The sequence below is a fragment of the Anguilla rostrata genome, chromosome 11 (assembly GCF_018555375.3).
Source record: "Anguilla rostrata isolate EN2019 chromosome 11, ASM1855537v3, whole genome shotgun sequence".
Classification (NCBI taxonomy): Eukaryota; Metazoa; Chordata; class Actinopteri; order Anguilliformes; family Anguillidae; genus Anguilla; species Anguilla rostrata.
Genome location: NC_057943.1, coordinates 34,214,156 through 34,285,212, shown reverse-complemented (window position 1 = coordinate 34,285,212; position 71,057 = coordinate 34,214,156). Strand labels below are relative to the sequence as shown.

Genomic DNA, 71,057 nt, shown 5'->3' with positions numbered 1-71,057 from the left:
CTTGTAAATCCTTAAAATCTAGCGATATGTTGAGATATTATGATTAAAATATTAAGAACAATTCAGAGAAGACAGGAGAAGTCTGACAGATTTTGGCCAATTGTATCACAGCACTTTACTGAAAACAATTTTTTTTTAATTTAATGTAAATGATCTGAAGTGTCGTGGTGAAGGAAAGGAAACATCAGCTAAATCAGCTAAAAAAATAATCTACACTTACGTTAACTCAGAATATGACAACCCTCTTCTAACGTTTTACAACCACTGCTACTCACTGTGAAGTAGAATGCTTTTTGCGCATTGACCTAACTTGATTAAACCACGTGAGTCCTGTTCTAAAGCCACGCCCCTGCTTGATCACATGATGCTGGTTGCATACCTGCTCATTGGGACTTCACACACCTGTCTCACGAATGAACACGTGACGAGTGACCAGGTGGGCTTAAACTGTGTGAAAATCTACACGAAGAAGGAGTTGTCATTTTTGTTTTATGTGGGCTTTTCCCTCTTGTACTAGTGGGAGGGTTTTGAGAGAAAGAGCTGAGCAGTAGGCTAGCCTAGTGCACGAGCTAGTGCACGTAGCTAATCGGAGAAAGTCGATTACGACGGGCCGTCCGGAAATCACTCAAGGAGGTAGTCGTTTTGCGACTGGTCTCTTCAATGGCAGAGTGACAATCGCGAATAAGAAGGGACTACTAAGGACATAAGAAAGTCGAAAAGAGCAAAGATTGTCCTTTTTCTTTGTTTAACCGTAAGCAAACCCCGTGATGGCGTCAGTTGGTAACTCGGGGACAGCATCGAGCCCGATGGTTATCCTGGCCCCTAAAACCAAGACCAAGAAGAAACATTTTGTCCAGCAGAAGGTGAAGGTGTTCCGAGCCAGCGATCCAGTCTTGAGCGTCTTTATGTGGGGTGTAAATCACTCGGTACGTGGCCAAATACAAGCCTGTTTAGAATGTTATTGTATAGCTAGCAGCTAGCAAGCTAATCATGCAGCAGCCTACCATATAAAACGTATTAATTTGTACCGAGCATTACCTCATCAGGTTGTTATATTTGATGCTGTATTGTTGATTACATCGCAGGTTAGCGTAACGTTATATTTTTCTGCAACCGGGGAAGCATAAAATCTCATTTGAAGCCACCAACGCATTCATAATGTCCTTTATTATCAAACAACATTCCAGTGGGTGTTCGCGATCTAGCTCGCTTGGCAACGTAAACCAATGACCCACTGTTGCTCGCAAAGTCATTTAGACAGCTGTCCAAGCGGTTTTCTCAAGTGCATTTTGCATATGGAATCTCATTAGCTTTGTGTGTGGTTTATGATTGAACCACGAGGCGTTGTTGCGGCGTAGCCTGTGTCCGGCAGCGCGTGACCCGAGGGACGCGAATACCGCTAGGCAATCGTTAGGATCTAGAAGTGCAGCCTATCCGTTCGCCTTGAAACATTGTCAGTGATACGGTTCATGTTATCTTTTTTACGCTGGCTTGCTGCAGTGCGCGGAAGCACTAAAAGGCGATCGGCCTTGCATCAGCACACCCGTTTACTCGTTTCATTCGTATGTCTGTGACAGAAACTGGCGCACGCTGAACTGGGTCAACTTTAATTTGCTGCATATGCAAAGTCCTTGACTGGGTGACAGCTGTGTGAGAAAAAGAAAACATTTCGGGGACACGGTCAATGTAAACGCTAATTGCCACTTTTGCCTTTTAGCGATAAATCAAAGCCGGTGTGCAATTATTTGATTATCATACTATCGCTGTTTAAAGTGAAAGAACTACAACCTGTAAGAGTCGGTGTTATAAAATGTTGTATTTGCTTAATTCGTTACTGAAATGTATGAACTACGCGCCATTGTGGCTAGATTGAATACACCCCTGCATTTCGCACGTCCGCCAGCTGCCGCCTGTTTGGTAAAAAAAAGGAACATGGGCTGCACAACTACAGACACATGGCAGTGGTTCTTATTTGTGTTCCCTCTGGGGTCATCCCATTGTTCCAGGTTTCTCCTGGAAGTGAAACAATGGCCTTGGATTCCCTAATATTAGCAAAACGTTGCGTTTTCTGTCTAAACCAGGAAAGGCATAAACAATATTCCAGTGACGCAGTTCTTTCTCCTGGGTTTCTACACCATCCTGTCATTCTGAATGCATTGTGTGCCTCTTGCTGTGGCTACCTGGGCAACAGGCTGTCGGCGTCAGGGCTGTGTCCGAATCAGGGCACTTGCCTACTACTGAGTATACACGTTGTATACAACTTGCATGCAACTTGCATACTCAATAGTAGGCAATTCTGCTGATTAGGACACGGCCCAGGGCTTGGCGTAACACCAGATGACCCTTTCGCACCAGGTTGAGCGCGGTGACGTAACAGTGCCTCCAAACCTCAGGCCAGTGGTGTGCATTGCGGATGTTTGCCGATTTGAGTTGATAGGGGCCCCTCAAAGTCGGAGAACCGGGTCTGCCGTCATTCAGTTGGATATGTCCTCTGCGCGTGAGAGCCTTAGGCCGCATTTGTCTGACTACCTCACCAGTTCATGTGATTTCATTACACTTGGCGCTATTGTGGGAAATGATTTGACGCTGGGTAATTATTGGCTGTGGGGAGGGTAGGCTTGGTGGGAGACTGAGGGCCTCAGTTGAAATAGTTCTCTTTGTGAATTAGGCTTTATAGCCTAGTACTTATTTAGTTAATCTGAAGTAAAGCCCTGTGTATTAATATGACAGTGGAGATAGAATCACAACGGTAATTGATGATTTGAGCTTATTGCTCTCCTAAATCAGTTCAATTCCAAGAGCTTCACTCGCATGAAGGAACAACATTGACTGACACTTTAATATGCCATACAGCCTGTAGTAATGATGCCTCAAAGTCTTGACAAACAGCGTTTCATTACTAGCTGTGACAGGTCATGGCAAGTGTCTCATCACTGTCATAATGTATGCAGCAAATTTAGCAAAACAGATTTCTTAGGAACATTCAACATGTTCACGGTATATATATTATGTCAGTGTAATGACATGTCCTGCAAGCTGTAATGTGTTGTCATGACTGGTTGTGACGGGTGTTATGACAGTGTGAAGTCAACATCATGGCATATGGTTCAAATAGTGTTACCCTATATTGTTATTATGAAAGCATTTGGCAGTTACTGGGGCTACAGTGCACACTGTCCTGGTTCTGCGACGATGACAATTTGTGTGTGTGTGTGTGCGCACATACATTCAAATGCTGATGTGTATGTGTTCATACTTGATTGTGTGTGTTTGTGGTATATGTGTGTGTTGTGTATATGTGTTTGTGTTTCTGTGCCTGTGTGTGAATACATGTGTAAGCTATAAATAACTGTGTGTTTATTCATTCGTCTGTAACACTGTGTGCGCTAGCTTGTTTTTTTTTTTGTTTTCATTTTTTTGAATGGATTGCGAATGGTCTGCCCTCCTTCTGTTTTCTAACTCCATTCAGACAGGGTAGGACTGAAGGGATTACAGATAGAGATGGGGTCACTGTACAGAGGGAGGCATGCTGGGTAATGGAGCCCCTGGCCGCAGGGTGGGATTGGTGTGAGCGGAGTCAGCCCTATGGACTGAACCACCGTGTATTTGTGTAACAGTGTGCTCTTTCTTGGCTTGCAGATAAATGATCTGAGCCAGGTACCTGTGCCAGTCATGTTGCTCCCTGATGACTTCAAAGCCAACACCAAGATAAAAGTCAACAATCATCTCTTCAACAAGTAAGGCCCCAAAGCAGAACCATTGGCTACACACTGACCCAAACAGTACGCTATCACCCAAACAGCTACACGCTGACCAGAACAGTACGCTATCGCCCAAACAGCTCACACTGACCAAAACCGTACGATATCGCCCAAACAGCTACACACTGACCCAAACAGTACGCTATCACCCAAACAGCTACACGCTGACCAGAACAGTACGCTATCGCCCAAACAGCTACACACTGACCAAAACCGTACGATATCGCCCAAACAGCTACACACTGACCAAAACGGTACGCTATCGCCCAAACAGCTACACACTGACCAAAACCGTACGATATCGCCCAAACAGCTACACACTGACCAAAACAGTACGATATCACCCAAACAGCTGATTTCCACAGAAATTGGGCCTTCCAGGGCAGATCCTCTTAAGTACACAGGAAGAGAGAAATGCCTCAAACCAGTGCTGACGTTAGACGTCTTCGTTAATGGCACGTTTGGTCATGTCGAGCGGCTGTCTGTGCCCTCAGTGTCTGTTAAGCTGAGTGTGCTTTTGCGTTTTGCATGCTTGCATGCTGGAAAAGAAATGTGTCAGTTTCGCTGGTCGCTCGTCTGGTGTTTGAGTCTGAACTCAAGTAGACAAGTAAAAAAGTGAGAAATTTACTGTGTAAAATGGAGAGAGAGGAAGAAAAGTGAAGAGATTCTTCTTTTCTCTGTTCTTTTTCCAGAGAGAACCTACCGGGACATTTCAAGTTTAAGGAGTACTGTCCCCAAGTCTTCCGGAACCTAAGGGAGAGGTTCGGAATCGAAGACCTGGATTATCAGGTGGGTGAGCTACTGTGTGCGTGTGCGTCAGAGTATGGGTGGTTTTTGTGTGTATGTGAGAGCATGCTACCACACACACACGCATGCATGTGAACACACACACACACACCTTGCCTCTGGTACTCACACACGCTGAATGTCAGACTCAGGCGGGGACATTGAAGGCCGCCCCACGCGGTTCCCATGGCGATCTGTCCTGATTAGCGAGATTAGCGGCTGTGAGCAGCGATGGCGGTGGGATTATTGCCGCGCGCAGGTTAACGCACAGCCCAGCTGTCACACTCCTGACACTCCGTCACTCTGCGTGGCCAGCGTGTCACTTAATCCAGCCGTAGTCATGTATGTAAAAATAAACTACGTTTCCCACAGTTGGTGTGTCGGTTCCCCATAAACACCATTTGTTTTATTACATTATTTATGTAGTAGCTGCCATTACACAGTTAACTGTTTCTAGGCAAGATTAATTTACTTGGGCAACTTGGGTTAGTACACAGGTAAGTTAGAACACAGACACAGAATTGTTCTTAAGTTAGAGTGAAAACACAATAGTTCTTGGGTTAGAACGCAGTCACGTGACCGTTCTTAGGTTAGAATGCAGACACGATCGTTCTTAGGTTGGAACGCTGGCAGAGAATTGTTCTTAGATTAGAATGCAGACATGATAATTCTTAGGTTAGAATGCAGACACATGATCATTCTTAGGTTAAAATGCAGACACATGATAGTACTTAAGTTACAGCACTGGCACTTGATAGTTCTTTGGTTAGAACGCAGACACATGATCAGTCTTAGGTTAGAATTCAGACACATGATTGTTCTTAGATTAGAACACAGAGACATGTGCACATTCATAAGTTATAACATACAGAAAGGATCAGTCTTCTTACGTTAGAACACTGCAGTATTTGTCCTCTAGTGGTCTTGAACTACTGTATCACGCTGCTGTGGCTTTTTAAGCATATCATTCCCTTGTCTTGTATAATGCACAGCCATGCAGAATAGGTTTCTTGTCTTGTCTTTTTTTGCCCTCCATGTGATTTTTTGTTTTTATACTTTAAAATGTATCATTAGAGTCACAAAGCTTCCAGGGAAAAATAGTATTTTTTTTTTTGTTTTTGTTCTCGTTTCCACAGGTCTCTTTGGCCCGCAGTCCCCCGGTCCGGGGCGGGGAGGGGCAAGGGGAGGGGCTTCTGCTGAACTCCTACGACCGCACTCTGGTCGTCAAACAGATCTCCAGCGAGGACGTGGAGAACATGCACAACATCCTGTCCGAATACCACCAGGTACCGACGCGGCGCGAGCCTCGCATTCTAACGCGCCCGGCGCCGACGCGCTCTGGAGCGTTCTCCGGCCGCCGCGCGCGAGGAAGGGGGAAGAAACGCGCTGTCGTCTCTCTGCACTTCCCTCTATTGTCCCAGCCTTCGGGGACCGCAGCTGCAGGGGCAAGGGGGAACTCGGATTGGTTCGGTTCTTATTTCAAGCGTGGTATAACCCTCCCTTTTTTGATAACCCTTTATGGTGTGAGGTCACAAATTATGTGACTGGAATGTTCTTAACCGAACATTCTAATGCTGATGTCACAATCACTGCTGATAATCGACAGCAACTGAATGCTAGAACACTGACTTATAATTTGGGAAGAGCAACCGACTCTTCGAAGGGTTAAGTGCGGCACGACCTCCTTTTGTGATACTTCTGCTCTACTTGTGCGAAGCACCCGAGGCCAGGAGCGCTAAGCGTTCTGCGACTGGTTTCAGGCGCGGACGTGACTCGTTCGGTCCGAGACGCGCGTGCTGTGTGTCTAACGGTTACACGGGGTCACGCGTGTCGTCTACACAGGTCATCGCAAGGTGCGGTTCTCCTCTTGATGCGCACGCATTTAAGGGAAATAACGGGGCGGAGATATTATAAGTTTGGCTGATTATGTATTCAGTTGAATTTACTAAACTTGAATTTACTTGCAATTAACGAGGGTCTTTTTTTTGCGTGAAATTACTCCTTTAAGGAGCAGGCGTAAATCAAGATGGAGACTCAGGTAGAAGACATGCAATAATTATGGCTGGGCGTATGTCACAGAAAATATTGACTGTAGTCACGGAGCAGTCACGGCCGTTGCTACTAGTTACAGAAAACTGGAGAAGAGGCAGAACTCACCGAGTGTTCAAAAAATGAAATCATTAAATGAACAAATATATCTGATGCGCAGCAGTAGGAAATTATTGTTGTTGACTGGGGCCTTCAAACATTTGTTTACAAGGCCTAACTGCAGGCTGCATTATAGTGACCATCCAAAACTGCTGAGCTAGAACCTCCCACACAAAATTCCTATTTCATTCTGCCAATTGACAAGCTCCTTGCAGCATTACACTATTTCACATCTGGATGAGTTCAATCAACGATTCCCGCCACAGCTGGAATATCACAGTCCACATTTTGTGCTGCTCCGTCCGCAGTGTTGGATGCACTCTTGTGTTGCACCATGAGATGCATCCATTTCCCCACGTCTACTGAAGACGGTCAGTTCACTGAACTGGAGTTTTCTGAACTGCTCCTTTTAAGCTCTGCTTTATATGCAATGTGCACAATGCGTCATATACCAAGAAAAAGACTGAATGGATTTAACAGCACCTCGTTGAGGTTATAAGTGCATTTGTTGGAATTTAAATGAAAAAAAAATGAGTTAATCGAGTTAGATTTTTTTTGGTGTGTTGATATTTTGAGCACCGCCCTAGGAACCGCCTACAGCACAGTGTCCCTTCCCTGCCCCCCTGCGGCTTTGGAACAAGTTAACCCAGTGCCTTCGGGACTGCGATGGGGACACTGTGCCTCAGGTGGTTCCGCTATCTCTCCGTACTGCTGATTGGCTACGCGGTCCCTGGCATTCCCCCTCTGCTGGGTTTTTAGTGAACAAGAGAGCCGAGTCCTCGGGTGACCTTCCTGCTTTGAAACGATAAACGATCAAACTTCCTGCAAACAGGCTTAGCGACCAGGTGGCCACTTCCACCCAATCACAGTGCGGTTGTATCTCCCGCTGTGGCCTCGCGGGGACCTGTGACCTGCCTCAAGCCTGCTCCAAATATAGCCGCCATAATCAACGTAGTGAGTCATGGCTAATGACTTGGCCATAGTGACGTGCTAATATGCTAACTGGTTTGTTTATTTGCACGTTAGAACATGAGCTGTATTGGTCTGTTAAAGGGGGGCATTTCTTTGAATGTGCTGCTTGTTTTTTTATCCTTATAACAAATGCATTGGCTGCTATGGGAGCATTCTGAGGAAAAAGCCCATTAAGTACAAGTAACCCAACTGTAGCTTCTACAGCTATATTGTATATTGTATGCATGTATATGTGTATATTATCTGAATATTCATCAAAAAATGATTTTAAATCTTATTTTTGGTTGGAACTGTTTCTCAAGGCGCATGCAAGCTCACAGAATGGCTAACAGCCGAAGCACTGATAATCTCTTTCCGTTGCACCTGATTATTCCCTCTTCTTTCAATCCCCCCTTTTTTTCCTTCATACTAATTATCTCCCTCGCTTATCCTCTCTCTCTAACCCTCTCCCACCTTCTTTCTTTTCATCCTCCCTCGCTCTCTCCTTCTCCGCCCCTTTCTCCTATTCTCCTTCTCTCTCTTACCTTTTTTTTTCTTCCACTCTCCCTCCAGTTATTGCAGGCAGTTAAATATCGCACTGAAGGATTTGCTGTATTTCTGTCTGGAAGTGATGAAAATTTGAACAAACATATGTGTGTGTCTTTCTCTCCTCTCCTCTCTTTCTGTCTCTCCCCCTCTCCTTCTCTCTCTCTCTCTCTCTCTCTCTCCCCTCCCCTCCCCTCCCCTCTCCCAGCACATAGTGAAGTGTCATGGCAGCACCCTGCTCCCCCAGTTTCTGGCCATGTACCGAGTCAGTGTGGAGAACGAGGACACCTACCTCCTGGTCATGAGGAACATGTTCAGCCACAGGCTCGTCGTTCACAGGAAGTACGACCTGAAGGTGAGGAAGAAAGGCACGGCATGGCACCCAGACTGTCCCAATTCCCCACTTTTTAAAAAAATGACTTTTATTGCTTCAAAGATAAATGCGTTTGTACAGATGCCCCCAAAATTCTCTGGCTCCTCAGTCCAGCTCTGCATTGTAGTGATGTGAGCACACCACCAGGTGGCGCTGGCCGTTTGCCCACACGTCCCGGCGCCTCTGTTTCCTGCACCAGCATAGGTGCTCGGTAACACTGAACCAAAACCCTGTGGTGGCCAGAGAATGCGCACAAGCTGCAGGTTTCTATGGAAACCTCAGGGAGCGCCACTCTTTATACCTGCAGAGTCACTGTCCAGCTTCTATGCTACATGTAAAACTCTCAAACCCATTAGCTACTTGAAGCACTACATTTTAGCTCTTGCACCCACTGTTTGTATGTTTACTGCTTCCAAGAAAGTTGTGTATTAACAGCTTCTGTCGATTGTGACTGTAATGACTTGGCATCAGCTTGTTGTTTGTTGCATTTAGCAGGGAATAAATCTGTTCTTTTTACAGGGTTCCTTGGTGTCCCGGGAGGCAAGTGACAAAGAGAAGGTATGCTGGGAAATGTAGTCTTTTGAATTTGACAATTTTGCGAGTGGAGGGAGGATGTCAGTTTAAGGGAGTTGAGGCTTCCGTTTGGCCTCTGAATACTGTGATGAGTTTATGGGTGACCTCTGACCCCTACCCTCACCCCCAAACACTTGACTGCTCCTCCACAGGTAAAGGAGCTGCCTACCTTTAAGGACATGGACTTCAGGAACAACATGCAGAAGGTGTACGTGACTGAGGAGGAGAGGGAAAAGGTTCTGGAGAAGCTGAACAGGGACGTGGAGGTGAGGCCTGTAGCGCAGGATCTCTCTCTCTCTCTCTCTCACACACACATACACCGACAGTAGTGCCACTGCCAAGAGCAAGTGCTTCCTAGGGATTCTGTCTCTGCCTGTTCTGAACATTGTTTGGACCAATGGTTATATTTCTTATTGGAATGCGATTGAGAGCTGGCTATAACTTATTTAGATATAATCTGAGTCTTAGTCATTGTGCAGTATCTGGACCATGAAACAAATTCTGATTAAATTTTTTTGTGTTTGGATTTTGGATGCATGCGTGTATGTTTGTGTGCATATACGTGTATGTGTTTGTGTGTGCGGTGTGTACATACATGTACGTGTTTGTGTGTGTGCGTGCTCATGCATATGTGTGTGTGTTTGCATGTATGCGTGTGCGCGTGTGTGTGCGCATGTCTGTGCGTGCACCTAGTTCCTAGTGAAGCTAAAGATCATGGACTACAGCCTGCTGCTGGGGATCCACGACATGGGGCGGGCGGAGCGGGAGGAGGAGGAGACGGAGGAGGCGTCCATGGACGAGGAGGGGGCGGAGCCCGAGAACGGCCTGGCCCCGGCCCCGCTCGTGGGCTCCTACGGGACGTCCCCCGAGGGCATCGCCGGCTACATGAACTCCTGCAAGCCCCTGGGCCCGGGAGAGTTCGACCCCTACGTGGACGTGTACGCCCTGAGAAGCGCCCCCGGTGAGTCTGGGGCGAAGGGAACCTCTGCGGTTTGTCTCCGCGCTCTCTGTTCCCCCACTCGGACGTTTTCGCTCCCTCTTTTCGGTCCTTGGGGGGGAAACTCGCGGCCCCCTTCTGCTTTTCCCAGGGGCGGTTCCGTTTCCTCTTTCCTCGCCCCCCCCCCCCCCCCGGCTTTCGCGCTGTCCGCTAGGGGTCCGCTCAGCTGCGTACTCCGGTAGACGCACGCCGTTAGATCTCCCATAATCCTTTGCAAACTTTGTTGAAACGTTCTTGAACAACGAAGAAAATGGTACTCGCAGAGGGAGGCGGTGGCAAATCAGTTTATAAATATTTTATATTTTCAATGAATTGCGACTTGTGCCATGAAGCAGCTAAGCACAATACATTTTGCACTGATCTGAATGATGTGCAGTTTGAGTTTTCGGTTATTATTTAATCAGTGATTTATACAGTGGATTTATATAGCGCTTTTATCCAAAGCGCTTTACAGTTGATGCCTCTCATTCACCCATTCACACACACACACACACACACACACACACACACACACACACCAACGGTGAAAGGCTGCCATGCAAGGTACCAAGCAGCTCGTTGGGAGCAGTTAGGGGGTTAGGTGTCTTGCTCTGGGACACGTCGACACACCCAGGGCGGGGGATCGAACCGGCAACCCTCCGACTGCCAGACAACCGCTTTTACCTCCTGAGCTATGTCGCCCAGTGTAGTGTAATGGTTAGGGAACTAGTTTGTAACTATAAGGTAGAGGCTTGAGGTTGCAGGTTTGATTCCGGCATTACGCTTTATGTGTAAATTCCACCTTTTAACCCAGATTCTGTGATTCCGTCCATGATTTAGGCCCTATATAGTCTACTGAAGCATATAGCCTACTGTAGCCTGCTTCATAAAGGAAAACAATTAGTATTAGTCTACGCCCACCTTCTCAATATTCGATAATATTTTCCAGTAAATGCTTTGGTACAAATAAACCTTTAGGTTGAATGTGTATTTCTGATAATGTTCTGCACTATAGACAGGTGGCTCCCTCTTGTGGTTAACAGTAGTATGTAGCCTATTTTAGTGTATAGCCTAAAGGTTACAAAAGAAACTCGATAAGAACGTTACGCAGTTTCATTTTTGCTCAGTTTATTAAAAGTGGGCGGGCCCTGCGATGGCGTGTCACTTCCTGCCACTTCCTGTTTCAGGCGCGCCTCAGAGGGAGGTGTACTTCATGGGCCTGATCGACGTGCTGACGCACTACGACACCAAGAAGAAGGCCGCGCACGCCGCCAAGACGGTCAAACACGGGGTGAGTCTCGGGAGGGGGCGGGGCGGGACGGTGGGAGAAAAGGAGGGAGGGAAAGAGAGGCGGCGCTGACACCATTTTCACCTCAGAACTGAAGGTTCCTCAAGGTTCTAAAGCCACAGGAGGACAGCGTTCTCCCTTTTCCTCAAGCTAGCTCCACCGCCCTTTCTCTAACTCATGGGTCTCCCAGCAACAGTGACATAATCATTCGTAACTGTACACCCCCCCCCCCCCCCCCCACGGCCCGTTTCTGATAAACCTCTCTATGTTACAGGCCGGTGCAGAAATTTCGACCGTTCACCCGGAGCAGTACGCCAAAAGGTTCCGTGAGTTCATCGCCAACATCTTCGCCTGATGGGCCCTCCAGCTGCGCCTGCCCATCTGGTACCGGAGCCGACTCCAGACCGAGATCCCCCCCCGCCCGAGCCCTCCTCCTTCTGTTGGTTTTTTTTCCATGTCGTTTCCTTGTTCTCTCCATCCTCCTACCTCTTTCTGCTGGGGTTTTTTTTTTTTGTTTTTATATTTTGGGATGTACATTTACTTTACCAAATTTATCCTCAAATGCGAAAACATGCAAAGGATTTTAAATTTTATCTTAAAAAGAAAAAAAAGAGTGGTTGTTTGTATTTATGTAAGGTATTACAGATGGGTATTTATTGTCGACGTTTCGTAATGGTAGCGATGACATATAACGCTAAGCTGAGTAACTTCACTCTGGAACGAACAAGGTTAAAAAACGCAAATGTGTATTTCACGATTTGGAAAAAGTAGCACCAGCTTAAAAGAAGTGACTCCTCAGTCCGCACAGCCAATCCGTTGCGTGGATGAGCTAACGGACTGAAGACGATGTGACTCTGGGAATCCTGAAACCTGCTATCGCCGAAAAGCCAATCGCAAGGTTATTGGGACGGGCCCCAAGTATTGCCATCTTTTTTTTTTTTTTTCACCTCTGTAAGGGAGAGAGTGTTTGGAATTATGGGCTCCTATTTTACTTTAGTCCTCCTCCTCATTACCTTCCAAGTGTTCTGACCGTGTGACATCATCAAGATGCGACCGGAGTGCTCCAGTGATACAAAAGACAATAGCTTCAGCTGTGCTCTCCCATTAGGTCTTCACCAGTCCCTCCACACTACAGCTGCACCGAAGTATCCTGGCTTTAGGTTAGGGAGCTTTCAGTCTTCCTGCTCCGTTGCGCTTCGTGCTATTTTTTTAGACGGATTCTTCACGAATATAAGCAAACACCTGGCTAGTAGCATTACTAACTGTGACCTCCTTCCACGGTGGTTCGTCACCACAAATGTAAACGCAGGAGAACTCTCCTTTGTAGAACTCCCCTGTCGAGTGCACACGTTCAAAGTCTGTGAAGCATGATTAGGCTACGTAATGATTGTTAACCATCATATGCCACTAGTGTTAGGTGAAGCGTTGGAGGATCAGTTTGTATCGAAATGACCCGCACTGAAAGGAGTGGCTAGTTGTGACATGCCTTATTAATTGTGCTTTTTTTGCCAATCAGTTTTTGGACCAAATATATTTTACAATTATTTTCTGAAACCGTGTTTGTACCTCATTTCTGCTTTGAATTGATTCTGTCTTTATGTACTACACTGACACTGACATTGGGTGGTGGCCGTGGTTATCATTTTATTTGGAAGATTCTGGTTTTGGTCTTACTGGGGGGGTCTCTTAAAGGTAGCTACTTTCTCGTGCTGGTATTAAGTTTAAATTGCGGAGGGCGAGGAGGGGATTTAGAAAGAAATTCATGCTTTTCCGCGTTTTCGGAATGCTCAAGAATTCAAAAGCGCTCGGGCTGCAACCTGGGCTATTGACCACAAACCGTAGTGGGCGCAGACATGCATTACATTACATTACTTTACAGGCATTTGGCAGACGCTCTTATCCAGAGCGACGTACAACAAAGTGCGTAACCAAAACTAGGAACAAGTGTGTCGAAAACCCCAGAGAGAAGTACCGGTCCAAGTGCAGGGAACGACTGCGTAGTTTAACTTGGACCCTGTCGGTTAATCTGAGTTACCGCGCATCTGTTCCATGCACGTAATGTCAAACGTGATGTCACAGCACCGTTCGCAAAGACGGGGTCAGGTTGACAAGGCAGACATTTCCTGTGCGTCTTAACAGATGGCCTTCCAAGCACAGCTGCTGGTGTGGCGTGAGTGGGTGTGTCCTGTCGGCCACCCGAAACCCGCCGATCCCGAGCGAAGCCGGAGCCGATCGCGCGTTGCCCCGCGGCACTTGCGCGGTCCAAATTCACCGGCCCGTCCGCGCACTGGAACGGCGTCCGGCGCTTTAACAGGACGCCAGCGCCGCACACCAGCCCTAGAATGGTCTCCTGTCGGCAGGTTCGCGTGCGCACGCCGTCCCTCGTGTCGTACTGAATCCGTCACCACGCCGTCAGGGATCTGGGAAACGCGGTCTGCAGGGAATCGTGCCACGGCACGTTCCGTGAAAGATAAACAGACCCGAAACGAGGGTCTCTTCCTGGATGCGCACGTCCACGCCGGCGTGGAAGTGAAGTAAGCTGCATGGTGCGGTGTTTTCAGCGGCCTAAGCGCGGCTCATTTCCTGACGTAGGTAAGGGGAAAGAGGCCGAGCTGTAAATCAAGAGCGGCCTTCCCGAAACCGAAGGGAGTCCTCGTTTTTATCCTTCCCGCATCGATTCCTCCGTCTGTGATTTCAAAATGAGGTCTGCATAGCCGACTTATACTGAACCACACAATTTAACCGTAAATCCAACGACATCGCTCCCTCTGAGTAACGCGTCTCTATGTAACACGTTTTTGAGTTCCTTCACTGTTATAAAACTGATCTATCCACAGAAATTTCCAAATCAAAATGTGTTCTATCACGAACCCTGCACAAGTTTGACACGCGACGTCTTTTTTTAGTGCCGATCTACGGATCCACAGAAAAGTAGGCCTACGGCCTTCTATTTCTAACCTTTAGAAATAGAAGGTTAATCAGTTACTAAGCAACGAGGCTTCCATTCTGAATTTAAAGTTCCATTCTGAAATAACAATCGCGCAGAAATTTTTTTGCCAATCGTGTTTAAAAGAAAGAAAACATTTAATTGCCAGTTGTTCATTGTCCTTGTCCATACTGATAAGTGAAACACGGGGGAGGCCTTTGAAGGTCTGGTCATTTAACCCGAGGACAGGACGCTTTGTCAGATGCCAAGTCTCATATGTCTTTATTGCGGTTGACTGCTTACAAAGGTTCAATAGGCAGGATGTTTGTGCAAAAGGAAGGAGCAGTGATATTAAAATTATGCATGAGCATTCTATTTGGCCATGCTATATCATGGATATCTGCCCTGCTCTGAGGGGCTTTTGACCAATCGGCAGTCAACACCGGAACTATCTGTTGTATAAAGTTTTGGGCTTGGAAGGCTTGTTCAGTTTGCATCTCAACCTACCCGAAGGCCATCTGCTGCATGGCAGACCGCTGTCTTGGCAGACCAAGCTCAGCCTGGCTGCACGTGAGACTGCGAGACCTCTTTAATCTAAATGCTGCAGGAAAGCTCACTCCGAGGTCTTCTCCTGCAAGAAGCCCAGGGGTAACCCTAGACGACCAGCTCTCCTCTCTCCGTATAATGGCAGTGATTCAGTTGCGCAGTTTTTTCTATACCACGTCCCTCCCTCACCGCCTACTCCACACGGCACATAGTCCGGACCCTGGAGCTCTCCCCACCTGGCCTGCTGCGTTTCCCTTACGGCCGGTCTTCTGGCCTGTGCCACTGAAGCCCTGAAAGGTAAAGCAGCCGCACGGCTTCCCTGCAACCTTCTCAAGTGTCCTCAGGTCACACCCCACCACGGCTTCCCTGCAACCTTCTCAAGTGTCCTCAGGTCACACCCCACCACGGCTTCCCTGCAACCTTCCCAAGTGTCCTCAGGTCACACCCTATCATGGCTTCCCTGCAACCTTCCCAAGTGTCCTCAGGTCACACCCCACCACAGCTTCCCTGCAACCTTCTCAAGTGTCCTCAGGTCACACCCCACCTCATCTCACCTCGCTGCCTACCTGTTCCAGCTCGTGTCAGGTCTGAGAAAAGCCTGGTGGCTGGAGGCGCCAGTGTAATTATAGGCCGCCAGCCCCGGCTGTGTTGTCACTTTTATGGCTGCGGTGGGGCGGTGGACGGAGGTGGAGATGTTACTTTGCCCTAACGGAGCGAGGGGGTCAGGTGCAAAAGGATGGAGGAGGGGTAAGGGTAGGATGGGGGGGGTGGGTCAAGGACCAGCTCTGTTTCACTATTTTTCCAGAAGCCATAATTCTGCTGACAGACCACTTCCTGTTTCTGAAGGAAAAGAGAGTAGGGTCCTCTTTAAAAAAGGAAGTTGGGGGGGGGGGATGGGGGTGGGGTAGGGGGCGAGTGAGGGGTAGAGAGAGAAAAACGAAGAATTCTAGTTCTGGGAGGGAAAATGCTGACGAATCAGAGACCTCAGGGGGGGAGGGGTCAGGGCGCCCCGTTCCCATTAGTCTGCAATTAAAAGCCGAAACCTGGGCCAACATAAACGTGGCGCCCGGTAACTGGCACCTCGCCGACCTCCGATAACCCCTGGATCACATGACCAGACCCGGGCGGGGGCAGCACGGTGCAGCGAGGACCCGAGACCGCTGCGCAGGATAGTCTGAGTGTGTCCATTCACTCGCCCGAACGTCACCTTTCCCCTCACATTCGCTCTGAGTCCGTCGAAGGCTGATCCCAGTCTTTTTCTCGGACGCACGGAAAACAACGAATGCACAGAAATCAATAGTGCCAATAGAAAGAAAACTATAGAAAACAATAAAAATAACTTTTTACTGAGATGAGTGGTTAAGCATTTTTCAGCATCAACGGATTCAAGCACAGTTAAAGGGCCACTTCATGAGGCACTGTCACATGACTGAAATCTGCCACTCATTCGCCCCATTTTGGTGGACTGGTACACAGCAAGAAAAAGTACTGAGGGCAGGAATGGAATGTTGCAGTGGGATGGAGACAGGAATGATTGGGAATGTTGCAGTGAGAGAGGGGCAACAATGGTTGGGAATGTTGCAGATGGACAGGGGCATACATAATATTTGGGAATGTCGCAGTGGGATAGGGGTAAGAACGGTGGGGAAAGTTACAGTGGGATAGGGACAAGAATGGTTGGGGATGTTGCAGCAGGATTAGAGGCAAAGATGGTTGGGAATGTTGCAGTGGGATTAGGGGCAGAATGGTTGTGAATGTTACAGTGGGATGGGGGCAGACATGGTTGGGAATTTTGCAGTGGGATAGGGACAGACATGGTTGGGAATTTTGCAGTGGGATGGGGCAGGAATGTTTGTGAATGTTTCAGTGGGATAGGGGGGCAGACATGATTGATAATGTTTCAGTGGCATGGGGGGCAGACATGGTTTGTAATGTTTCAGTGGGATAGGGGGCTGGGTTTTCCTCACTGAGGTTTTATGTTCCCACATTTCCTGCATCCCTCCCTGTGATTCTCCCTGCTCATTTTTGACAAGAAGGTTTCCTGCCATTGTCCCAGTGTGTGTGTGTGTGTATGTGTGTGTTCGTGCGCACGTGTGTATGTGTTTGTGCAAACGTCTGCTTGTGCATGTGCGTGCGCGCGTGTATGTTTGTGGTTGTGTAATTGTGCGACTGTGATTTTCGGGGAACTACCTTCACGTCCATTGAAATGTCCGACACCCAGAGGGCCCCAGAAAGAGAGGGAGAAACTCAGAAGCTCAGAGCACGGGCAGAGGCCTTGATTTTAGTGTTTCATCCAGAGCCCTTCCTGTACGCATCCCCCGCCCCCCCCTCCCTCCCTCCCTCCCCATCCTCTCTTCTGAGGATGTCCTGGTTGTACGGGGATGGAGGAGGGAAGAGACTGTAAAAAAAAAAAGGGTGTGAGAGAGAGAGAGAGAGAGTGAGAAAGGGAGGGAGGAAAGGAGGGAGGAAACGGATTAATGTGCGCCCCCCCTGCGAGGACGAGCCCACTTCTTGCGCGAGCACCGCGGCCGGCACACACACCGCGCTCTCTCCAGGATCCCCCGACGGACGCCGCTCCCACCACCGCCACCTCATCTGCTACTGAGGACAAGGTACGCGCCCTCCCCAACACCTGCGCCCGCCGGCCCGCACCTCAAACCCAGAGCCTTCCAGAAACCGCGCCGCGCGCGCGGCGTGCTCGATAGCCGACGATGTCATAACGGACAGGGTTGAACCGTTAAAAAAAAAAAACAAGAACGCCGTCTCGGTTCTGGAACTGAGGGTCGTCCGCCCGGCTCCGCCGCGTGCCCGGATGCTTGCGGTGCGAACGGGGGGCCGCGCGTTCTGGCCCACGGGCAGGGAAAGAGGTGGTGAAGCAGGCTGCGTCTGAGAAAAGCGCTGACGTGTCCGTATCGTAGCTCGCGAGGCTCAAAGCGCGCGTGCTGCAAAAGCAGAGGGTTTCTCGGGGCCCGTTCTGCGACTTGGCAGTTAGGGCAGTTATATATATAGGGTCAGCTGTGTTTGATCACTTAGATTGATATCTGCAGTCACCTGAATAAGATCCAAGGCATTAGCAAATAGATTTGCCAATAAGCTGGTCAGGCGCAGTCTGTCAGGAGGATCACAGTGAGGGTATGCTAACGGTTGGTGTTTCCTTCATTTCGACGGTTACCTGCACATTTTTGCGGAAATTCTTAATTAAAAGACTGCAAGGATCTGTGCAATTGAAATGCGACGATTTCTGGCCACGAGAACGTTAAAGCTCAAAACAGTTCTGTGGTTTTACTGCATCTATCCTGACTCACAATAACCCCCTGGTCTTTATCTGCTGTACTGGCTGTGAGATTTTAAAATGATTAAATTAGCCGCTGGATAATTGGATAATTGGTTAATCACATTTGACCATTGCTGTAAAACTGCAGTGGGCATCCAGGTCTCCAGGTCAACAGTTTCTTATATTTCATTTCATAAATGCATTATGCCACCCCATTATACTTTCACGCTGCACTGTTACCACATAAATGACCAATTTAAAGATTTAATTAGAGGTCAGTAATCCAATTTAATGCTCCGTAATAATTTCATGTGTTATGTCGTCATTTTCATCTGGGCTGTACATTCCTTTTGTAAGCACTGTGAAGAGAGGCTATGGGAGTGGAGGACTAAATCTAAAGATAATTTGAGGAAATGTAGAAAATGCTGAAGCAACTTTTGAGGTGGGAGGGAGGGGGGGGGGCATTTTTTAAGAATAACACAGTTTGAAGGGAAAAGCGGTACTTCAAAAGGAAGAGAAATGCAAAGACAGAGTTTTACGGCAATTGCTCTTATATTGCAATGTGCCCCATAGTACTTTATGTTGTATGCTGCAAGCTCTTGGTCTGGGCAAAGGATTTCATTACATTTTTTTTTATCTTGGAGGGACTCACCTGGACAAATAGTTTAGAATGACCACGGTGTTCAATGACCAGTGAACAAGAAAAGGTGTATTTAGGGCCGTCTGGGTAGTGTAGAGGTAAAAGCACTCGTCTACCAACGCAGAGCCGGTGAGGGTATGAGCCCTGATCGTTGCATTAACGACTCTTACTGGTTGGTCGGGGCGCCTGTTCAGCAGGGAGGGGATCTGCGTGAACCTCGGCACGCGTTATGCTCTCCCAGTGAAACTCCTCATGTGAAAAGAAGCGGCTGGCGACTCCACGTGTATCTCCTCACGTTCTCCTGCTCTCCCCCCTCCACGTGTATCTCCTCACGTTCTCCCGCTCTCCCCCCTCCTGCTCTCCCCCCTCCACGTGTATCTCCTCACGTTCTCCTTTACCTCCTCCTCCCCTCTCCCCCCCCGCAGGCCATGGACAGCGCGAACGGCAGCGCCTCGCACTACAACGACACGCCGTGGTTCCTGCTGGAGTGCACGGTGCGCCTGGACCGCGACAGCCGGCGCATCGCGCTCTTCCTGCTCTACCTGCTGCTCTTCATGGCGGGCCTGGCGGAGAACGGCGTGGTGCTCTGGGTCAACTGGCGCCGCCGCCGCTCGGCCAGCGCCGTCCTCTTCTGCGTGCTCAACGTGACCGCCTCGGACGCCATGGTGGTGCTGGTCATGCCCTTCTTCATGCTGGAGGTGATGATGGACAAGGTGTGGCTGTGGGGCCGCTTCTTCTGCAAGGTGACGCACCTGGTCTACTGCGTCAACTTCTACAGCAGCTCCTTCTTCCTGGCCTACATGACGCTGGAGCGCTACCGGGCGCTGGCGCGCCCGCCGTCGCCGGGGACGCAGGCCGGGGGCGGGGCCGAGAGGCGGCGGCGCGCCCTGGCCTGCGGGGGCCTCTGGGCGCTGGCCCTCCTGCTGGCCCTGCTGGAGAACGTCCACGTGGACCTGCTGGAGTGGAACGAGCCGGGCTGCTACATGATGCCCGAGTACAGCTACGTGGAGTGGTTCACCACCGTCACCTTCCTCTGCCTCCTCTTCCAGTTCCTGGGCCCGGCGACCGTCATCGTCACGTGCAACGTGCTGATCGCCCGGGCGGCGCGGGCGGCGCCCGACGTGCAGGGCGGCCGGCGGGACGTCTGGCTGGTGCACGTGTACTCGCTGGTGTTCGTGGCCTGCTGGCTGCCCTACCACCTTGTGCTCTTCCTGATGATGGTGGACGACCTGGACCCGCGGCTGCTCAGCTGCAACGCGGTGGAGGTGCTCTACTTCTCCTTCAGCGTGGTGCAGGCCGTCTCCCTGGCGCACTGCGTGGCCAACCCCATCCTCTACAACTTCCTCAGCAAGAGCTTCCGCGCCAACCTGGCCAACGCCGTGCTGGAGCGCGTCCTGCGCCCGTCCGCGGCCGGCGACCAGGGCCGGGGCGCCAACCAGGCGGGCGGGGGCGGGGCCGGGGGCGGGCCCAAGGAGCGCAAGCTGAGCGACACCAGCACCAGCCACTCGGACGTCCCGTCCTAGGAGAGAGAGAGAGAGACGCCGACCGGGGGGAACAGGCTGAGAGGAGTCCCCCCGTGACTGCCCTCCGCTTGCCAAAACAAAGAACTGTCGTATCCTGCAGTACGCATGACCCCCCTAAACCCCCACCCGTCTGACCCCCTCCCGCCACCCCCCCCCCCAAAAAAAAATGTCTTGTGGTGGTTTTGTTGAGTGTGGTTTGTGGCAAATGAATTTTGCTCACCCTGCAGGGCCCCCCTGCTGTTTTCTTTGGGCCTCAGGGACATTGTAAGCTGTCCTCTGGCACAAGGCCCACTCCAGCGCTCCAGGAAGGAAATGTCTTCCCTGCCAGTACCCCCTCCTCCCCCCCCAGCGCTAATATTGAGGAACTGCTGGATCGCAACTTTCCAGGGAACACAACAGTGAAGATTTAGGAAGGCATCACCCAGCTATTGTTTGTTTTACTGTTTGTCAGTGCTTCTAATGCCAGTATAATTCCTGTTTATGTGATTATGTGAGTGTGAGAGTATGTATGGTAGTACGTGAGAATGGGGGTACAGGAGTATGCGAGTGTGGGAGTATAGGAGTGTGGGAGTATGAGTATGGGAGCATGTGAGTGTGGGAATATGTATGTATGTATGTGAGTATATTCAGGAATATGCGTGTGTGGGAGTATATATGTGTGTGAGTATGTTCAGGAATATGAGAGTGCCAGAGTGTGTGAGTATATGAGTGGTATTTTAAATCTAAAAAAAAAACGACAGATTCCAACTTCCCATTTCCTTTCCCCAGGCTATTTTGATACAAAGCTTTATTTTCAGTTTCAAATTAACCATGAACACCAGCGATTTCCTAGGTCAAATCCCTTCCTTTGCTTGTACCGTCACAAAATATGTGTGGTTTAGTGAAATGACTGAGATAAACTGTACATATATTAGACTTACTTTTAAACTGATGTATTTTATATAGCGCTATCTAGTTCAATAAAAAAAAAGTAATGCTTCAAAGATTTAGAAAAAGTTACCTGCTTGTTTTGATTGCTGAAATTTGTGAGGAAAATATTGAATCAAAATTGTTAAGAATGTTTATGTTTCATTTCATGAAGCCTTCCATTTGGATATCTTTGCCTTCAAAGCCTTACCTGCCCTCTACCATTCCTAGTCATCCTGGACTGTTGTGTACTTTGAGAGGATCGTGGAGAGACACCACAGTGTACCTGGGCAGTGCTGAAAATAAGGGTACAGGTTGTCTCACCCAGGTTACATTGGACAGGCTTTGCATATGATTTGTTAACTGTGAAGGAATTGTTACACAACTGTATACGTGAAGATGTATAAATCATGAGTGTATCCAACAGCATGTGGTGTCTGACTGAATGAAGTGCACTTGGACTTTATTGGTTGTGTCCAAAAAAGTATGTGCTGCCTGATAAGCATACTACGTACTGTTTTAGTACACATTGGGCAGCATGCAAAAAGGCTTTGCATCATATATATGGGACCAAAATGGTTGTTTACTTCCTGAAAAGTATGCTCCCAATTATACTCGGTGAAACCCCTGAAATAAGTATATCATGCTGGGATTTTAAGTACACTACATTCAGACAAAATTTAGCCCACTTACATTTCTCATGCAGTGTGCTTAGCAACTATACTCAATAGTAGGCAAGAGCACTGATTCGGACACAAAATGGAAATCTTGTAAGCTCATTGGGGGGTGGGGGGGTGCATTGTTTTGTTATTTAAATATCTTGGTACGTACTGGTGTTCATGATGATGTCTATCTTAACAGGTGCTCTAGGACCTGTAGAATGTTTCATATTCAAAAAAAAATAAAAGACCACCTGCCATATTTCAAAATGCATGGGATTTATTCCTACATCAGTTTCACCCTTCTACCCTCCATTGGAAATATATGGTACTGCATGTGGTGAAAATGATGTAGGAATATACCCCATGCATTTTGAAATATGGGGGGTGATCATTATTTTTTTTAATATGAAAAATTCTGCAGGTCCTGGAGCACCTGTTAAGATAGATGTGATCATGAACACCAATACGTACCAAGATATAACAAAACAATGCACCCCCCCCCCCCCCCAATGAGCTTACTAGATTTCCATTTTCATTTAAAAATCTAACTTTTGAATGCAATCCAATTACGATTATCTGCTTATATAAGTACATATAAAATATAATGAAATATTAAGTGTTTATATACAAGTTTAGATACAGTTAAAAGCATTTTTAATCATGAAAAAACTGGTTTAAGCAGGTGTGTCCAAACTTTTGACTGGTACTGTATATCATCCTGGGATTTTAAGTACACTACATTCAGAGAAAATTTCACATGCTTTCTCATCCACTGTACTCAACATCTATACTCAATAGTAGGCAAGTGCGCTGATTCAGACATGGTCCATGTTTCTAGAGCAGTGGTAACCAACCCTGTTCCTGGAAATCTACCATCGCGTAGGTTTTCATTTCAACCCTAATTAGTCACACCTGACTCTGACAAGATCTCTAGCTGTTGAATGAGGTGTGCTTTGTTGGGGTTGGAATGAAATCCTACAGGATGGTACATCTCCAGGAACAGGGTTGTTTACCACTGTTCTAGAGAGACTGCCAGTTCTGGTCAAAAGGGGTCTTTTTGGGACTGACATCGTCTCCTCTCTCTCACCCCTGAAGATATATTTTTCCACTCGTTTGATGGTGCTGACTACGTGAGCTTGGGGGGGCGGTGGAGGGGGAGGGGGAGAGGCCAGGTCACACGTTTCGGGAGGCACAATTGGAGGAAACCGCAAGGCAGAGTGCAGAGGTCAAGGGTCGGAGTGCACGTCACAGGAACCTACAGGAATGTGTGGGGCCTTTTTCTGGCCCAAAGTTTCACAGTAGTACATCAGCAGTGGATAATGGAGCTCAGCAATGTTACATCACCAAACGCTCTATTTTATATGGGTGCAGACTAGACTGCTTTATCTATAAAGCACAGGACCGTTATTCCTTTCAGCTTCAGTGTCTACGGTATTTAATGAAATCCCATAAATGAACATTTCCATTAAAATGACACTAGTGACAACCAATTATGTGTCTTACTTTTAGTTTTTATTTCATTCTTTTCAGAACAAATGTGTCACAAAGTGTAAAATGTGAATAAAAAGGACAAATATTAAGTGTCTCTCACTTTACAAATTATATAAAATATGGCCATATAAATAAAATTATTTCACAACCTGACTCAAAAAATAAGGCAGGTAATTCACATTGAGAGTGTGCGAGATAAAACACTAATCCATAAGTCCACAAGTTCTGTGGCGTCCGTGGTATAGTACCTGGGTTATCAACAGTAAAAAAGCGCAACATGAAATTACTGTTAAACAGCTGTGACCGTTTTGCTGGCCCTTTGCGCCATCTAGGGGTGAAAATTAGGTACTGTGATTTACCACCAAAGGAGTTGCTTACACAGCAAGTGAATCGAGTTCTCTGAAATCCATATTTGCTGACTTGACCACCTGACGACCACGGTCAAAGTTATTCATCAGGAAGTGACTGGAAGGTAGCAACAAATAAATAAAACATTATTTACAGTCTCTAAGCACCCACACAATATTTTTTTATATTTTAGATCTAGTTCTCATTTTCATGTTACTAATGCAGGTCTGTCTAAAGAACCAAAGCTTACCTGCTGGGGTTACAGTTGAGAATTTCATCTTCATGCGCGCAATGGATCAGTGAGCACTGCAGAGATGTTGAAAACAACATACAGTGCAGTACATAAGTATCGGGACAGTGACACTAGTTGTATTCCTTTGGCTCTGTGCTTCAGGACTTTGGATTTGAAATGAAGCAATAAATATGTGGTTCAGACCGTCAGCTTTGAGGGTATTTACGTCCATATCAGGTGAACAGAACACTATTATGTTCACTTGTCCACAGTTTTGGTCCCCTAAAGACTATTTACAAAAAGGGCTGTAACTCCTACTAGGGTTGCAAAACTTCTGGAATATTCAGAAATCTTTCCATTCAAAGTGTTCCCATTAAATGGACATAAATTAAAGCTGACCATCTGTACTTTGACCTCACATTCATCATTGTTTTACTTCTAATCCAACGTGCTGAAATGCAGAGCCAGAACAACATAAATCGTGTCATCGTCCAAATTGTTGTGGACTCCGCTGTTCTTGTTTTTCTTAAGTAGTCATAATACCAAAGTTTGCTTTCTGCCAGGGATCACTGAAGTTCACATTCTTCTCATCACCCACCGCTACTGACCAAAGCAAAAAAACAGCCAACTGCAATCACACGGGTGCCTTCGACACTTTTATAGTGTTGAAAAGCTAATTACTCACACTGCTTTCTAAGCAATCACCTGATCGTCCAGCTCAGTTTTTTTTTTTCTCTTTTCAGTGTCTTGGCAAATTGGGTACGATGCCTCGAACAGAAGACTACAGAAAAAACTAATAAAAACAGTTAACTTATTACTGATAAAAATGACATTATTGCAACAAATGGTAAATTGACTGCATTCATATAGCGTTTTTATCCAAAGCGCTTTACAATTGATGCCTCGCATTCACCAGAGCAATTAGGGGTTAGGTGTCTTGCTCAGGGACACTTCGACATGCCCAGAGCGGGGATCGAACCGGCAACCCTCCGACTGCCAGACAACCGCTCTTACCTCCTGAGCTATGTCACCGCAACACCAAACCAAAGGAGTTAAAACCATGTTTTTAAATGTAGGCTGTGTTAAGGAAATATGAATCCCTAAATGAGTAGACCTATCGTGCTATCAGCAAAACGTATGCTGGTTTGAACCAATCACGGGGCTTTTGTTACGAGGCAGCGTGGAATTTCGGTTGGCTGACTCAACCTGTTAACTCCGCTGCTTACTGAGAGTCACAAAGCCCTGCTCACCCATGACTGTAATTTTACACTCAGTGAATATTGCACCGCTACATGGGTCGGCATCACTGTCCAGCGATGGCAGCTGTGGTCTCCTTAGGAAACGCCTCCAAACACACACAGATAAATAAAATAAATACAAAAGAGAGAGGCGTGAACTGCCAGTTTTCAGTTTCAAGGTAAACACATCCAGCTGCATCCACTGATATGAGTTGAGTATTGCACATCGAGTTTAAATCAATGAGCAGCACTGTAAAATACCACAACATGCCTGGGGGCGGGGGTAGGGGCGGGGCCGGGGGGGCGAGGCCAGGGGCGGGGCAGTCCAGGGCGTGGTCCGCCTTGCGCTTGCCCGGCGCCTCTGTTTACAGCAGATAAAAGTTTGACATGATTTAAAAAAAAAGCAGAAGAAAGGACAAAGAATCTATTAAAAAAGAGGAAATCTTCACAAGGCCAGACCCAAAGATACCACAGAATCCTTCCTCTTTAATAGAGTGGACAGACAGCTGGAGGCCAAAAGCCCAGCCGTTTGACACGTTCACCTCAGTTTCATTTCTCGTCTCCGCTCTTACTCTGATTTCCATGGCTTTAATATGGAGTGAAATGTATACCTCTTCTGGAAATCATCGTGCATTTCTCCAGTGGACTGTCAATCCTAACGTCTTCTGCTCCCGGTGCAGAGATTAAATCAGATTTAATGAACAGAAAAATGCTGTGCATGGGGTGGCATACGAAAGGCAATCTTGAGAACAGGCCAATCAATTCATCCGGGCTCATAATTTAGCATACTGTTAGCACTTCTTCATGCTAGTCTATCAAGGAATGGCAGGCACAATGTACCACATTTATGTGAAATGTGGTAGTTCAGCAGCTATAATCTCAGTAAAATGCCAGTGGAATCAGAATCACTAGTATGAGGTGGAAAAAGATTAATCTTTAATATTAGGAAGTAGAACCATGTCACTATCTGGCAACCCCAGTGCTTGAGATCTATTCTCCAGAGCTTAGTCTACTTCATCTTCATTTAGATCAAAACCAAGAGACCAGTGCAGCCGTCAATCAGCTACCCAATCTTAACGTACAACTCTGAATTCTGAGCTCTCTTCATGTTACGTTCGAGAAGAGAACAGCAACTCTCTGTGGGATGAGGACACAAGCGATAATTATCGTTAAAACGTTCAAAATTCTTAACGTCAGCGTTGAACAAAACACATCAAACTGAAAAAAAAAAAACTAAATCGCAAAAAAAGGGAAACATCGAGACTGAGGCAAATTCCCATAGCCCAGAGCAAACGAGAGCAAGATATTCATACAAACTTTATTTACGTACAATTACAATGCTGTACATACATTATCAACCGTGACAAGAACAGCAGTAATAACAATATAACTATATAGCTGTACAATTCATCATCGCTCTCTTTTTAAAGAACAGCTGTTAAACCAAACGCTGTGCCTTTAATAGAGAACAGTTGGTCTAGACCAATGCAATTACTACTGCATTCTACTGAAATACTTAATTACTATAATACTGTTTACTGTGATGACAGAATTTGCCGGTTGGCTGAAAACACTGACGATACTATCTGCTGGCCTGCAATTACAGCACGGAATGACATCGGACTAGAAAAAGGGTCGGCTGGTCTTCTGTCTTCTTTCTACGTTCACAGTGTTACAAAACGAGTGTTACATTTTCCCTGCCTCTATGGGTTAAAAAAACGCACACAAATTGGAACGCATTTACTTCAACAAGGACGTCTGTCATTGCTCATAACTTCACTTTGCCTTCTCTTATATGCAAACAAACAAAAACAGGCAATTCTTAATATAAAAATTTAATATATAAAAAAAAAAAACCTAAAAATAAAAAGCATACAATCCTCATTCTTAATGTCGGATTTCATATTTCAAATTTTTAAAATTTATTCTGTCATATGACCAACTGGCTTATTGCACTGACTCGAGCTCCATGAGGATACAGAGCTGTGAGACAGGGATGTCTGCCTTTGGGGTCAGATCCCCACACCCCCATTGATCGTCTGTTCCAAAAGCGGTGGCCAATCAGGTTTCAGCGGGGCAGAGACTGACCATCTGTTCCAAAGGGGGTAACCAATCAGGTTTCAGAGGAGGCAGAGACCGATAGGTCAACCCAGGCTCTGGAGGACCGCAGATAACCCTGGTTTTTGTTATCAGCTTAAAATCTGCCACCATTTTAGACCCAACAAAACCAAGGCTGCGTTTGAATACTTGAATAATGCATCCATCCTTCCTTGTGACCCAGAAGTGCTCGAAACGTTTAATAAATATAGAAAGGTAACATGATCTGTCCTTGTTCCCCTCCTGTTCACTTTTTCAGAAGTGATTTGAACAAACAGCTTGCAGCGATGAAAAGATTATACCAAATAAGTGGCTGAAGGAAAGAAGACATACGACACTGAAACAACCATTAAACAAAATTAAATTTACAATACCAATTTTAAAAAAGTCCACATAATGGAATTGTTAAAAACACTATTTATGATTTAATTGAGGATGTAATGGGATCAGAGCACATACAGTACTGTGCAAAAGTCTTAGGCACCCTAGATTTTTAAATATAATATATAGTATATATTTAGTCCTAGATGTTTATTTTTTGTTTTCTGCATTAGTGTGTCAGTAGAAAAGAGCAAATTTGAGATTTCCAAACATGAATTTTCCAAAAAATGAAATTTTACAGATACATTTTTGTATTTTGTTAAATAAAGTAATATTTTAAGTAACAGACTACTTTTCAGATAAGAACTTGATCAAGGGTCTCTGGGATTACCTGGAGAGCCAGAAGCAAGCGAAACAGCCAAAATCTGCAGAAGAACTGTGGCAAGTTCTCCAAAATGCTTGGAACAACCTACCAGCCGATTTTCTTATAAAACTTCCGGACAGTGTACCTAAGAGAATTGATATAGTTTTAAAGGCGAAGGGTGGTCACACCAAACATTGATTTCATTTAATTTTTAACTATTTACTGCTCTTTATATTATTTTCTTCGATACTTATAACCTTTCATTTCATTATTTTTGAAAGCATCTTAGCTGTACAGCATTTTTTTTTTTACAGATACCTAAGACTTTTGCACAGGACTGTACACTACGCTGGGGGGTTTAAAGACACTGAGAGCCTCCAGAACTGGGCATCCTGTTCACATCACTCACATGTCCTGTTCACATCACTCACACGTCCTGTTCACATCACTCACACGTCCCAGTCACACTGGCGGCTGACCGGTTTAGCATGACCGAAAGCTAACGCTCAAGGCTCCGAGGAATTTATCCTGAAATACAGATTTCAGTCCCCATTCCAGATCTTTCTCCTTCTTTCTGTGGAAGTGAATCTTCTGAAAACAGATCCAAATAATTCCTTGTGTTACTTTACTTCTCTCTGTGTCTTGCTGGTGCTTGCATGCACGGGGTTGGAGTCGGTGTGGTTGAACGGTTGAAGCGAATCTTGTCTGGGGGCAAGCGTGAAATAGAGAGGACTAGCGTATGTGCGGAAGGATGAGAAGCAGTCCAGTAGGCGTGCTCTGGGATTCCCACGCAGGTGAGCAGGAAGTGAGGTCACGGACGCCCAAAGGCCACGGGGCCTGAACACGGAGCCTTGCCTGGTGACGCGTCGTTTGCTTGTGCTTTGAATCCTTTGAATGTTCAGCAATTTCTTTAACGCAATACATCAGCTTTGCCAAACAAAAAAAACAAAAAAAAACCAATATGGCGACAGATAGCCACCAAATGGCAATCCACATCAGTCAGAGAAAACATCTATTGCTTTTGTTTTGTTAAATTGTTTCTGTGCTTTTCATTTGTAAGTATAGTCGTGCCTGGTCTTCTGTTTTGAGAGTCTTTTTGGCAGGCTCTCCCTGTTGTTGGTTCAGTTTTGAATTCAAAAAGTCTTAATATGATTTTTTTTTAAAACATAGAAATCCATCTGTGCAAAGGCACAGACACACACACAAGAGTCTTGTGAAGACAAGTGCAAGGATCCATTCACCTTCAGGACAGCAGCCGATTCCGACTCCCCTTTCTCCACGAGAAACGGCTGCTGAGCTAACCATTCGGGCCCAGGGGGAGTTAGGACACCCCTCTCCTGGAGTTGGCGCGGCTCAGGCTGGCGGTGCTGCTCTTGCGGCGCAGACCAGGCGTGAGGAGGGCGGGGGGGGCGTCGTTGGGGCAGCCGTGCTGGAGCAGGATGTCGGCGCACTCCTGGCTGCCCGACTGTCGCGCCAGGGTGAGGGCGCTCTGGCCCAGGGAGTCCCGCCCCTTCACATCGCTCCCGTACTGCCCAGGGGAAGAGGGAGGAGAGAGGAGTGAGGGACAGGGGAAAAAGAGGAGAGAGGAGTAAGGGACAGGGGGGGGGAAGGGAGAGACGGGGGCGGTGGAAGAAGGAGAGGGTGGCGGTGTAATCTTTCAAATTTCAGGTTGGGAAACTGCCGTTTTCACTTCAGCAAGGTACTAAATCTCAACTGCTTCAGTAAATGTCCAGCTGTTTAAAGGCATACTGTGCAGGATTTTTTTTTAGCCTTGCTGTGGTCCTGTGTTTACAATCAAAGTAGCCGGCTGGATAGCTAGAGGTAATGTTTTCTACAGGTCCAACAGAAAACACGGAAACTCTGTGTCACATTTAAACCTGTATTATGCATTTTAGGAGTCACTCAGGACAAGAGCTAAATGTCGAAATGTGATGCAGTGTTGCCATATAATACCGTAACACAACCGTAATACTGTCAGCTGAGATAAATGATGTGCTGTCTCTGTTCTTTGGGTTTTATAAGTGAAATTCGGTTGAGCGTAACTGAGTGTAACGGCCAGTGACAAAGGCCCAAGAATTCTGTCGGGTTGCGGTCGGGTCAGGTCGAAAGGGCGGCTCACCCAGACCAGCAGCTGGGTCATGACCACGTCGCCGAGCTGGCAGGCGGCGTGCAGGGCGGTGCGGACGTGGCGGGGGCTGGTGGCGGTGGGCGTGGTGGGCGTGGTGGGCGTGGCGGGCGTGGTGGGGGCGTTGATCTCCTCCTTGGTGCTGTGGGCCAGCAGGAGGAGGAGGGCGGGCAGGTCCCTCTGGGTCACCGCCGAGAGCAGCCGGGTGGCCGCGCTCCCCATCGCCGCCGGCAACGGCGCCACAAACAGCTTCTGCTCGTACTTGGCCCGGATCCAGGACTCCCGCTCCTCTCTGCGAGACAGGAGCACCAACACTCCGCACTTATCTGCCAGACTTTATTATATTACATTTATTTGGCAGACGCTTTTACCCAAAGCGAAGTGCAATAAGTGCAAAAAAACCTTCAACAACGGTATTCTCAAGCTTCCCTGAGACTGCACTCCTGAAATTGTCCAAGTGGGTGCAGAAAAGTAACTTGTTACTCAGGCAAAGCAGTAAAGGGAAATTAGAAGTTCAAACTGGGCTGTGCTACTTCATAAAAAGCATTATTTCTCATACAATACTTGTTATTGCAAAGAAATGTCATTTCTGAAAATTGGCATCAATCTTTTCAATTGAAACATCGGACATGTGTTTCAATGTGATCAATGTGTTATTACTATATCGCGGGCTAAAATAACATTTAGTAAATGTAATAACACTTCCAGCAATCATATACAGAGAGTAGGTCCCAGGACCCACTTTTTTTATCCTCCCTATTGTAATGCTATGTCCACTGGCACCTCCCCACCCCCTACCCCCCGCCCCCCACCCCCTCGAGCCGGCCCTCACCGCGAGGCGTCGGGCCGGGGCTTCTGGTGGCCCAGGGTGCGGCTCTCCCACACGTTGTTGGCGGTGTGGTTGCCGATGGCGCTGAGGACCAGGGTGAGCTCGCGCGGCCAGTCGTCCAGGTCCAGCGAGCGCACGCGCGACAGGTGGGTGCCCAGGTTCCGGTGGATCCCCGAGCACTCGATGCAGATCAGCGCCCCCAGGTTCAGGCTGGCCCACGTCGGGTCTGAGGGGGAAGGGGGGAGGCAGCACGCCCTGGGACTGAGTGGGAGGCTACAACCCAGGAAGGTCTCCAAAAGTTTTACCATGACACACAGACACACACACACACGCACACACACAAACAAACACGCACGCACGCACACACACACACACACACACACACAGAGACAAACGCACGCATGCACACACACGCACACAAACAAACACGCACGCACGCACACACACACAGACAAACGCACGCACGCACACACACGCACACAAACAAACACGCACGCACGCACACACACACAGACAAACACACGCATGCACGCGCACACGCATGTTCACACGCACACACACACACAGAGTTACTGAAGAGGGACAGAGAGAAACTCACTGGGTGCTCCGCAGTCCACACACTGGCCGTTGCCCCTGGCATTACGGATTGCCTGTACCGCTACCGCTTCACTCTGGCTGTTCCTCCGCGCCTGGAAACACACACACACACACACACACACACACACACACACACACATTAGCTCGGACTGAAACAGTGGTGTTGTACGTATAGGGAGATTCTTGCTTCCAGGTTCTCCTGCAGTAGGCCGCACTGAAGCCTGGGACTCGCCTTGTTTCTGCTGCTCTCACAGGACTGCAGGCTGGCCAGGATCTGGCTCTCGATGGCCTGGACCCAGGCATCCCGGTCCTCCATGCTCTGTGCCTCAAAGTGCCACATCTGGCCCGAGCTGGACACCATAATGAAGTCTGCGTTCTCCTCCTCTGCAGAGAGGCACAGTGAGTTTTACACAGGAGAACCTTCTGTTTCGGCTTCTGATCAGAAACACAGGGTTACCCCCCTGATGGAAAACCTGCCATTGTGTCACATGCATCTCAAACGCACACACTTATACACACACACACACGCACATGCTCTCTCACTCACTCGCATGCACGCACGCATGCATGCGCACACACACACACAAAATCTGTGTCCAATAATGCAGCAGTTAGGTATCAGAGAATGTCAAAGGGATCTCAGACAGGCTGTCAGACAGATAGACGCATGGTTAGATACGCTGTCTCACAAAAGACAGACAGGCAGGCAGGCAGGCAGACATACAGACTGACTATCAGACAGACAGACAGACAGACAGACAGACAGACAATAAACAACGGGACAGCCGCATGCTCCACCCTCCCTGGTCCTATTACCTGTCTTGTAAATGTTTCTCAAACTACCAAAGTTTTTCAATTTCCACATTTTGCGCTTGGCTGCGGAGCACGAGGTTAGCCATAGTCCCAGGCAGGCGGAAGGACAGAGAGAGGAAGCGAGAGACGGACGAAGAGGTAATCACAGAGAGAGGGAGAGGAAAATAAATATCAGGCAGAATAAAGCACAGCTGTTCCTTCGGTACCCTTGAGGAACAAGCGGAAGAAGAAAAAGAAGCATCATTAAAACATGCTAAGGGCTCCTTCAATATGAGTTAATCCCTTCATCCTTTTCTTTTGTATCTGTGTCTAACACTCTCATGGGACACCTTTATCATAATTCACACTTTTTTTATGATTTTTTTTTTCTACAAAGCGGCTCCGTCGCATTTCAGAGCAATCATTGCCCCCACCTCTGCTATGGATTTGGGAGCCTGCAGAAAAGTTCAAGCCCCCTCTCCTCAAAAAGCGCACGATGGGAACCACTATCGCCAACTGTGTGTTTCCCAGCGACTCACAGCCACGGGCCAGATTCAGTATCAGACCGGACCGCGGGGCCCGTTCAGGCACAGGAACAGTGACATAACAGGATGAACCACCCTCATGCGGAATCGTTAACATTCACACGATCTACCCCGCAGTTTAAACAAAAACTATTCTCTTAGTCGTGTTAAAAATTATTTCTTGTTTTCCACTTTCTTTTCCTCACTAAATATTCTCAACACTATTTCTCCTACTGCTGGACGTTCTATACGCACTGTCGGGCTTCCCTATTTTGCTCCGCCTCTCGACTGACCCATCTCAGCTCCGATTGGCAGCCTGCTCCCATGTCTCTAATTGGCATTAGACACTCACCCTCTGCCTGCCCAAGTGCGGAATCTCCTTTCTGACTCATGCTCTTCTTCCTCCTGTGCTTCTTCCTCTCGGCTGCCGGGGAGGAGGGGGCGCGGTCTCTGGCGGCAGGGCTGGCCGTCGCCTCGGCAGCGGTGTCTGACGGACAGACGTGGTCGTGAGGTCGTGGAACCAATCGTTTCATCAGTTCAGCGTCAAATGCGTTGCCCAGTAAAAGCCTTACTGGACCTTGTGAAGATTAAGGCCTCTTCACCGTAAGTTTGATTAATGATTGAAATGACTCAAATGACATTAGGGAACAAGTCTTCTCTTTAACAGTTACAATTTCAGTCAACCTTAAATTACCTCTCAGAATCTGTGAGTCATTAAGGCCAGATGCCACCTACTGATGATTGTAATTCACATGAGGCATATGGGTGGAAGAAGGGAGGCCGTTTTGTAAGAAGCAGAGTAGAGTTCCCTTCTGTGAAAAACATGCAGTTTCCCCCTTCGTATTTTTAAAAAATAACACCCCCCTATCTCATGCTTTTAAATCATCCTGTAAGGCAACGCTTTGTCACAGTCCTGAAAAGGAACTGCAGTGAACTTTCCGACCATGGCAACAGCCTGGGAACCAAGAGGAAAAAATCTCACAAGCCCTTCACACATGACCGATAAAGTTGTAAGTAATTCAACCGATCAGCCAATCGGTAACCGATAAAGCACCGTTTAAGCGGCTGACGTACCCATGCTCACAGCCTTATTGGACAGCGTGGAGGGACAGCGCTTCAGCACCTTGTCCGCCCGCGGGGACGGGCCGGACCCGCCCCCCTCGTCCACCGTCAGGAGGGCAGTGGGAGAAGAAACAGGAACTGAGGAACGGGCCAGAGAGGACGAGTCAGTTTCACCAGAGACGATCTGAGCAGAGACTGGTCTGGCGCTAGCGGTGCTAGCATTAGCCACAACGCTCGGAGAAATTAGCGGCAGCAACAGTTAGCAAATCTTCCATTCGTTGTGAATGGCCGCGCTACGGATTGCGGATAGTTTTGCTACAAAGGAGTGCTCAGCCTGTTACCAGCTGGAAAAAAAAATGGAGGTCAACTGGGAACTTAATTAAGGGTGCTACTTAAACCATGATAACAATGAAAATTAGAAATCTTTTTTTCTTTATGCATGAAAAAAACATCTGCCTCGATGTAATGTGAATCATGAGGTGTGACAGCTAATATGTATCCAGCTAAAAAAAGCAGTTTTGAAATGATGTTCCCTTTTCAGCGCTGAAACATTTTCCACAACAGAAGACCGCAACATACAATATCTCATTTTATTGGAGTAAGGACCCAACTCATTGTAAAATGCTAAGCTAGCACAACCGAATGACGTCATCCATCGCATCTGCGCCTGTTGCCCTTATCTCCTCACTATCAAGGTATCTGGTTTTACAGGAGTGCCAACGCACCACACCAAATCTAACTCCCTTATGAGTGACAATGTGCTTATAATCGCCTGGAATCGCCTGGAATGTAACAGTGGGGATGTACTCTTTTTGGAAGCTGGCTCACGGTCTCCTGAGTTCGGTATTTCGGGGCGACAGGCCACGCCCCCACTCACCCGTAGCGGCCCCCTCGGGCCCGGGGGGCGTGTCCTTGACCACGCCGTTGAGGCCGGGCGACGGGGCGGCGGAAATGACGGCGCGGGGCGGGCGCTTCCCCGGCACCTTCACCGTCACCCGCAACAGATCCATCTCCTTTCCGTGGACGTTCTGCGTGTAGTCCTGCCGGGTCAAAGGTCAAAGGTCAAAGGCTGCTGTTCACAGCATTGCCACCTTCAGCCCTCCTCGCCAAAGAGGCTGGTGTTCTAATTCCCCAGTCTTAAATTTGCATAACAAAATGGCACTGAAACAGTGCCCCTGGCATGCAGACAGGAAGTCATCAATCATGGGGGTGGATTCATAAAATATGCAGTACCAGCACTGAACACTGGGGGGAGGTGAAGCTATGTCACTGAAACTGATGTGTCAATATGCAGATGACTTTACTTGACAGTGTGTGCCTTTTAAAGGGATAGCCTACCTTCTTAGTGTTTTTTTTTTTTTTTTGGTTTTCAATTTTAGTGTGTGTTCTTTATTGCCCCAGACAGTTTTTGTGTGAGATAAAGCATATTTTAGATTGCTACAGAAGTTTCAGACAAATGCTGGTATAGAAACATTTGGATATTTGTGATCAAAAGTAAGGAAATGTACTTCAAGTAACTCAAAAGTAGCTAGCAAATTGACGTTACACCTCCAGAGGGTGTGTGTGTTACCTAATTATTCTTCAAAAAATTGAGTTTAATCTTATTTGTACTTTTTATATTTTGTACTAAAAGCTATAAAGAGGGAAACTTACCTTTATAATTGTGAATAAACACAATACAATTATTTTGGTCATATGAACTGCCCCTGGAAATGTAGCATCACTGCACAGGCTGCTTTGGAGTTATTTGAAGTGTATTTTCTTGCTTTAGCCCACGATCCCCAGTCCAGCCATCATATAGCTAGCCGGTCACCAGTATCTATAATATCCTTCATCGCCACAGAAACTGTCATGGCCAATACACTGAGAAATAACTCCGAAAGTGAACTGTCCTTAGAAACCGGTCTCGTTTCACGGTTGAGGGCTCGACTCACGTTGACGCTGGTGTGGTAGGCCAGCATCCCGTTACTGGCCAGCGTGACGTACTTCTTCTTCCACTCCTTATTGAGTGAGCTCCCACTCCGCTTCCATAGAAAGCCCTGAGACAGACAGGCAGACAGGCAGGCAGGCAGGCAGGCAGACAGACAGACAGACAGGCAGGCAGGCAGACAGACAGGCAGACAGACAGACAGGCAGACAGACAGGCAGACAGGCAGACAGACAGACAGACAGACAGGCAGACAGACAGACAGACAGACAGGCAGGAGAGGAGACAGGAACACACAGGCCATACGAGCAGGCAGACAACAGCACACCGTGCAGGATCAGACATTCACTGTCTTCTCAACAGAACCTAAAACAGACAAAACAGTATCACAGCTCAGACGTGGGAAGACCAACCCAGTAGTACCAGGCAGCACAACAAACAAAGACAGGTAGACAGGCAGGCAGACAGGCAGGCAGACAGACAGACAGACAGGTAGACAGGCAGACAGACAGACAGACAGACAGACAGGCAGGCAGACAGACAGACAAACAGATGGGGTCAAGGAGAGGGAGAGTCAGTGATACACACCAGGTCCATATCTGAAGCTGGCACAGCACACAGCACCCTGTTTGTCAGGATTCAACATTTCACTGTTTTCCTTCTTCTATACATATTTTTACTCTTTCAAAAATTTTAAAAATATGTATCCACTCTGTCCTCACGAGTTGGGAATGCCCAACCATAGTTATCCATGCTGTCATTGTCACAACCAATAGGCTCACAGGCGAACCTGTCACTGACCTAGAATGCATTAATACATGCAGAACGAAGGCATGCAGAAGCTCCAGTCAGAACCCGTCAAAAATGTCCTGCTGGACGCGTGATCGGACAAGCTGATTGGTCGGCAGGGCCTGTCCCTCACTGACCTGTCTAATGGGGGTTCCCCTCCCGACGCTAGGGTCCGCCTTGCTGTCCGAAGCACGCTTCTCTGAGTCGCTACCCCGGCGGTTCTAAACGGGGCCAGAGAGAGAGAGAGAGAGACAGAGAGAGAGAGAGAGAGGGAGAGACAGAGAGAGAGACAGAGAGAGAGAGAGAGAGAAGGGGGGATGGGAGAAAGGTAAATGTGAAGCTTCGGCAATACATTGCAGTATGTCAGTAAAGCATTCTGGATGGAATTAATTTGAACAGAGCGAGATTAAGGGAGTGCAGTAATTCAGTGCGTTACTGTTTATTTGCTCTTGCAACGTTAGCATCAGCATAGGAAATGCATGTGCATCTATAGTGGGTGGGTGGAGCTGAACAGGCAGCTGAGGCTGAGGATTGTGGGAGAGGAGGCGAGGGGAGGAGGAGGAGCTGAGGAGCGGGTACTGACTGTGAAGAGGGAGGTGCGTCTCCGGGGCACGTTACGCTGGGGCCCTGGGGTGGCGCTCCCGCCCGCGTCCCCCCCCGCCACGCCCCTCCCCATGTCCTTATGGCTGACCACCGGTGTGGAGGGGAGGGAGGACGAGTAGTCACTGCTCTGGGCCCCATTACTGGCCTGGGGGAGAGAGAGAGACAGAGAGAGAGATAGGAGAGAAGGAGAGAGAGAGAAAGAGAGAGGGAGGGAAGGAGAGAGAAGAAGGTGAGAAAGAGAGAGAAAGGGAGAGAGGGAGGGAAGGAGAGAAAGGGGTGAGAGAGACAGTAGGGGAGAGAGGCAGAGAGAGTGAGTCCGCAGGTTACACAGGAAATGAGGCATCTTTCTTTCACAACAGAGTGAATAGGAGCTGTGATAAGAAGCGGTGGCTGACGTGGCCGACGTGGCATACTTTAGAGGTGAACACGCTTGTTTCCACTCTCCTAAAGCAGCTACGGAGGTTGCTATGAGTGTTGCAGTGTGAGGCTTTCCAAATTGGGGAGAAAATTGGGAGAAAAAAGCATATTAAAGTAGCCTGTGACCGAGAAAAGGGGGGGGGGGGGTGAGGGCTAGAGTAGATAAGGGCCCGCATACAGACACCAGGCACAGATCTCTAAAGGACAGCCAGCATCATCAAGATAATAATGTACACAGATGTCATACCCTTCTTACAGGTCCCAAATACACATTTAACTAGAGTTATGGGTTATCGTTTGGGTTAAGGGACCATTCTTCCCCATTTAGACAGGACCCAATGGATTGAAAGTCATGGAGCTTCCCTGTGCTTTTCCCATTTGAAGCCTTAAACCTCCGTGTGGTCTGTCTTGCGCAGTCCTATAATAAATGCAACCGTCACTGTCGTGAAATGTATTAAAACGACTGTTTAAATTGTGCTCGACAATTTACCGTTTCATTTCCCGTTTAATGCTCAATTTTTTCCACTGAGCACATCTGGATATCTCGCATCTATATGAGCACGGACTCCCGTGTGCTCCTGTGTTAAAAACCGCATGAAGAGACAGCGGTTCCTTCATGCGTCAGACACAGAAGGCCCATTCAAGCAAAACAAACTCGACTGGCCCGCAGCGGGTCACAAACGCAGTCAAAGAAGGCTAGTTCTCTATGCGCTGTCAGTGGGGGGGAAATGGGGAGAGCCAGTTGCAAAAATGCTGATGTCGATTCCTCCAGCAAATGTACACATAGACCAATGAGAGTCCAACCCATGACTTACGTGCCCGACACCCTCGACAAATATGGAGCCATTAGTTGGCAATGAGTTATGTCTATGGTAACAATGAGTTATGTCTATGGTAACAATGAGTTATGTCTATGGTAACAACTCGTTCAAAAGTTGTCTTTTAGCTTCACGTCAATGCCCCGGCCATTCTGGCGGTGGCTGGCGCTTGCGGAATGCGACTCTCCTAGCAACTCCCTCAGAAAGTTATGTTGTGCTTGATATCAGCCCATTGCGGGGACAGCATGCTAGTCTCTCAGAGAGGACTGTATTTACTGCGTTTATCAATTCTCTTCCTGCCTCACAGGAAGTACACCTTTTTCCCCACAGTCGACAGATTCATTAAAGTTTCTGCGCAGGTGTTTTGGAATCGCTGCCAAATCGATACGTTTTTCTCTTTTTCTCACGTAATTGTGCGCGGATCAGTTTTGTTTTGCTAGCGTACCCATTCCATCTCTTCTATGTGAAACGCTGCTAGTAAAACATGAACACAATCACTGGAGACCACTGCTTTAGACCAGACCAGACTGCGCGTGTGAAGCAGGTGCGTGCGGTCTGTAGCCACACCTGCGCCACGGTGAGGGAGCCTGGGAAGGGGACAGGAAGACTCACGTCTGAGGCGGCGCGCGTCACTCACCTGTCCAGGGTAGGCTCCGGACACCGGGGTGGAGGCTCCTGAGTGGCTGGGGGAGCTGGGGAGGGATTTACAGGGGGCAGCAATAGACATCTGCCTTTTCATCACTGCCACCCTCTGGGCAGCTGGGCAGAGAGAGAGAGGGTGGGAGGGAGGGAAGAGAGAGAGAGACGGAGGGAGGGAGAGAGAGAGAGGAGAGAGGGAGAGGAAGGAGGGAGGAGAGAGACAGGGAGGGAGAGAGAGAGAGAGAGAAGGAGGGAGGGAGAGAGATTTTGGGGTCTTTTCATTTTTTGTCTAAAGATGTAGTACTACATGAGTATCCTGCTAGTAGCAGTGTAGTAGTACAGGAGTATCCTGCTAGTAATACTACAGCGCTGTTACTACAGCACTGTCCTGCATGCAGTGCTGTAGTAACCCAGCAGTATGTGAGACTCACCCTCAGTGAAGACGCGCTCCACATTCAGCCCGTAGGTGGCGCAGGTCTCGTAGTACGAGCAGCGACGCACGTCTGAACACAGCTGGCGAGCGCGAGCGTCCTCGATCACCCGTGGGTTTGTGTTGCTGATCTTATCTGGAGCAGGAGACCGAGCAATGCTGAGAGCACATAATCACGCACATACACCTACACACACAGACAAACACACACACATATACACACACACACACAGACAAACACACACACATATACACACACACACACAAACACACACGCATATACACACACACACACACACATACCACACACAACTACGACCAACCAAACTACACACACACGCACACACACACACACACTTGCATGGACACACACAACTACAACACACACCACACGTTGGCCCCATCATTTACACTAGGTTGCTGTTTCTCCATAGCAGCTAGTTAGCCGTCTTTCATGCAGTAAAACTGGCAAATCTGCAACATCAAAATTTTTTTAGGATCTTATTTATGTATTTCTGTTTAAATTTATGTGCATAAACTTCGGTAAGTGGAAGTGGGAGTTTGAGCGTTACAGAACAATGACTGACACGGCCACATTTAAAAGGATGTGGTGCACTGGGGGGGTGCTGTCCGTGTGACTGATCACGCAGAGATGGAGGCGTGCTGGGCCTTGGGTCTTATCAGTCTTTCCCTCCCTCTCTTCCACTACCCCTCTTTTTCTTTCCTTCCCCTCCCCTCACTTCCTCACCCCCCCCCCCCCATCTCTCTCTCTCTCTCTGTCATTCTCACCCTGGGTTCCAACCACGATTAGAGGAATCTCCGCGATATTGCGGTGTGCACAAAGATGGCTGTAGTTCTTGTAGACCTCCTGGAAGCTGGCCTCGTTCTCCAGGCTGAACACCAGGATAACTGCATCCACCCAGCTGCAGAACTGCAGAGAAGCAGAGGGGAGATGAAGGATGGAGGGGTGAGGGAGCAGAGGAAAAACAGAATATGTATCTCTGACAGACAGCAGCAGTCTTGGCGTGTTCCGCATAGCTAATAAAACTTACGAGCTCATGCACGATGCATGTTGTTTCTGCAGCATGCGTCACACATTAAATAAAACAAGAAAATCTTGTTGAAGAAAATAATGATCTTGCACATGGCCATAATTTAAATATAAAACTGTATACTGATACATGTTATTCTTTAAATATACGCTGGACATTGCATTTTGTAGAGCACTTCAGTCAGAACATACCACATCCATCACAGCCCTAGTTTATCACAAGACAGGATAGTTAAGGGCGATTTAGCAGGTATTAATTAGACAGACCAATCGTAATGCATTTTGGGCAATCCAAAAAAAGATTATTGCGTGAAAGGAATGAGCTAGACTACAGAATTCCTACAGGGAAGGAGTATGGATGGCGTTGCTTCAGTAACAAACAGGAATATCCCACTGCTACAGTGCACTTTACACAGTTATTTTACACAAGCCGCACAGTTTCCACAAAGTCAAAGTTGATAAACTTTAGCGGCCACTTCGAAATAAGATGTGCTGAAATTCCCTCTGAGTTCTCAGTTGGCTTCTTATATTTAGAATATTTATTTTATTACTCGATTTTAAGAGATAAGACTGTATGAGTTTGTTACAGTGTTAACCTGACACCTGATTCAGTTCATCTTCACTCTTAAGAATAAGGAATAGGGCTACTCAATAGACTCACACACTGGTAAATGCTAATGTATAACTGACACATTTTTGTGAAAGAATCCTAATAATAGCATAGATACAGTGATATGCAATAGTTTGGGCACCCCTGGTCAAATTGCTGGTATTGCGAAGTTAAAAGAGGTCAAAGGAACCTCTGTAGGGCGTTAGTTTACACATATCATATTTTTTTATTTCACGCATAACTAATTCTTATTCTCTGAATTAAACAGACTGAAAAAATTCAATAGTAAATGTGGCATGTGCAAAAATTTGGGCACCCTGTCAGTCAGTACTTAGTAACACCTCTGGCAGAAATCACAGCTTCTTGTAGCGGCTAACAGTCACTCTATTCTTGCTTTATGAATTTTTTTCTCCCACTCTTCCTTGCAGAAACAGTCTAGTTCAGAAATACTCTTCTTCTTATTTGCACTGCATGTTTGAGATCTCCCCACAGACAGTTCTGTAAACTATTCTGGTTTACTATACAGAATACTATACTATGCTGGTTTACTATACAAATCTATACAGGACACCCTTGCTGTCTGTGGCTGTAGCTGGTGTTTATACAAAGCTTCAATTTCTTCATTGACTGGGACATTAGCTTTTGCATATCACTGTAAGAGTCAAAAGTCATGCACATTCCTTAATGAATCTGGGTGCAATTGTGCATAATTAGTTAGAGACTCTGGACTCTGGATCAGAAAGAATGCCTGGCCCTAGCGATGGCAATGTACCATTTTATTGCTCTCTCTCAGAACGGGGAAAAAAACCTGTCTCTCTGTTCTGCTTTTTCTCCCTCTTTTCCTCTCTCCTAATGCAGTTTGTAGCTGATCCCTGCTCCTTCTCTCTCTCTCCCTCTCTCTTAGTCTCTTTCTCTCTCTCTCTCCCTCTCTTGTTCACACACACACACCTGTGCATCTGGCAGCGTTGACTCCTCTCTGATCAGCAGCAGGTGACTCTGACCATCTGCTAGCACCTCCTTCTTATACCTGCCTCCTGAGGGAGAGTGTGAGACAAGCAGATGGGAAATCAGTGCTGTAACAGGTGATTGACAGGTACAGAGATCAGTGCTGTAACAGGTGATTGACAGGTACAGAGATCAGTGCTGTAACAGATGATTGACAGGTAGTGAGAGGGTAAGTGTGTACCTTCTTGGTTCTCCAGGGGAAGGTAGGCCCCAGTGGTGAATTTGTGGACCAGAGCGGATTTTCCGCTGCGTCGGCTACCCAGAACCCCCTGTGTGGAGGGTCGAAAGAAAAGAGTGAGGTGGTACCCACTGCATGCAAACACACGCACATGAACAAACACACAAACACACAGACTCTGTGGTACACACACACTAACCTGCACACCTTTCCTCCCCCAGATGGGTGAGGGACACATTGTACACTGATGTACACAAACACAGTAAGGAGAGAACAGACTGACACAGACACAGTGAGGAGAGAACAGACTGGCACAGACACAGAAACAGTGAGGAGAGAACAGACAGACACAGACACAGTGAGGAGAGAACAGACAGACACAGACACAGTGAGGAGGGAACAGACAGACACAGACACAGTGAGGAGAGGACAGACTGGCACAGACACAGAAACAGTGAGGAGAGAACAGACAGACACAGACACAGTGAGGAGAGAACAGACTGACACAGACACAGTGAGGAGAGAACAGACAGACACAGACACAGTGAGGAGAGAACAGACTGACACAGACACAGACACAGTGAGGAGAGAACAGACAGACACAGACACAGTGAGGAGAGAATAGACTGACACAGACACAGACACCGGGAGGAGAGAACAGACTGACACAGACACAGACACAGTGAGGAGAGAACAGACAGACACAGACACAGTGAGGAGAGAACAGACTGGCACAGACACAGAAACAGTGAGGAGAGAACAGACAGACACAGACACAGTGAGGAGAGAACAGACAGACACAGACACAGTGAGGAGGGAAACAGACACGACACAGACACAGTGAGGAGAGAACAGACTGACACAGCCACAGACACAGTGAGGAGAGAACAGACAGACACAGACACAGTGAGGAGAGAACAGACTGACACAGACACAGACACCGGGAGGAGAGAACAGACTGACACAGACACAGACACAGTGAGGAGAGAACAGACTGACACAGTCACAGACACAGTGAGGAGAGAACAGACTGACACAGACACAGTGAGGAGAGAACAGACAGACACAGACACAGTGAGGAGAGAACAGACTGACACAGACACAGTGAGGAGAGAACAGACAGACACAGACACAGTGAGGAGAGAACAGACAGACACAGACACAGTGAGGAGAGAACAGACTGACACAGACACAGACACAGTGAGGAGAGAACAGACAGACACAGACACAGTGAGGAGAGAATAGACTGACACAGTCACAGACACAGTGAGGAGAGAACAGACTGACACAGCCACAGTGAGGACAGAACAGACTGACACAGACACAGCCACAGTGAGGACAGAACAGACTGACACAGACACAGACACAGTGAGGAGAGAACAGACAGACACAGACACAGTGAGGAGAGAATAGACTGACACAGTCACAGACACAGTGAGGAGAGAACAGACTGACACAGCCACAGTGAGGACAGAACAGACTGACACAGACACAGACACAGTGAGGAGAGAACAGACAGACACAGACACAGTGAGGAGAGAATAGACTGACACAGTCACAGACACAGTGAGGAGAGAACAGACTGACACAGCCACAGTGAGGACAGAACAGACTGACACAGTCACAGACACAGTGAGGACAGAACAGACTGACACAGACACAGACACAGTGAGGAGAGAACAGACTGACACAGACACTGAGGAGAGAACAGACAGACACAGACACAGTGAGGAGAGAATAGACTGACACAGTCACAGACACAGTGAGGAGAGAACAGACTGGCACAGACACAGTGAGGACAGAACAGACAGACACAGCCTCTCACCAGATGCAGCTCCGGGACTGAGCGGCTCAGAGTCCACTCCTGACTGAGAGCGCAGGATGCTGAAGAAACAGAGAGGGGGTGTGGGGGAGTGTGGGGGAGATTTAATACAGATGTGGTCAGAAAAAGACAGATATCCTGCTTATCCAAATTGTTGAGTTCTAATCCAAACAACAGGACTAGATCAAGGATATGGCCACGATGTTGCATTGATCCAGTAACCCAGAAACACAAAATTGAAAAAGTCTAGGAACTGAGTAGCTATTGAATCTGCGCCATTGTCAACCCGAAGATGCTGTTCTACGCTCTCACACACTGCCGGTCACACAGAATCATATGCACATACAGAGTGGGTATGAGTCTCTATCTGTGCACACAGAGTGGGTATGAGTCTCTATCTGTGCCCACAGAGTGGGTATGAGTCTCTATCTGTGCCCACAGAGTGGGTATGAGTCTCTATCTATGCACACAGAGTGGGTATGAGTCTCTATCTGTGCACACAGAGCGGGTATGAGTCTCTATCTGTGCACACAGAGTGGGTATGAGTCTCTATCTGTGCACACAGAGCGGGTATGAGTCTCTATCTGTGCACACAAAGCGGGTATGAGTCTCTATCTGTGCACACAGAGTGGGTATGAGTCTCTATCTGTGCACACAGAGTGGGTATGAGTCTATCTGTGCACACAGAGAGTGGGTATGAGTCTCTATCTGTGCACACAGAGCAGGTATGAGTCTCCTCTATCTGTGCACACAGAGTGGGTATGAGTCTCTATCTGTGCACACAGAGTGGGTATGAGTCTCTATCTGTGCACACAGAGCGGGTATGAGTCTCTATCTGTGCACACAGAGAGTGGGTATGAGTCTCTATCTGTGCACACAAAGCGGGTATGAGTCTCTATCTGTGCACACAGAGCGGGTATGAGTCTCTATCTGTGCACACAGAGCGGGTATGAGTCTCTATCTGTGCACACAGAGAGTGGGTATGAGTCTCTATCTGTGCACACAAAGCGGGTATGAGTCTCTATCTGTGCACACAGAGCGGGTATGAGTCTCTATCTGTGCACAAAGAGAGTGGGTATGAGTCTCTATCTGTGCAGAGAGACTGGGTATGAGTCTCTATCTGTGCACACAGAGAGTGGGTATGAGTCTCTATCTGCGCACACAGAGTGGGTATGAGTATCTATCTGTGCACACAGAGTGGGTATGAGTCTCTATCTGCGCACACAGAGTGGGTATGAGTATCTATCTGTGCACACAGAGTGGGTATGAGTCTCTATCTGGATGGATATGAGCAGTGAGAGGCGGTCTTTGTGATTTTAGGGTCGCATGCACACCCACTATTGGGCATTTCCTCGGTTCAACAAAATCCATTCTTCCAGAGGGTAAGAGGGATACAGTGTCGGGACTGGGGGTGACTCAGAAGGGGCCTTTTTTTAGGGGTGTCTTCCTGTTCTCAGAACGCGCCGCCTCCCGCCGCACAGAGACAGTCTCCCCCCTGTGTCCGCTTTCGTCTCCAAGTCAAAGGGCGTTTGATCGGGGCGGGCGCATCGGGGCCTGGGCCAGCGCCGGGGGACAGAGCGACGCTTATACGCTCAGAACGCTCCCCTCCTGTATCCGGAACCTTCTGTATGGGGAGATACTGCGGGACTGACTCCCCGACCCCCACCTGCCGCCCCCCCCCCCCGTCTCGCCTCCCATACCAGCACCCCCCCTCCACCCCCCTTCCAGGCATTAATACCCACCGCCTCTCCACCCCAGCCATCTCTCTTTCTCTCTCTCCGCCTCTCCCTGCACCGTTGCCATGGTAACCCTTCCTCCTCCGACTGCTCTATTCTCGTTCTGGCTCAGCGGGCGAGCGGAGAGACGGAATGGGCCAATCAGACATGCCACCGTAAGGGGAACCCCCCCCCCCCCACCACCACCAGCCTGTCAAATACAAAGCACACACACACATACCACACACATACCACACACACACACACATACCACACACACGCACACATACACGCACGCACGCACACACACACCACATAAATACCACACACACACACACACACCACACACACATACCACACACACGCACACATACACGCACGCGCACACACACACACATAAAAACTAACACACACGCAACAGAAACCCTCATTATTGCAGGCTGTGGAAATTCCACGTCACCCAGACGGTATCGGTCAGTAAACCGTCTCACACCTGTCTGTCAGACGTATGTCTGTACATGTTCTCAGCTAGTAAGTGCACTGGTAGAAAGAGCATCGGTGATATCATCGTTATGTGTTTTCATACAAACAGTGGATCCCCTGCTTTCCTCTTAGATTAAATAACTCGGGCATTTAGCAGATACACGTGTCCAGAGCACCTTATACAGATGACCTTTTTTTTCTTTGCATACAATCTGCGCACAGACAGCACTGCATGCAGGAATCAATCTCGCAACCTCTGAGTTACAGTGGCCCAGTTCCCTAACCACTCTACTGCCTGAGTCTTCCATCCCTCAGTCTCCTCTCTGCTTTCTGCCTGAGTGGCATGCCTCCTTCAGTCATTCACATGACACTTATCCCTAACAAATTACCCAGCGCTCACACCGTTTCCAGATGGCAGTTTGTCACAGGCCACGAGCCCCAGAAATGACACGAGAGCATTAACCCCCTTTTCCATTTCTAAATGGATAACAGCACCGTGCGCTACGCGGTAGCGACTGTTCCACATGACCCCATCTGCTGAACAGAGCGGTGTCAGCTCATCTTCGATTCAGTCAATTCGGGAAATTACTACTGCCATTCAGTTAATATCCACGGAATGTTCCGGGCATTTTTCAATTTAATCGCAATTTCCTCAATTGACTTCACTGGAGCGACATTGACTCAGTCTTTCAAGCATAGCTATGACTGGCCTGACTGCTACAGATGGACCAAACCACTACACACTGACCAGACCTCTACACATGAACCCAACCGCTACACATGAACACAACCGCTACACATGAACACAACCACTACACATACACATGGACCCAATCACTGAACCCAGACCAAACCCGTTACACATGGAGTCCGAACCTCTGAACATGGGCAAAACCGCTACACACATACATGGACCAAACCACTACACACATACATGGACCAAATCACTACACACATACATGGACCAAACCACTACACACATACATGGACCAAACCACTACACACATACATGGACCAAACCACTACACACATGCATGGACCAAATCACTACACACATACATGGACCAAATCACTACACACATACATGGACCAAACCACTACACACATACATGACCAAATCACTACATGCAGACCAAGCCTCTACACGGAGAGCTCAGTGCTGCTTCTACAGCAGGAAGGCCCTTCAGGAAGACACATCCTACTCCACTACAGCAACACCTCCGCGTGCGTTTGGTCTCAATGATTCAGTGACACAACTGGAGAAAGCCGTTTGGCTTCTAAGCAGCTTCCCAATCATAAGAAGACTGAATATAAAAACAGAATGTATTTTTAAACACTGTATTCATCTATCAATCTGTACAGCTGGTATTTTATGGAAGGAAACTGGGTCAGGTGCCTGTTCTCAAAAAGCATCTCGTTGTAAGAGAGCTGATCCAGAAGCGGCGTTGCCTTTTAGCGAACAACATTAATTCATTTTACTTTCATATTTATAAGGTAGCTCCATGACTATTTATAAGGTAGTTCTATGACTATTTATAAGGTACCTCTAGGTTCAGTCGGTTTATTTAGACAACTTATTTTAAGTTCTGTTCAGTTAAGTTGTCTAAACAACTATTTTAATGTACAATAGGGTAGTTGACATGGGGTTATACCCTAATCCTCCAGACAAACAAGGAAACACTCACTGCCATTCCCTCTCCGGCGTAGTAGCTGCAAAAGCAACAGCACAAATCAGAGAAAGAGATCTGGAGGATGGAGTCCATCTTATTGCCAGTTTGTTGGCAAATTGGCAGGCTCGGTTGTTGGAGTTTACCTCCAAGTACAGGAATGGCTTTGGCCTTTGGTGACCTTTTGCTGACTGGCTATTAATCCGCTGCAGACCTTTCTGAGACCCCAACAAGGCCAGAGGAAGAAGGTAATAGACATCATTGTTCAAGGTGACGGTAACATGGGGATGGTCAGAGCCAATCAGATTTCCCGACGGTTATTTAACACCAGATGAGATGAAGCGCTGGGGCAGCAAAGCAATTGACATCACTTCAGCCAAAACGGCAATTTCACACACACATACACACATGCAAAGGCACACACACACTCAAAGGCGCACACATACACACATGCAAAGGCACACACACACATACACACACATACACACACATACACACACATACACACACATACACACACGCAAAGGCACACACACACTCAAAGGACGCACACGTACACACACACAAAGGCACACACACACTCAAAGGCGCACACATACACACATACACACACACACACACGCACACACACACACACACACACACATGCACGCACACACACACGCACACCCTGCAGCTACAGTTGCACTCTCAGTTTAATGCACTCTCTCATTGTTATCCTTGGAGGAGAGAAAGATGAGTAATTTGTGAGTAAATGAGAGGGAGAGGGCGCCAGGTGCTGATGGGGGTCAGGGGAGGTGATCTGGAGGTCTCTGGGATGGCAGAAGAGATGAGAGGAGATGTGAGGGGGAGGACAGAGGGTGGAGTTTTTGGGGAGGGCCTTACCGTCCTCTTCACTGGACTCCCTCTGGATGGAGCCATAGGGGGACACAGAGGAGGCAGGGCTAGTCGGGATGGGGGTGCTCTTGGCAAAAATCCCGCTGATGAATTTGAGCATTTTGTGGTCCCGAGCTGACGCCCGCTGAGCCTGGCCCTGCAGCACGGTCGGGGCGGGGCCGGGGGCGGGGCAGGCCAGGCGCTCCGCCCCTCTGCGGAGGTCCTCGGACAGGACGTGCAGGTCGCTGTTGTCCAGGGTGCGGCTCTTGCCCTTCCGTGGGGGTTTGGGGACCAGGGTGAGGGGAGCGGGGAGTGAGGTGGACCCCGCCTTCAGTCTCTCAGTCCTGGGGCTGTCCCTTGTGGCTGCCCCACCTCTGCGCACTGCCCCGCCTCCCAGGACTTCTCTCTCCATGGCTCCTCCCACTGCCCCGCCTCCCAGGTCTTCTCTCCCATGGCTCCTCCCACCGCCCCACGGACTTCTCTTTCCATGGCTCCTCCCACTGCCCCGCCTCCCAGGTGTTCTCTTTCCATGGCTCCTCCCACTGCCCCGCCTCCCAGGTGTTCTCTTTCCATGGCTCCTCCCACCGCCCCGCCTCCCAGGTGTTCTCTTTCCACGGCTCCTCCCACCGCCCTGACTCGATCTTTTGCTCGGTCTCCATGGCGAAGGCCCGGCCTGCAGCTGCTCTCCGTCCACGGCAGCCAGGCGTGGCTCACGCCGGGGCTGGCGGGAGACCCCGGCTCCGCCCCGCCCGTGGCCACGCCCTCCCTGGCCTCCCTGAGCTCGCGGCGGCTCACGGCGTCGCTGTGCGCCTTCATCAGGGCCGCCGGCCGCTGCCCGACCCGCACCGGGATGCTGCTCTTGGTCGGGGTGCGGCAGGGGTCCACCGCGCAGGGCTCCTCCCTCTCTGCCCCGCCCTCGGCCACACCCCCTTCCCCGCCGCCCCTCGCGCGCTCCCTGGGGGCAGAAGGGGGCGGCGCTCTCTCGCGGGGGGGCGGGCGTTCCCGGGCCCGAGGGCGCTCGCAGACCCCGGCGGGGGTCCAGCCAGGGGGCGCTCTTCCTCCCTGCTCGGGTTTAACCCTCTCCCTCCCGGGCTCGCTCAAGCTGTCCTCGTCCTCCTCCTCCTCCTCTCCCTCCTCCAGCTCCGTCTCCTCTTCCTCTTCGTCGGTAAACGGCTGCTCCTCGTCCCACGGGACCACGCCCGGGGCGTCCCCGGACCCCGCCGCCCCCCTCCCCAGCTGGGCCCCATCCCCCCCCACCGCCTCCACCTTCACCAGGGTGAGGGAGATGAGGTAGGTGGTGCGGCGCTGCAGCGTTCCGGATCGGCTCATGGGCTCAGGACTCGGGGCGCACACCATAGACGTTACGCCCGGTCGGCACGGCGACGGGCGGTCACTCGGCAGCCCATGGCCCTGTGAGCGGGCGATCCGGGCTCCAGACTGGGGACAAAAACCGCTAGCTGTCCTCGGTTAGCCTGACAAAAAAAGCGCTAACTTCCCCGTAGCAGTCGAACCAAAAACCATGAACAGTCCGGGATCAGCCAGACCTAAAGCTGTTTACTGTTCCAGATCAATCGGACCAAAAACTTCTGCTCTTCGACTCAAAGTTCTGAAATAAAATGGACGTGCAAAAGGAACAAGTCTCTGCAAAATTTCTAACTCAAATATTGTGTTCTTACCCCATCTTTACCCCATCTCCAAAAAAAAACCAACTGAACCAGAAGGCATGCAGTGCAAGAAATTCAGTTCTTCGTCACTTCGGAGCGGATAATTTAAACAGTGCCTCTGGTCTCCCCCTCGCGTACGGGACTGTTCCGCACCCCCCTCTCTCTCTCTCTCCGGACGCGGGACGGCTCTCCTGCCCTCCTTCCGAGCCTCTCTCCTCCCGTCCGTTCCTCTGGCGGCCGGAGGAAGGTCACGTCCTCCCCTCAGACATCGCAGAAATAACGGGAAAACAAGCTCCGTCTGTGCTTCGCGCTCGTCGGTCAGTCCTCCCGCCGGTTTCCCATCTCCCCCCGGGGCAGACCGTTACCAACGGCAGGCGGAGAGGTTTATTCCGAGCGCCTCCGTCTCGCTGCGCTCATTTCGTTCTTCTCTCCATCCATCTCCTTTCCCCCCCCCCCCCTTTTCACCCTCTTCTCAGTCTCCACCTTGTGTGAGTGACCAGACACCAGGTTTCCCTTTGTCACTGTAATCCACAACGTTGTCTTTTTTGTTTGTTTTTTTTAAACGAAACTGTGAACAGAAAAGCCGCAGAGGGAAGCGAAGGCGAGCACAAAGGCGTCCCTCGGCGGCAGCGGGAACGCGCTCGGGAAAAAAAAAAGCAAATCTCGATCGACAGACCGCGACCGTTTGGCAGGCGGCTTCAAAAAAAAAAGAAGAGAAACACACGCGCGCACACGCACACACACAGACGCACACAGACACGCGTGCGCGCGGACGGTGGGGGCGTCGGCGAGATCAGCGGGTGTCAGTCAGAGCCGTGGCCGGGTCGGCGGGTCTCTGTCTGAGGGCCCCCGGGGGGGGGGCAGCGCTGGCTGGCATCGGGGGGTGAAGCTGGATCAGGAGCCACGGCGGCGGCGGCGACGAGCGGAATCAGCGACGGGCCCCCCCCCCTCCGGGTCGTCACGGTGCGCTGGGAACGGGCTGATCAGCCTCAGATGAACCCCGAGGCCCGGCAGCGCTGATCCCAGATCAGCGGCACGCGAACGCACGCCGGAGACGAGACGCGGCGAGCCCAGGGTTCGGGGAGGCGGGAAAAGAGGAACGAAGCGACGTCCTTCCTCTCCCTCTCTCTCTTATTCAGTCCCTCTGTTTCTGCATCCCACAAAAAAGAACAGGGGGAAAGACCTGTTTCTCTTCTCTGCCTCTTCTCCCTCTTTTCCTCTCTCCTAATGCAGTTTGTAGCTGATCCCTGCTCCCTCTCCTTCCCTCTCTCTCTCCCTCTCCCCCATCTCTCACCCTCCCTCCCTCCCTTCCTCTCTCTCTCCCTCACCCTCCCTCCCTCTCTCTCTCTCCTCCCACCCACTCTCTGTCTCCTTCCCTCTCTCCCTCTCCTTCTCTCCCCCTCCTCTCTCTTTCCTCCTTCTCTCTCTCTCTCCCTCCCTTCCTCCCTCCCTCCCTCTCTCTCTCTGGTGGGGGTGGGGGGGTGAGGTCGGCAGACCTGCTGAATGGAGACCAGCGGCGAAGTGAGAGAGGAGAGAGACTAGAGACGAGCGCAGGAAACGGGGGAGACAGGGAGGGAGGGAGGGACGGAGGGAGGGAGGGGGAGAGAGAGAGCGGTGCTCCCTCGTTCGCTGCCGCGTCAGCGCCATCAGCGCCGTCACAGCCAGTCAGGGCCGCGGCAGCGAGAGAGGGAGCATCCCTCTCTCTCTCTCTCTCTCTCTCTCTCCTCCTTTTTTCAGGGGCTCAGCTCGCTTGTTACCAAGGTGTTAGGATCTTCCGGGCACCGACAGCGCCACAGTACCCCTCCCCTCTCTCTCTCTCTCCTCTCCCTCATTCCCTCGCTCCTCTCCCGCTTTCTCTCCCTCTGTCTGCTTCCCTCTCTTTCATTGTCTGCTTCCCCACGGATGTGTTCCTCTGCCTGAATGAGAGCATGTGTGTGTGTGTGTGTGTGTGTGTGTGTTTACATGCATGTGTGTGTGCTTCTGTGTGTGTGTTTGTGTGTGTGTGTGTGTGTGTGTATATGTGCGTGTGTGTGCGTTTGTGTGTTTACGTGTGTGTGCACGTGTGTGTGTACTGTTGGTTTGTTTATAAGCAGACACAGTGAGATCAGACTTGGTAAGCTGCATGGTTATAGAAGTGAAAGGTCACATTCTGGAGCCCTGGTGACAGACTGGGGGTGTGTAATTCCACACACTCCTGCCTTCACTTCCAAACACACCACCGCTAGTTGTTGGTTTGAACCCCCAGGGTAAAAAGCTTTATTGTTCAATAATCGAGCGCATTAAGGGGAGACTGTGCAGTGTAGACCTTAGAGCACCGGGCTCTCAACCCACACGTGGACCTCCCCGCGCAGCCTGGGAACCGATTCCCCGCCATGACACTTTCTGCACCGTGACCCCATCTCTATCTGTGACCCTCTCTGCTTTCCCCCTGCCTGAATGAACTGAAATAAATACAGAAGGAGGGCGTACTAACTGACACCAGACAGTGTGGCTTCCAGAAAAGGGGTGTAACTGGTAGTTGCTATGCGCCAGGACATACCGCCACAAGCCAGTTCAAACCATCAAATTACCGGGACACACCTGATTCTGTAATGTTTCCAAACTAATGATAAACAAGTCCTCATAATGCAGTGGTGATGTTTACACACACTGTCACTTCTCAACCATGAAAAATGTCCAGCACGTGTTTTTTCTACATTGTTTCTGTGGAAGTGCTTTGCGGCAGTGTGTGTGTGTGTGTGTGTGTGTGCGTGTGAGTGAGAGAGAGAAAGAGAGAGAGAGAGAGAGAGTGTGGTGAGTGAGTGAGTGAGTGAGAGAGAGAGAGAGAGAGAGAGAGAGAGAGAGATAGAGAGAGAGGGAGAGAGAGAGAGAGAGAGAGAGAGAGATTTGTGTGTTAACCGGTATTGTTTCCTGTCTAACCGGATTAGTGTGATATGGACACCCCAGCACTGAGGTGTTGAATCAAACCGCCTTCAGACTGTGATTAGCCTCACACACACTCAAACACACACACACACACACACACACACACACCTAAAAATACAACACAATACTGTACACACACACACACACACACACACAGACACAGCACACACACACAGACACATTCACACACATATACCTAAACATACAACAAAATGTACTTTAACACATACATACACACATGCTCTGATCTGAACACATACTGTACACACACATACACCTAAACATACAACACAATGCACTTTAACACATACATGCACACACGCTCTGAACACATACTGTACACACACATACACCTAAACATACAACAACACAATGCACTTTAACACATACATGCACACACGCTCTGAACACATACTGTACACACACATACACACACTCACACATACTACTGCACTTACACATACATGCACACATCGCTCAACACAAAACTGTACACAGCACTCTCACACACACACACAAGACACCCAACATCACACACAACATCACACACCATCACACTCGCACACACACCACACAACACGACACAGTTGTCACGACCCAGCTCAAGGGAAGGACAAAAGAGGGAAAGGACACATAATTAAAGGAATTTAACTGAAGGTTCAATGATGAACTTTAAATAGTAAACTAATACTAAAAAAAAGGTATGAAAGTCAGGTGTGCACGTCCGTGGGATCGGTAGTGAAGGGAGTGTTCGGTTGGGTGTGACGTGCTGTCTCCCTCTTTTGTCCTTCCCTTGAGCTGGGTTGTGACAAAGTGGGGGTTCATCCGGGATTTGGACCTTTCGCATAACACACACATGCTAACCCACTTTCTTTCTCTCTCTCTCTCTCTCGCACACACACACACACAGTGGCTGAGCAGCAGTGAGAGACACTCGCTGATAGATAGATTCATACGTTGGGTCATTTCTTTATTTAAACTGGGTGAGTGGATGAGAGGCATCCCCCCCCCCCCATTCTCCAGGGGCTGACAGCACACTCATCTAGGTTAATATAAACCCCTCTTCATCCCCCCCTCTTCACCCAGCACCATCCCTTCTTCTTTCCTCTCTCTCTCTCGTTCTCCTCCTTTCTTGTTTTTCTGCAGTCTGGGGGCGTTGGCACCAGCCCACTCTCTTCATCTGCCTCTCGGAAGTGACCCATTTACAGCCAGCATCTCCTTTAAGCAGAGCTCAGTGTGGATCCCCCTACACATCTCAGTCTCTGTCTCTCCCTTTCTTTCGCTTTCTCTCTCTCTCCTTATTTATATGCGCTTCGCTGAGCACTCTGAAATGCATATGCACACACAGACGCACGCACACACACACATACACACACACCACTGATTAAAATAGATCAACCACGCCTTCAGAGCTCTGAAAATCCACCTTTAAGGCTGATGAAACTAAAACAGAAAGACCTGTCAAAGCAACTGTACTGCCTGACCCTTCCTGCGTTCTAGAATGCTCTAGAGAGAGTTCTAGAATGTGCCCTGAAGATTCCATCCACCAGCGTGTTTCAGCGCTGGTGCATATATATAATATATATGATATATTACATCTAATATATATATATATATATATATAAGTGTTATGCTTTTCGTTGTTTTATTTTCAAATATACTATATATTGTGTTCTTTGCAGAGGTGAGTTTTGGCAACGCAGTATTATAACTTAAGCAGTCTGGGGAGAAAGGCGCATGAACATTGTGTGTGCTACAATGGTCCCCTCTAAACATAAAGGGCTGTTCCCTAGCTGTCAATCAAAAAACACACTCACACATTATCATAAGCACAGACGTAGGGTACGGTAGCAGTATCATAAATCATTGTATGTCCTTGGAATGGCAGGCAGGCCATTCCCTAAGTTTGGGACAGCAGGCATGCCATCCACCAAGTTAAGGTTTGGTGAGACATGCCCCATACCGATACAGCACCAAGAGCCTGCCACTGTTCACAGTTTCCTACAGATGTAACCACAATGACCACAGACTCTCAGCTATTAAGAACATTGTCTTCTGTACTTTCTAACTCTCCCCATTGGACGTTTAGCAACATCTTCAACCAATAACATCTCAGCTAAAGAAGAGAAAACCCCAAGGGAGGAATGCAGTGGCTGGCAGACCCACAGGGCGATGCATAATTCGGTCTAGCGCCACCCGGGGATGGGGCAGGCTTTCCCTAGCTGGTATGACTGCACACCAGCGACCCCTGCTGGCTGATCAGACCCAGCAAGGCCACCTGTTGATTGACACGTGAAGCGTCTTCCTCCGAGTCATGTCTGTCCATGCGTGACCCTCAGACCTGATGTGTGATAACAAGTTTCGGCTGACATAACTTGCTTCGGAGGAGAGCACGTGCTTGTCTGCGCTCTCGGAAACTGACAGCAGAGGTCACATCGACAAGCGCTGGTAACGATACAACCAGGTAATTTTAAACTGGGGAGAAAAAATTAGCAAAAAAAGCTGTAAAATAAAAAGGGGAAGACAACAGAAAGAAGAAAGAATTTTAGAGAGGGAGGGAAGAGACGTCGAACTTGAAGAATCGGGGGATGGGGGGCTGACTCAGTTGGAGAGGAAGTGGGTTTGAGGGAGACGTGGCAGACAGGAAGTGGGCCGGCGCAGTGCCGTGCGCCTCTCCATCACCATGGCAACATCACCGTGACAGCGCCGCAAAGCGAACACCTCCACCCCAGAACATCGCCCGCTTTTCGGGCTCTTTGCCAGTTTATCATTTATTCGTGTCACGTTAACGAGAGGAACTCTCTGCACCCCGAAACGAAGGGAGAAGAGCGGGGGCGGAACACCTTCAGGTCCCGCCCCTCCCACCTCCCTTTCTCAGACAGGAAGTGGGGCGAAGGATGTTCCGATGTTATCGCGCTCTGCCGCTGAGCGAGCTCTGAAACCCCGCGCCCGTCTCAGAGCGAAGAACATGGCGGCGACGCAAAGATAGTGAACAGGAAGGACGAGCACGGCGGCCCGCTGTCGCTAACGTCCGCTCGGCAAGGATGACACAATACGGCGTCCTTATATAATGAGGTGCATCGCAGGGTCAGAGGGACAGTGACAGAATGCAGTTGGCAAACTGCCAGTGAGTGCAGTCGAACGTACCGGGGCGCAGCCGTCACTGCGCTGCAGGTTCACTGCTTTCACGCTGCAACTGGACTGAAAGTGTGTGCCAAAGCATCTCAGGTGTCCTCCAGAGTGTCAGTTCAGAGTGTTCAGAGTGTGAGTTCAGAGTGTTCACAGTGTGAGTTCAGAGTGTGAGTTCAGAGTGTTCAGAGTGTGAGTACAGAGTGTTCAGAGTGTGAGTTCAGAGTGTTCAGAGTGTGAGTTCAGAGTGTTCAGAGTGTGAGTTCAGAGTGTTCACAGTGTGAGTTCAGAGTGTTCACAGTGTGAGTTCAGAGTGTGAGTTCAGAGTGTTCAGAGTGTGAGTTCAGAGTGTTCAGAGTGTGAGTTCAGAGTGTTCAGAGTGTGAGTTCAGAGTGTTCAGAGTGTGAGTTCAGAGTGTTCAGAGTGTGAGTTCAGAGTGTTCAGAGTGTGAGTTCAGAGTGTTCACAGTGTGAGTTCAGAGTGTGAGTTCAGAGTGTTCAGAGTGTGAGTTCAGAGTGTTCAGAGTGTGAGTTCAGAGTGTTCAGACACGTTTACAGCACAGGCCCTCTATTAACCCGACCACGAAGGAAGGGCTGTAAGTCTGTGGAGTGAGTTGTGAGTTGTCTGTCTGTCTGTCTGTCTGTCTGTCCTCTGTCGAGAAATGAGTATTCCAAAAGTCAGCAGGTACAAGGGTTAGGAGGTATTTTACTCACCGTTTTCATATACAGCCCTCTGTGAGTGTTTGTGTGTCAGTGAGAGATCTGGCAGGTGTTCATTCTTATTGTTTATGAGGGATTTGGGTAGAACTTTACAATAACTATTTATCAACACTTTGCAGTAAGTGTCTATTGACAGGCATTTATTGATTAGTTAAGGTTTGCTAATGTGAGTTTTCGCAACATAAATGTTCAGTATGGAGAGATATAGAAAATAGCACTAATAAAGTTAATAATTCTTTAGTTAAATGTTAATCATGCTCTGTTCATGCAGTAATTAATGACTTATTCATGATAACTCAATAAATGTTAGGTAACAGACACTTATTGCAAACGTTACAGTTATTTGTTAAGCGGCCGGCTCTATCCAGGGCAACTTACATGTACACAATATCAGTGCGCTGTTTCAGAATCAAACCTGCACCCCCCTCAGTTACGGGTTCAAATTTGCCGTACTGCTAGTGTAGTACTCCTGTTCAAAACTCCCCATCCTCTCTGAGCATGAGGCCGGGGGTTCGACTCCCCTCCACGGCACTCTGTGCGGTGAACCTCTCTGCGTTCACCACATTGAAATAATGTTTTAAAAAAAAAAATTAAAAAAGTCAATAAAAATTGTGACGTGTCGGTTCTCTATTAAAAATAACTAAATAACTGTTTATCCACATCGGCTATTCGTGATAACTGCACGCACGCACGCACACAGACTGCGGTTGCTAATTCACGAGAAACAAGATGACGTCTGGGTATTGCAGACGTCAGTGGTTTTCGTGTATTTTACAATGGGAAATAACATCACTACCAGCGGCTGGAGAGAATCAGTGGGAGACATGCTCCTGCTGAAAGAGGAAGGCCGGTCGACAGGGTGACCGCAGCGGCTGCTAGCGCGCGGCTACAGAGCAGAGCCCTCGTGCAAACAGAAGCCGCACCGCTCGACAAAGCCCAGCCTGCAACGAGCGGCAGGAAGATCGCATCCGTCACTGAAAATGACAGAAGGCAGTTTTTAAAAAAACTGCGGTCACGTTGCTCAATTTCTGCTTTTTAAGGTGTCTTTAAGGTGTCTTTAAGGCACTGGTCTGAAACTCGTTGCCATGGAGGGCCGTGCGTATGTTCAATTACTCATTCAGCCATACGCATTTAACTGCATTGAAGCACTGAATAAAAGCACGTTTTTACTTAGGCAATGCGGGTCACCACAGACGTCGGGTCACCATTATGTGCAAACCTGCATCCCTAATTCGGCAAATAATTGAACTAATTATATAATCAAGATCTGAGCCTGAAATAAAAACCAGCATACACACACGGCCCTCCATGGAACTGAGTTTGAGACCCACTGCTTTAAGGTCTACTTCCACAGGCTTCAGGTCATCGCGCTTTAAAAACCCAGTTCTGGCGGTCAGCCACAAGAGACCACGCAGGCCAATGTTTAACAGACTGACAGGCCAAAAAAATCAAGGCTTGCACCAGAAGGGTCGAATAAAGAGCTGAAATTATATGACAGACAAAGTATATATTACAATAACATATTAATATATTATCAAATTGCATTCAATCGTTGTTTCCTGAAGACCAGGAGAGGTATTTTGCCAAAATAAACAGAATAGGGCTCAAGGGCCATCCTTATGTGGTCACAGAGTAGACAAATGACCCAGCTCAGTGGCTTGAAGGGTCATTCCCTGACACTTTCAATCTTACTGAGTCCTCCGATAAGGAAGCAGTGTCAACTGCATTATGATCCATGACCACGAGAAGTAGACTAAGTAGGTTCCCTAGACTCTGAAGCACAGTACCACTTTTCACTGTCTTCAGGTTGTCAGGTTTTAAAAACCCAGACCACGGTGGCCAATATTTAACAGACTGACATGCCAAAACGTTTTACACAAGAAGGGTCAACTATAGCGTTGAATTTATCTCAAAGTGATGCTCTGAGTCTCTTAGTGCACTAACATCAGTGGGCCCATTTGAGTACGAGTGTGTGCGTGCAAAACATGATAGCTGCCTTACATAGACCCCAGCTGTGTCTAGAAGTGGCCCCCAAAAACGCTTCCCACTGCAATTGTCCAGTTAGACTTTTCCTGCTCACCGCCCTGTCCTGTGAGAGCACACCTATTCCACCTGCAGCCAACAGAAGTGGCTGCCAGTCAACAGAGAGTGGCAGGCATTTGGTATGTAAAACGTGATATACCCTTTAAGGACTAATAACCGGGGAGATGTTTTATCTGAATGACTGGGTATGAGGACAATACACAGCACACAAAACAAGCAATTGTTGCTGAAAACAACCGAAACGTGAAACGTGAAACGTGAAGGGAGAAAGCGGCTTATCCATCACACCTCTCCAGCCTGCTGGCGCCAGCATTTCATTGGCGTCATTAGCATCAATCGGTTCAGTACAGGGCGGTCATAGCTAATTCGGACTTTAAATGCATTGCTGCCACTCCGAGGTTTGTTTGTTTAGAAAATCGTAGATACAACAAACTCCAAATACTCAGGCACGCAGTGACACACACGCACACACAACTTCTTAATGTCTGTTGCACGTCGTATCCGGAATGTTCCTTAATTTATAAAAACTTTTTAGCTCACATCAAATACAAAAAGTAACAGCATGGTCATAACCAAATTTCAACTTGTCATTGTAAAAACAAGAAAAAAAAACTTTTGACATCTGTCGTTTTTCCCCCCAGAAATCTCGAAAAAAACTAATGTTAATTAACTTTAGTGAATATGCTTCCATCCCTCTGTAGCCATTTTTGCAGCGTTTCGACAAAATTAGCATAATAGCGATCAGAGGTGCATCACAATTTTGAAATGTGATTCTGGGGCAGTGCATCCAAACCTAACAAACTGAGATCCTTGCGCCAGTAGCCACAGACGGGGAACTCACCTTGGATGCTGTGGAGATACAACTTCAGGCCTGATCGAAGCTGCTCATCTCCGACTCTTTCGAGTTGCTTGAAGAGTCTGTTGATTGTGTTTTTCAGGGCATCGTGCCGCTTCACCTCCGCACGAATCGCGCTTGACTGGGTTATCTTAACGTTACTGTTCATTGTAAAAATGTCATTGAGTTGTTGACCCAAAGACCGTGACGCGCGAAACTAAATTTAGTACTGTAATCCGTGCATCGATCGGGCAAATACACGAGACATTGTGCTAAAATGAAAGCATTTACCCCGACAATGTGCAACGAAATTTCAGTTTCCCTTGTTTGCTTTGCGTCCACTTCCTGATTTTAAACCTGTGAATTCGTGGCCGCGTCTCTGCGGGTGCGTATGGTGTTGTGTCAGTTCTGACACCTGATGGAACTTGCTACTAACTGATGGAACTTGCTACTAACGAAAATGTTACGTTTATTTTGTGACACGATGCAAATGCTGAAACTTTTTTTTCATACCAAGGCCGCCAAAAGCATTAAGAATTTCCGCATAAAATGTATGTGCATATTTGCATATTTGCCTCACTGAACGGTTTCAGATCTTTAGATAAAATGTAATAGGCCTATTAGACAAAGGGACCCCGAGTAAACACAAAACACACACAAAAATGACTTAACTCTTTAACTGTCGCTCATTGAAATAGATGATTAAAAATATTTCACCATAAATTCCTATTGATAGAAGGCCAGATAACAATGTCTAGTGGTTTTTTCATAACGTCACCTTTAAAAAAAAAAAAAAGCTTATGGTAAAAGATGCTATTCACAAATGTTATTTTATGTCTGAACATTTTTCCTGAAAAACTATTATTTCAGGCACTCATTAGACCCTTTAAACAGACCACTTAAAACATTATTATTATTATTATTACTGAGGTTGTTATTATTATTATTATTATTATTATTATTATTATTATTATTATTATTATTATTATTATCATTACTATTATTATTTTACTTCTTATTATTCTTGTAATGATTAATGAGGGGGTTAATGAGAAACTACCAGTCATAAGAAGAGATAGCTAACCACAAATTTGTCAAAAAAAAAAAAAAACCAATGGAAATACCTGCACTGGTATAAAACATGTATTTATGCAATAACAAACTCAGTTATTTGATAGTGTTATAAGAATGCAGCCACAAATTTGAAATTTGAAACAGGGCCATCAATTGTACAACGAACAAAATGTAGCAAGGTCTTTGTAATATGCTCTTAAACATGTTTGTCTCTGCTCTATGTGATTTCCATAATGTCTGCAGAATATTTTTAAATCAATTTCATGAATTTTCTTGCAGTTAAAATGATATTTATGACTGATTACGGCAGTTTCTGTTAGCCTTGTTGAACCATAAGGACAAAGCTAGCTTAATGTTGCGAATTACAAAAAGTGTGACATAAAATGAAGATAATGTGAATAAAACAAATGTTTATGTTAGAACATCCTCAAAATATTACATGCCTCTCGACCATCATTCTCCTAACACACGTTCGAATTCTTCGGATTAGAACAGCACATAGTGTTCTGGCGCCACCATCTGTTAGATATTGAGAAGTGCACCTGCTAGACAAAATTGCCTTTGCACTTTTAAAAAATAGGATTTGAAGTCATTGAAATTTAATGTTTGCAGTGTATTCCTGGGCAAAACAACGGTGAGTCAGTTGTTTCTCCTTCACCTCCAGGAAATGAGAGGAAGGAAAAATCAGAAATCGGTTTCCAGAAGCCACTTGTGGACTCTGAGAGAGAACAGATGGTAATAGCCTGTAGGATAAGTTCAAAGGCCGTGTTTGGCTAACCCTTCAGACTGTTTAAGAAATCAGGGGAAACGATGCTATGCAAGAGTATCCTACTACTCTTGTTCACAAATTAAACACAACTAATAGTCTTTTATTGGTAGATGAATTTTTCATTTTATGTATTTAAATTTTACAAACATATTTTCAGCAATAACTTGTTAGAGGAATTCGGCCTGATTTGGAATTGGCTTTTTCGTTCTCCATGGTGTATGTCATATGTATGAAAAGCACAAGGATGATAAGAACACTTTGTTTGTGTTTTCTTAAAGACCGTGCGATCAGCATTCTGAAAAGGCGGTTTCAGACCCTTGACGGTCCACTCCCGGTGGCTTTTGTTGTGTGTAATGAAATGAAAAACGGTGACGTGGCAGCATGTGATAAAATTGTACATGTTTGTGCTCCTTTGGTGAACCTTGTCAGCAATTGTAGTGTTTAACAAAAACAGAGAAGCCATCATTTAAGACCTTACTAACTGAACTCTCTCTTTCCACCGAGACAACCTCCACAGGACTACCTGCCTGTGGGAGTTTTACGGTGAGCGAATGAGATGTCACTACTCCACGGAAGGAAAAGGTGGACTGGACACGATCCTGGAAGGAACCTGCCAATTTGGACTCCCTTGTTTTGTGTGTGCTTTGTGATGTTGGTGTGGTGAGGAACGAACGGGATGTGGGAAGGGCTGGAGGAGAGATGGGGGAGTGTGGGGAATGAATGAGTGCATGAATGAGTGCTTGTTTTGCCTTGTATTGTCTAGTATGTAAAGCTGTAAAACTGAAAATGAAAATAAAATTCTATAAAAATTAAAAAAAACAAAAAACAAAAACAGAGTAGGCTGTCATAGCCGCCACCCGATCCAGGTAATGCTGTTAAACAGAGTGTTGGAGTCCAAAAAATGGCCGCTCGCTGCTAAGCGCCTGTTTCCGAGGTAACCCCTGCAGGCCTGTGTCCCTTTGCAAGGGAAGGTCAGGTTGAAAAGAAGGCTGGTTAGATCAGGAAGAGTTTTATTGCAACTAGTTGTTAAGTTTAAGGGGGCAATTACTTTTTCATATGGGTGATATGGATGTTTGATAACATCAATAAATTAAAATAATAATTTAAAAAACATATGTTTTGTGTTTAGGTTCTCAGGTTCCCTTTGTCTAATATTACATTTTGTCTAAAGATCTGAAACCATTCAGTTCGACCAATATGCAATAATACAGGAAATCAGGAAGGGGCAATACTTTTTCACGGCACTGTACGGTTTACAACAAAAAAAGTCTAAAAGAAATTCAAACAGAAATGTGACAGTTCTTCCGAAGGAAAATAAGCATGTTAGCCAGCAAGTACCAAGATATTTTGACCAAAAACCTTGTTCCCTCAGCCGGAAAGTGGAGAAAACCTGGCCGCAAATAGATCTTTCTGCAAGACGGACCTCGTGCATAAATAATGTCCTTGCATGGGGCTTGGTGTGAAAGCACTTAACTGAGCATTCTCCCTCTTCCAACATCTAGCTATAAAAATGAGCTGTGCTTCATTGGAGAGGTGAAGTCCTCCTTACAGAAATTAAAGAGTAGGAAAGCATTCCTAGGATGGTATTCCTTCTTGGCTTTTAAAAGAATATGCTGAAGATCTGGCTCCTGTCGTTACTCATCTCTTTAATCAGTCATTCTTAGAGGGCACGCTTCCAACTATCCGTAAAAGTGCAAATGGGGTGGTCATACCCAAAGGAGCCAGGAGCAAACCAGCCAAACCAGTTTAGTCCAATTTCTCTAATATGCATTACTGCAAAACGTATAGAAAAGTTAAACAAAAAGTCATCACATCCTTTCAGTTGTAAAAGATCAATTTGCATAGCAACTATTCAACCACAGTTGCTTTAGTCAAAGCTTGCGAGTATTGGCTGACCACCACTCTCTCCGTAACCCCTGTAAGAACCAAGCGCGCCCAGCAGACCCTCTTACACACTGAAATCAGACTTTGTAATGACAGAGAGGCGATAAAAGCTTCACCATATAGGCCCCTGTATATAGGTTTGACATGTGAAACTGTGGCATGTGTTTGTGCCATCTTACTCTTCCAAAATCATATCTTGTTCTTCCTTTAACCACTGTAAAGATTGATGTATTACTGACTTGTTTCTGCAAAACTCTTTCTATAAATATCTGAATGACACCAGAATCAGCCAAGATGTCCAGATTAAATGTCATGCCCCCGTGTTTCGGTTGTCTTATGGTTTCCCTTGTGTTCCAGTTATTTCTGTTCCGCGTGCCTTATTCCTCACCACGTCTTTGCTCTTCCCCACAGGGTGGGCGTGATCTTTCCCCATGCACTCCCTAATCACTTCCAGCCCTCAGCAATTTTCACACTCGTTTCAGGTCACATTCCTCACACCCTCCCTGATTAATCCCAATCAGCACCAGGCTATAAAGCCACACTTTTTGTTTCTGTCTTTGCCAGATCGTTGATTTGTTGCCAGCGTCACTCTTGCTATCGTTTATTTCCTAGCCTCGCACCATTTTTGATACCCCGTTTCCTCTGCACCTTCCTCGGTTTCCTCCCCTCGCACTGTTTCCTTGGCCACAGATTGTTGTTTGTTCATGTACCTTGTTCAGTGTTTCCCTGTCTGTCATGCCTGCGTGTGGTCTGCGTTGCGTCTTGTTCCGTGTTCCCTGTTCTTCCCTAGTACCTCCCCAGCTCCACCTCCCGATCCAGCCCGTCCTTCGCCGGCCTCCCAGTCCCCAGTCCAGCTCCGCCACCGACACCGGAGGTGTTCCATTCAGCGCCAGCCAGATTCCGGATCTCCCCTCAACACCCCACAGCCCTGCTCCGAGTCTGCCTGGTTCCTGCCACAGTCCGTTCAGCGCCACGCCAAGCCGGACTCCGGACCTCTGCACCTACCCTCACTGTTCCTGTCCCAAGTCTGCCCTGATTCCTACCGTCTCTGTCTGTACTCCAATAAACCCCTTTTGTATATATCTACTGCTGCCTCTGAGTCCTGCGTTTGGGTCCAGTCCGAGACCGGTTCTTAACATTAAACCCAATCAAAAATGTTCTTCTGATTGAGGAGGGCAGTCTTGACGGAAGGATCTGAAGAGTTTTGATGGATTCTGTGTGGCGGAAAGCTCAAATATCACCTTCAACACGTTCAGCAGTCTCACTCTGTCAAAGATGACTCACACAAATCTATTGCTAACCCCAGGCAACTGTTTTCAATTTTCTCCTCTCTCCTCAGTAAACCCTCACCTCCAACTCAGACCTCCCTTACTGCTGAAGAATTCGCAGCCTTCTTCGAAGCAAAGGTCACACTCATCCGCAGCTCCCTTGACCCTCCCGACTCCCCACCCTTCCCTCCCCCCATCCCCTCTATGACCCTCCCCACATTCTCCACCTTCTCCCCACTCTCTCTCCCTGATGTCTCCCAACTCTTGCTCTCCCACCGTCCCACCACCTGTGCCCTTGATCCCCTCCCCTCTACCCTCCTCCAGCTGATCTCACCAGAGATCATCCCCTTCATCGCCCACCTGATTAACTCCTCCCTGACTTCTGGCACCTTCCCGTCATCTTTCAAAAGAGCCCACATCACCCCCATTCTGAAGAAACCAACACTGGACCCCTGCCTCACCCAAAACTACAGACCGGTATCCCTTCCATTCCTATCTAAAACTCTCGAACGTGCTGCGTCTAACCAACTTTCAAAACCAACGGGGTATCAAAAATTAAACCCAATCAAAAATGTTCTTCTGATTGAGGAGGGCAGTCTTGACGGAAGGATCTGAAGAGTTTTGATGGATTCTGTGTGGCGGAAAGCTCAAATATCACCTTCAACACGTTCAGCAGTCTCACTCTGTCAAAGATGACTCACACAAATCTATTGCTAACCCCAGGCAACTGTTTTCAATTTTCTCCTCTCTCCTCAGTAAACCCTCACCTCCAACTCAGACCTCCCTTACTGCTGAAGAATTCGCAGCCTTCTTCGAAGCAAAGGTCACACTCATCCGCAGCTCCCTTGACCCTCCCGACTCCCCACCCTTCCCTCCCCCCATCCCCTCTATGACCCTCCCCACATTCTCCACCTTCTCCCCACTCTCTCTCCCTGATGTCTCCCAACTCTTGCTCTCCCACCGTCCCACCACCTGTGCCCTTGATCCCTCCCCTCTACCCTCCTCCAGCTGATCTCACCAGAGATCATCCCCTTCATCGCCCACCTGATTAACTCCTCCCTGACTTCTGGCACCTTCCCGTCATCTTTCAAAAGAGCCCACATCACCCCCATTCTGAAGAAACCAACACTGGACCCCTGCCTCACCCAAAACTACAGACCGGTATCCCTTCTTCCATTCCTATCTAAAACTCTCGAACGTGCTGCGTCTAACCAACTTTCCTCTTTTCTTTCTAAACATAACCTCCAAGACCCTCAGCAGTCTGGTTTCAGACCCGGTCACTCGACGGAGACTGCCCTGCTCTCCGTCACTGAGTCTCTCCACGCAGCACACGCAGCATCCCGTTCATCTGTCCTAATTCTTCTTGACCTCTCAGCTGCCTTCGACACCGTTGACCATCCTACACTTCTGTCTTCCCTGACAAAATTGGGAATTTGCGGACCAGCCCTCAACTGGATTGCGTCCTATCTCTCCGGCCGCTCCTTCCAGGTTGCCTGGGCCGGTGCAGTATCAGCTCCTCGTCCCTCACAACTGGGGTCCCTCAGGGCTCTGTCCTTGGTCCCCTCCTCTTTTCTCTGTATACTAGGTCCCTTGGCCCTGTTATTGCCGCCCATGGCATGTCATATCATCTCTATGCAGATGATATTCAACTTTTCTACTCTTTCTCTCCCACAGACACTCAGGTCTCCGATCGCATATCCGCCTGCCTGAGTGACATCCAGAGCTGGATGACCAAACACCAGCTCAAGCTCAACACAAACAAAACGGAACTTCTCCATATTCCTTCTCTTACCTCTCCCACTTCTCATCTCCCCATTTCTTTAGGAGACACTCCCCTACACCCTTCACAGAGTGCCCGAAATCTTGGAGTTGTGCTCGACAACAGGCTGTCACTCTCTGAGAATATCGCGGCAACCACCCGGTCGTGCAGGTTCATCCTGTACAATATCCGCAGAATAAGACCACTCCTCACCAATTATTCCACACAGCTCCTGGTCCAGGCCATGATACTGTCACGTCTGGACTACTGCAACTCTCCTCCTGGCTGGCCTCCCAGCATCAGCCACCAGACCCCTTCAGCTCATCCAGAATGCAGCAGCACGTCTGGTTTACAACCTCCCTCGTGACTCCCACGTCACTCCCCTCCTCATCTCCCTCCACTGGCTACCAGTGCAAGCTCGCATCCGGTTTAAGACACTGGTGCTTGCTTTCCAAGCAGTCAAGGGTCAGCTCCTGGTTATCTGCAGAAGATGATCAGACCCTACAAGCCGGCCAGATCGCTCCGATCGGCTACTACAGGGCGGCTGATTCCTCCCCCTACACGAGCAGCAACAAGGTCTCGACTCTTTGCAGTTCTGGCCCCACGATGGTGGAACGATCTTCCAGTGGAGGTCAGAACAGCAGAGTGTCTGAGCACCTTCAAACGGAAACTCAAGACGCACCTCTTCTCTGTGTACCTCTCTCCTCTTCCCTAAACCCCCTCCCATAACTATAAAAAAAAAAAAAAAAAATTTTGTTCAGACTATCTTGTTTCTCCTTATTGTATGCATCATAGTAAAGGCTTTTTATCTACATGTTGTTCAATGGACTTAAGCGGACTTGATCCTGAGTTTGGTTACTCTGTTGTAAGTCGCTCTGGATAAGAGCGTCAGCTAAATACCTATAATGTAATGTAATGTAATGACTCAGTAGTGCTATCTTTGTGAAGGGAGAGTGCACTGAAAACAGGAGTGTGATTATTTATTTATTTATTTATTTATTTAAATTTGAGAATGGGATTCTTTTCATCAGCTCTATTACAGTCGGTCCTCATTTTCTTCGCTGTTATTAACGCGTCTTACTCAAGAAGAAGCGATAGCGCTCAAGTCACCACACGGGGTCAGTAGAGAACCAAATATAAATTCCAACCCGTTCATAGCGCTTATGCCCGCTACATCGCGATTGAACGAATTTGGACCGCTACATGGACGGGTATCCTCCTTAGAAAAGACCTTATTGAGGTGTTAAATGGATCGCTCACGGGAGGGTGTATTAGAAGCGGAGGTACCCGCGCCACTTCCCTCAACTGGCACTAAAGTACTGTGTTGCTAATTCAGTGAGAAATCAGACCCTTTTCAGGCTTGCTCTTAGGTTTTCTTGAAAGTATAGGCAAATGCATATCTGCTGTTGAGACATGGGCACACCACGCCCATTGTTCAGAAGTTCCTGAGACCTGATTAATTGTTGCTTTTAGCCGTTTTTTTCCCACCCTGCTCAATACGTTTCTAGAACGTTGCGGAATGTTCGGTTAGATTCCCATTTGAATTTGAGAGAAAAACTGATTGTTTTGTGGAGATATGTGAAATATGGAATTACGATTTTAGATTAATTTAACGTTCTCGCAGTGAATTGTTACTAAAACTGTAGACATAGAATCGAGACGCAATCAGAAACCTGTGTGGTTTTTAACCGTTATGGTAACTTTATGGTAGAATGTTGACCGGGCCTGGCAACATAAGGTAAGATGTTGACATGGTCTGGGAAAATGTACAGTTAATAAATAAATTCATCAGTTCACACACACACACATACACACACAAATGTTACCGCCCAGTTCACATCATAGGTTAGGCTGCATGTAAACCCACTGATTCTGCGCTCACTGTATTACATTAAAAAATTAAGCTTACAATCATACGTGGCAAGCTAATGCCAATGCTTTTTAATTATGGTTATACATTCTTCATACTGTGATCACCCATAACATTAGCTTAGCTAGACACGTTATTAAGTAGCCTATATACAAGTTCTCGTGTGGGCTAATTATTTTTTAAGTAGCCTATATGCAAGTTCTCGTGTAGGCTAATTATTTTAAATATAGGCTACACAAAAGCTGCATGATATTGTCTACAACTTGCAGAATTTATGCTATTGGGTGAAATAGCTTGTTTAAATTCTGGAGTATACGTGTTCCCAGTTTATGAATGAATTTGGTATTAGATAGCTTGGAATCAGATCACGAAGTCTTATTATAAATTATGAGCGCAAGAAAATAATCCGACAATGAAATAATTAATTTGCACGTGCTCATTTTTGGCCGTCCATTCATGCTGTTCCCTGCCGTTTGAGTCACGTGCGAATAGATGTAACTTTATTCTGCACTAGGTCGTCGACCAAAAAAGGCTGACAATATAGTGAACCGAATAGACCTTTTTTCAGTCGGCGCGTTTCGTAGCATCTTTCCTCTCCCGACAGAACACGCATCTTTGTTCTCAAGCAGCAGGCTGCAGCGATTGGTGGAGAATTGCTGTTGCTAGGCTCACGCGCTGCTCTGCTTTTGGAATATCCACCACCCGGCACTACACAGAAAATCGAGTCACTAGGCAGCTTAAATAAAGTGAAACGTTAAAACAAGCGAAAAGAAAAATATTTTTTGAGAACAGATTGACTTATGCGTTAAATTTCAAAAACCCTATTAAGAGCATTGCAATTTAGTTCTGCAACATAGATGAACAATTTTTAAACCCAATTGCTCCCAGTAAACCATATGGTAACACTGGGCATATACTGGGTAGACCCACCTTCATACAAAATAGAAGATTTTCCATTAATGCCGGACTCAGGACTCTCCTGTTATGTACAGCTACAGGGGAGTCCGATACCTGCTTCGTTTCAGAAATGACTCCCTAGCCGAATGTATGATTTTGAGAGAGAGAGACGTCACTGAAAAAAAGAGGGAGTATTCTGTGCTCAGCCCTTTTCTGTCTGACGTGGCAAAGATTGCTTTTCCACTGTTTCGGCAGTGGGAACGCCGTAGACAGCGGATACGTTCTCTTTACCTGCACAGATGATCAATAGACTAGATAATTCCGCCATTTGCTCAACGGAAGCCAAAGACTTCAGAAACAGAACTACAGGGGCTACACTTAAAGATGCAAACTGTTATTTGGCTGCAAAAAAACAGGATGGCCAGATTTCAGCTTACTAAGAAGTACCCAAAAGTGCGTGAAGACTTCTGGGAAAAGGTCTTGTGGACAGATGAGACCAATATTCATGTATGTCAGAGTGATGGCAAGAGCAAAATGTGGAGGCCAAAAGTAACAGCCTAATATCAAAAGCACCCCCCCATCTTTCAAACATGGTGGTGGGGATGTTATGGTTGGGGCATGTATGGCTACCACAGGTACTGGCTCACTTTTCCTCATGATGACAACTACTGACAGCAGCAGCAGTATGTAATGTAGGACTGCATTATTAGCGCTTACCAAAGCGCTTACATTGCTCTCATTCGCCAAGCAGTTAGATAGGTTAGGGCTGCTCAAGGACACGACATGCCAGGCGGGTTTAACCGCAACTCGCTCCAAACGTCTATCTGAGCTATGTCGCCTAGTCGCTATAGAATCGAGTACGACCATCTACACTAGTGGACAAGTTCAAATGACGGCGCTCATCCTACAGCAAGGCAATGATCCCAAACATACTGTAAATGCAATAGGGGAGTTTTTCAAAGCCAAAAACCGGAAAATGATTGACTGGCCTTGTCGTTCACCTGATCTGAGTCCAACTGACTATGAGTTTCATATGCTGAGGAGAAAACTTGAGGCAACTAGCCCCAAAACACGCTGCAGCATAGGCCTGGCAGGGCATTATCAGAGAAGATACTCAGCAACTTGTGATGTCAATGGGTCACAGACTTCAAGCAGTCATTGTGTGCAAAAGATATGCGACCAAGTACTAAACATGACTACTTCAATTTACATAACATTAATATGTCCCAAACATTATGGTGTAGGCGGGCTATGTGTAAACAGAGCTGTAATTTCAACATGGTTAAACTGAA

At 47.8% G+C, this 71,057-nt stretch overlaps 3 protein-coding genes across 6 annotated transcripts; 2 read left to right on the top strand and 1 right to left on the bottom strand.

The window, feature by feature from the left end:
* Positions 1-339: 339 nt before the first annotated feature.
* pip4k2ca (phosphatidylinositol-5-phosphate 4-kinase, type II, gamma a) lies at positions 340-12,956 on the top strand. 2 transcript variants are annotated; one of them, XM_064299522.1, is made up of 10 exons: positions 340-436; positions 3,640-3,737; positions 4,454-4,550; positions 5,684-5,833; positions 8,401-8,547; positions 9,085-9,123; positions 9,291-9,404; positions 9,832-10,099; positions 11,302-11,405; positions 11,677-12,956. In XM_064299522.1, exons 1-10 carry the CDS (start codon positions 362-364, stop codon positions 11,755-11,757), a joined length of 1,173 nt encoding a protein of 390 aa, XP_064155592.1. In that variant the 5' UTR covers positions 340-361; the 3' UTR covers positions 11,758-12,956. The 2 variants fall into 2 exon arrangements, with proteins under 2 accessions (XP_064155592.1, XP_064155591.1); XM_064299521.1 differs by lacking the exon at positions 340-436 and adding an exon at positions 443-926.
* Positions 12,957-19,200: 6,244 nt separating this feature from the next.
* gpr182 (G protein-coupled receptor 182) lies at positions 19,201-21,643 on the top strand. Its single transcript, XM_064299520.1, has one exon. It carries the CDS (start codon positions 19,217-19,219, stop codon positions 20,309-20,311), a length of 1,095 nt encoding a protein of 364 aa, XP_064155590.1. The 5' UTR covers positions 19,201-19,216; the 3' UTR covers positions 20,312-21,643.
* A 4,846-nt stretch (positions 21,644-26,489) lies between these two features.
* Positions 26,490-60,876, bottom strand: LOC135234678 (arf-GAP with GTPase, ANK repeat and PH domain-containing protein 2-like). Of its 3 annotated transcripts, none has more exons than XM_064299516.1 (19): positions 60,251-60,876; positions 44,192-44,250; positions 42,370-42,457; positions 42,132-42,217; positions 40,312-40,453; positions 39,524-39,658; positions 39,091-39,212; positions 37,199-37,363; positions 36,753-36,836; positions 35,834-35,938; positions 34,777-34,939; positions 33,912-34,037; positions 33,190-33,324; positions 32,338-32,397; positions 31,754-31,905; positions 31,523-31,613; positions 30,928-31,150; positions 30,090-30,387; positions 26,490-29,498 (listed from the first exon to the last, which is right to left on the bottom strand). In XM_064299516.1, the coding sequence occupies exons 1-19, from the start codon at positions 60,411-60,413 to the stop codon at positions 29,292-29,294; spliced, it is 2,604 nt and encodes an 867-aa protein (XP_064155586.1). In that variant the 5' UTR covers positions 60,414-60,876; the 3' UTR covers positions 26,490-29,291. The 3 variants fall into 3 exon arrangements, with proteins under 3 accessions (XP_064155586.1, XP_064155587.1, XP_064155588.1); XM_064299517.1 differs by lacking the exon at positions 60,251-60,876 and adding an exon at positions 48,939-49,180; XM_064299518.1 differs by lacking the exon at positions 32,338-32,397 and having other exon boundaries at positions 60,251-60,805.
* Positions 60,877-71,057: the final 10,181 nt, after the last annotated feature.

Excerpts from the sequence above, each read along its gene's own strand:
- pip4k2ca (XM_064299521.1), top strand. The coding sequence starts at position 768 with ATGGCGTCAGTTGGTAACTCGGGGACAGCATCGAGCCCGATGGTTATC. Across the intron at positions 9,405-9,831 it reads AGCTGAACAGGGACGTGGAG|TTCCTAGTGAAGCTAAAGAT; the intron begins GTGAGGCCTGTA and ends GCGTGCACCTAG. Across the intron at positions 10,100-11,301 it reads CGCCCTGAGAAGCGCCCCCG|GCGCGCCTCAGAGGGAGGTG; the intron begins GTGAGTCTGGGG and ends TTCCTGTTTCAG.
- gpr182 (XM_064299520.1), top strand. The coding sequence starts at position 19,217 with ATGGACAGCGCGAACGGCAGCGCCTCGCACTACAACGACACGCCGTGG.
- LOC135234678 (XM_064299516.1), bottom strand. The coding sequence starts at position 60,413 with ATGAACAGTAACGTTAAGATAACCCAGTCAAGCGCGATTCGTGCGGAG. Across the intron at positions 42,458-44,191 it reads CAGTCCCGGAGCTGCATCTG|GGGGTTCTGGGTAGCCGACG; the intron begins GTGAGAGGCTGT and ends CCCTCCACACAG. Across the intron at positions 39,659-40,311 it reads AATCGTGGTTGGAACCCAGG|ATAAGATCAGCAACACAAAC; the intron begins GTGAGAATGACA and ends CTCCTGCTCCAG.